This window comes from Carcharodon carcharias, chromosome 13 (genome assembly GCF_017639515.1).
Source record: "Carcharodon carcharias isolate sCarCar2 chromosome 13, sCarCar2.pri, whole genome shotgun sequence".
Classification (NCBI taxonomy): domain Eukaryota; kingdom Metazoa; phylum Chordata; class Chondrichthyes; order Lamniformes; family Lamnidae; genus Carcharodon; species Carcharodon carcharias.
The window spans coordinates 27,064,048-27,136,136 of record NC_054479.1 but is presented as its reverse complement, the minus strand read 5'-3'; positions in this window follow the sequence as shown (position 1 = coordinate 27,136,136).

Below are 72,089 nucleotides of genomic sequence, written 5' to 3'. Positions count from 1 at the left end.
ATAAAAACAAAGAGATAACTCTGTTTCTCTCTCCACAGATGCTGTCAGCCCTACTGAGTTTTTCCAGCATCTTCTGTGTGTATGTTATATAATAAAATACATATATACTGTCCATGACAGATTGGGTGCTGCAGTCCAGAATTAAATCCATTACAAATGATACAAATCTGACTTTAAAGGAATTGCAGTTAAAAAGGAAAAGTAACGTAAAGCCAAAATTGTTGAAACAAAATACAAGATACTACAACAGTAAGCTTTGCGAGTGCTAACAATAGAAAGTTAAATGGCTACTTTCGATGTGAAAGCATTTCTACAAGTGGAGGACTTAACTTGGAAAAACATGACATCCCTAATCATAGAACAGCTAAAAACCATAGCTAATCAGGTAGAAATTAATATACAAAACAAGGCCTGGAGACCTGAGGTAATAAAGATACTGGCTGAGCATTTTGGCCTCATTTCAGATTCAGAACAGGTAGAAGAACCTGAAATAGACCAGGTTATCCTAGCAAAAATTCATCTGAGAGATTGGAGGCTAGAGTTAGAGTTCCAGGCAAAAGAGAAAGAAAGGGAATTCCAAGAGGGAGAGGGAACTTTCCAGCTGCAGAAGCTGGGGATAGAATTAACAGCTCAGAAAGATTGGGAGCTGAGACAACTTGAGGCAGCTATGGAGAGCTTGACATTACCTAGTGGTAACTTAAATACCCTTAGCCATTTGACTTTACCTAAAGACTTTGCCCAAAGACAAATTCTGACTTCCAAAAGTATTCCCAATTTGCCTCCAAGCTTGAAGAAGAGGATGTGGAAACTTTCTTTACAGCCTTGGAAAAATTGGCAGTTGAATTGCAATGGCCAAAAGAGTTTTGGGCCCTCTGGAAATAAGGTCAGCTGGTTGGAAAAGTCAGTGTGGTTTATTCTATGCCGCCTGTCTAAATTTTTGCCAGTTATGATCAGACAAAGGCTGCAATTCTCAGTGCCTGTGAACTCATGCCAGAGGTATATACCACCAACAATTATAGAAATCCTGTAGAAAATCCACACAGATCTTCCTAGATTTCAAAAGAATTAAACAGTTACCTTTTGACTGTTGGCTGCAACCCCTTAGATCAACCACATTTACAAAGTGTTAAGAGAAATAGTGCTGCTGGAGGCATTTAAAAACTCTCACTCATATGGCCTCAAAGATCACAGAAGAAAAAAGGTTTTCAAGGTCAGAGATACAGCTATCATGGCTGATAGCTACAAATTAACCCATAAACCTCTCAATCAAAACAATTTTGGATCTAGTAACTCTTACCAGCAAGGGAGAGATAAAAAAAGGTAGAGGAACAAAAATAGATTCAGAGGAAAGATGAGTAGGGATGATAGGTCAGATCAATCCCCAACCTTTAAAAGAAAGAATCTGGAAAACCATCAGGACCATGCCCTGTTTCCTTTCAATGTACAAAGCCAGGCCACATAAAAGAGAACTGTTGGTTCACTAAGAAACCAACAGAGGGGGCCAGGGTTAGGACCATGTCCATAGCCTGGAAGGTACCTTGCCCAGACAAAAATGGGATGGAGGTAGGGCAAAATTCCTACCAAGGCTTTTTGCAAAAAGGAACAGTGACCCCTTTTACATCACAAGCTCCCAGAAAAGAAATAACAATTTTTCAAGATACAGGGCGTACAGGGCTCAGATCAAAATAATCCCACCAAGGACATTTTAGTGACACAGGATACTATTGATACAGATCTATAATGAATCTTAATAAGTTTGTACAGATTTTAAAAATTTTTTGTTGAGAACTAAAACAATGAACTCCTCTTATATCAAACTGAATTTTCTGAGCACATTTACAGAATTAAGCTGGTTTGGGCAAACAAATTGCATAAGACAAATCGGAACCACCAATAAAATAAACTGCACTGGAAGAAGATCAAAATAAAATGGGGTCAGTGTGGTGGAAATGCAAAGCACAGATGAGAAGGGATTATAAGATTAGCTGAAAGGTTAAAGCTGTTCTCATATTAATGTTCTGGTCAATAAGAGGTTCATTTACGATCAGGTTCGTAAGTGCATGGGCCAAGTGGAAGCATCTGCAGTTTGCAGTCAATTCCAATGTGGTCACCTGAAGCACTGACCTAGAAAATACAGAAGTGTAGAGAGATAAAATTGGATAACTGATGAAGAAATCAATAGAGAAATGTTTGGTGTAAGTGATAAGGGGATTATGAGAGGAAATGGCTGGGTTTTAAGCAGGGTTTTAAGAGTGTAATTTGGCACAGACTGGTAGAGTACTGGTTGAACTCTTTTTCACAATGTTGCAATTTGACATAGGGCAGAATATTGCCCTTGGCGTGCGGGCTGTCCGGGGGTGGGTGGGGGCAGTCAGGAAGCCTACAGCTGCCCGCAATCGGCAGCGCACTGCAATTTCACACTGGCGGGCCAAGTAACACCCGCCTAGCGTGAAAGGCAGCTGGGGAATCTGCGAGAAGGGGCGGGCAGGGCTGGGGACGCCGGAGCCATTGGCGACCCGGCAGCCAATTTCAAAACCAGCCCAGGAAGGCTGCCACCGGAGGATGCTGAAGTCTCCATGGATCCCGTCGCGTTTGGACACGGCAGGTCAGCGGGGCAGTCGGCCCCGCGTTTCTCGGGTGAGTGCCTCGCAGCCCTCCTGGAGGAGGTTCCAGCCAGGATGGAAACCCTTGTCCCCAGAGACGGGAGTAGGAAGCCCCCACACCTCACCAAAAAGGCCTGGGAGGAGGTGGCATCCAGGGTCAGCAGCCACGATGTGGTGAGATGCAAATGGGTGCAGTGCCAGAAGCATTTCAATGATCTGCTGCGATCGGGAAGGGTGAGTACCCTGTTGGCATGATACACTTTACAGGACAGTTAAGGACTGCCCATCACCCCCGCCGTGGACCTCAGAGTTGTTAGAGTGTGAGTAGCAAATTCAATGAGGCAGGAGCTGGCCAAGTGGGTGAGCCCTGGCTACTTGGACTGAGTGCCTTGCGGCTCCAGGGGCACGAATCAGCTGAGCCCTGCGAGGTGTTCCTCAGGTGGGATTGACCATGGTGCAATGGCGCTTCAGGTAGAGAGTGGACTAATCAATGCCCCTCTATCCTTTCAGGAGAAGACATCCCAATGCGACCTCACATTAGTGCACGAGCTGCCTCTGCGGTCTCCTCTCAGGGTACTCCGGATGATGGCAGCTGCTCCTTTGCCCCTCTGCCAGTGACTGTGGCATCTGATAAGGCTGCGGCAGCTGGGGAGATGCAGCTGTGGTACTGGCCGCTCCCTCCCAAGCGGGGCCTTCACAGGCTCCATGGGCCAGAGGGCGACCGCCAAGGTCATCAAGGCCAAAAAGAGAGCAGAGGCAGCAGGCTGTCTCCAATGCTGGTGCCGGCGGGGGTGGGTGGAGCACCAAGACGTAGCACCCACAAACATAGCCGTAAAGCACATTAAGCACAAGACGGCCTTATCATGGGTGATATTCTTTTCCCACATTTTGCTTTACATTTTTTCTAAGTGTGATTAAAATGTTTATTTCAGCTGTTTCACGTTCACAATTAAATGAGACGTTATTTTGTGCTATTGGCCTCTGTATGCTTCTTTTGTTCTGTAGGTACAGGGAAGGCCATGATGTAATGATGGACGTGTGTCTCCTGAAAATTTATTGCCCAGGCACAGAGTGTATGTTGCTGGCCAAGGAACTGGTCCTGTCAGGGATCGAGTATGGAGACTGCAGCTCTGGCATGTGGTGGTGTTTCTTATTTGGTAGGCTAGCTGAAGGAGTGTTAGATCAAAGTTTCCCGGGTGTCCCTGCCTCCCGGGAGGTTACCCACATCAGCGTCCATGCCCTCAGTGTTCTCTGACAATGCTCATCCTCAGACTCACTACTGGACTCATTGTCTGTTGCCTGTGTAGCTGTGTCAGGATCTTCTTCCTCCAGTGGGTTCCCCTCGCCAGTGCCAGGTTGTGCAGAGCGCAGCATGCAACCACTATCAGTGACACACACTCTGGGGGGTACTGGAGTGTGCCCCTTGAGCGGTCCAGGCACTGGAAGCGCATCTGAGAAGACCGATGGTTCTCTCTGCCACAGCCCTTGTGGAGGCGTGGCTCCTGTTGTGCCACGGTTCAGCTTCTATTCTTGGATGGCAGACAGGCAGCATGAGCAACATTTTGAGGGGATAGCCCTTGTCATCCAGCAGCCACCCATCCAGCCGGGCTGGAGAACTGAAGAGTCTCAGCACCTGGAACTGCCTCAGGATGTAGACGTCATGGGAGCTGCCTGGGTACCTTGCACAGACTTGTAGAATCAGCATCCTGTGATCACACACTATCTGCACGTTCATGGAGTGGAAGCCCTTCCTGTTGACGAAGGCACCGGGCTCACCTGCTGGCGCCTTGATGGCCACATGTGTACAGTCTATAGCACCCTGGACATGGGGGAAGCCAGCAATGGCGGCGAAGCCTCTGGCTTGCTGTGTCTGGCAGGCCTCATCTGTACAGTAATGAATGAAATTGATGCACGCCTGAACAAGAGCTTCTGTCACCAGCCTGACGCAAGATCCCCCACTGACTCCTGGAAAAGCCGGAGACATAGAAGTTAAGGGCGACTGTGACCTTCAGAGCCACTGGCATGGGGTGTCCACCCACACAGTCGGAGCTGATCTCAGACCCAATCCTCTGATAGATGGAGGTTACTGTCTCCCTTGAGAGATGGAGCCTCCTATGGAATTGCACCTTGGACATGTTGAGGTAGCTGCATCATCGCCTGTAAACCCTGGCAGCAGGTTAGTGATGTCTTCTGCGGCTCCTTCCGCCTTGCACTTCCTGTTGGCCTTGCTCCTCCCACAGGTCACTCCCCTGGAAGCTGCATTGAGACACCTGACTTCTTCTCCCTTCTGCCCCTCTCTTCCTCCTCAGAGGAGGTGCCTCCAACAAAGACCGCAATCCCCATTCCAGGGTAACGGAAGGCTGATACCTAGGAGGGCCCACGTGGTCCGAATCCTCCGGGGGCCTGGAAGACACCAATAAGTCCTGAAATGAAGCCTAGAAATGCTCAGAATGTAGCTCTGAAGCTGTCCAGTTCACAGAAGCAAGTTATATCCATAGGTGAGCTTTTGCTAATTGAGGCTTACCCGCCTGCCCATGCAATGGCGGCAAAATCACACGGACTATGTAAAGTCAGAGAGAATTAGTGTGTCAAGGGCCTTAACTGGCCTCTTAATTACTGGCGGGCGTGCCTCCATCTCCATCGCGTGCCTGCCTAGTGATATATCGCGAGAGTCAGCACGGCTGGCTGACGTCATTGCGCGTTATTTCATGCTTGAGTGGGTTGGGAGCGCGCCCGTCCGGCGAGCGAGAAACTCTGCCCATAGGATTTTCAGGGCCACGTGCATTGATTCCTTTCTGCTTCTACCACAGTTTTGGAGGGAAAGTTTTGGGGCATTTAGAATATGCCAGGTTCAGAAGGCTGTGGAATAGTCGTACTGTTGTGACAAATATAGCACAAAGAGCATTGTCGCTATTTTTGGAGATGATAATATGTTCATATTGATGTAAGGTGGAGATATCTAATTATGATGGACAAAACATGGTATGAGCGATCATTGAAGTATACGTTCCTGATTCTGTGTTTGAACGTGTTTGATTGCTTGGATAGGGTGCATTGCAGAAAACTGAGCAGGAAGGAGTACACCCAATTTTCTTATTCATTTAAATGAATGGACAAAAAATTGGATGTGCTATCTCACAAGCATCTGGTTCTTCAGCCTGCCTTTGCTCTGTGTTGTGCCTCAAAAATCTAATTCACGCAAGCACAATAGGGAAGTTAGCCTGCTTTCATTTTAATGATGGCCAGGATTCTACAGTGGTAATGGCAGCGAAAATGCCAGCGTTCACCATCATTACTCCATCGAAACCAACAGCAACCTCTGAAAGCTGCACAGGTACAGAATAACACGGAAATCCAAAAGTTGCTGTCACTAATTCTATGGCCGGAATTCTCCCATCCCGTCTGCAGCGGGTTTCGTGGCGGTTAGGAGCGGAGAATCCAGCAGCGGGCAAGAAGTCGCAAATCCACCATCGTAAAAGTGGGTTGCAATTCTCCTGGCGGTGTGCTCATGGTGGATCGGTTATCCCGCCGGCTAGTGGCGTGAATGCCATTCTCTTTCATTAGCATGTCATGAATGCTCATTAAAAGAGCTGCTCGCCAGAATCTTGTCAGGCTTTCCAATTTTGCGTCACGCCAGTGGGAATTTATGTCTGCCTCAAATCCATTTGAAGAGGGGGCGTGCACAAGTCAAATCTCAGTCCGTTGGTAACTTTGAGGTGAGTGGAACATACATAGCCTACCAGTCGGTCTTGTTGCGATGAACGGCGCTCTGCTGCGGCTGTAGGGTTGGTGTGCACCTGCTCTTTGCCTTTATTGTCCTGAGGAACATCACTGTGCTGTGGTACTTATGCGGGCCTCCACTTTCAGAAACTAGCATTTCAACCAGGGGTTGGGCTGTGAGGCATGGGTTGGATAGATGAACACAATGGGGGCAACGTGGAGGGAAGGCTGTGGAATGGCAGTGAGGAGGAAGGGCGAACACAAGGGGGGGCCTTTCTGGGGTTGCCCTCTAACCTCTTGTTGCCGCAGAAGTGAGCAGGAGTCTGCTTAAAAAGAAAGGAGGAAGACCTCCTTGCGATGAAAGCCACTGAAAGCCAATGGCTTCATTCGCACTGTTAAAGAGCTACTCAGAACTCAATGTCTTCACATTACAGTTACTATGAGTAACACGTAGGAATGTAGAATTTGGGAATGCAGGCAATAGTGAAGGGGGCACAGCTGTATCATATATTGCATTCCATCAATGAAGATTTGTCACATATTCATCAGTTGTGACACTCATAATCGGCCAAAGGGCATCCACTCATTGACCATGAGCAACTGATTGGTATGCCACATCAGAAATTGGAGCATAGAGCTAGGTTGGGTCACTCATCTCACTGAAACTCTAACTTCCCACGCAGGACTCAAGATGTTACATATCTGTGATACCATCTTGGTCACCTTGACGTGTGTGCCAATGTTTCAGGGACAAGGTGGCATCAGTGACCATGCAAGTAGGGCAGGAAAAATTATGGACCCTTACAGTCTCCAAACATGTCATCTGAGCTTCACTTTCTTGTCTCTTGAATCATTAATGTTTCCAATGTTTCCTTTCAGAGAGAAGACAAAAACACATATGGATCCAGGGCTCAATGCTGCTTTTGTCAGGGTCCTAATGCAATGGAGGAGGCAAAGGAGGGAGATGTGAATCTGCACACAGCTCCAGCAGGAGGGACATAGTCAAGTGGAGCAGAGCATGAACAGGAGGGTCAGGAGGAGAGACCCAGACCACCGGAGTGATTTGTCAAACCTAGTGTTTATCATAGAAGAGTCTCCTATTTAAAAATGAACGAGAGGCAATGCCGTGCATGTCTGCACTTGTCCCAAGCTCTGGGACATCACATATTTCACATTCCTCGAGAAGACCTGATGCCACTTGGAGTTGGAGGCTATCCCCTGCCAGTGGCTTTGAAGGTGACTGCAGCACTCAATCTCTTGGCCTCTGGTTCTTTCCAGGGATCAGCATGGGAGCTGTGCGGCATCTCTCAGTCAACAACACATCAATGCATAAAGGAGGTCACAGATGCCCTTTACAGGAAGGCCCATTATTATGTCAGGTTTTCTCTGGGTGAAGATAGCCAGGCTGCGAGATTCACTAGCTTTGCCGCCATCTCAGGCTTCAGGCTTCCCAAAAGTGCAGGGTGCAATAGACTGCACCCATGTGGCTATACGGGCTCCATGACAGCAGCCACTAATGTCTATAAACCGCAAGGGCTATCATTCCATCAATGTACAGCTGATATGTGACCACTGGAAGCACATACTGCATGTTTGTGCATAGTATCCTGGGAGCTTCCATGACTCCTGTATCTTGAGTCACTCCCAGATGCCTGAGATTTTCGAGAGCCCATTACATCTGCAGGGATGGCTGCTTGGGGATAAGGGGTACTCACTGAAACACTGGCTGATGACACCGGTGTGTCACCCTAAGAATCATTCCGAGGAGAGATGAAATGCTGCTCACAACTTCACAGGCTCCCTTATAGAGCAGGCCATAGGGTTTCTGAAGAAGCTTGTCAGATGCTTGCACCGCTCAGGTGGCTCACTCCAATATGCTCCCGACAGGGTTTCTCACATAATCGCAGTCAGTTACGCCCTTCACAATCTGGCAATGTAAAGAGGGGAGCTCGTGTGAAGATGAACTGGAGGAGGGTGATATCTCATCGGAAGATGAAGATCCAGAGGCCCAGGGACCTCACCAGGCTGCTGAAGGTCAGTATGAGCGCGATCACACCATGGAGGAAGAAAAACATGGGAGATGTGCCTGTGATACGTTAATCGTTGACAGGTTCCAGGAAGAGTGAAGTTAAGTGAGGGAATGTGGCCACATCTATCCTAGCCCTCAATGCCATTTTCTTTCAACTCAGGGGATGTCCACCCACTTGCAGCGAGAACAAGTCCCACATTCACACTTGCGTGTTCTAACCTCATGATTCTCCAGGCCATGATCTTTGCTTTGGTCCATGGGGCCTTGTGAGTGACCTCACTCTGGGAACTGAGAGTCCACTTCAGAACAAGATCGATTTGAGAGAAGACTTGAAGGCTTTGCTGCCATCTAATGATGCAAACACTGCTACGACTGAGATGTGGACACGCCTAGAGATCTCCTCCTCCCGGGCATGTCTTTTCTTCTGCAACTACCACTGAGGAGACACAAGTGCTGCTGGATTATCAATGTTAATGATCTGCCCCCACTGAATGGTGTTCTTTGAGGAAGAGGGGTGAGAAATGCTTACATCACACATTTCCAATAAAGATTTAAATACATCTTCCTGGCATCACACAAAGGTGCGGAGACTGGTTCAACTGAGGTTGAAATCACAGGAATGTGAATCTCACAGTGGGACACTGTCACTGAGTAGGAGTAAGGCTAAACCTCGAAATAAGAGGGTTCCAAAGTACAAAATCAGTCTGGGAGCTCACACTGCTGCTGGGGACCTCGATCAGCAGGTGCCTAGAAAATGGAAAAGAGAGTTTCAGTTAATGAGCATGAACTAGATATGACTGCACATGACTCACAGTGAATGTCAGGGTTTGAGAAGTGATGGGACTAGGTTGGTGGGAGAAGCTGATCTCCCCTTCCCCACAGGAACGATCCCTGTCCTCCCCAGCCAGCTCGGCTGCAACCTCCTCAAACTCAGTGAGGACAATGATGTCGGCCATCCCTCCTCTGGTCTGCGTTCTCTTGTGCTTGTTGTGCACCAGCTTGGCCCGTATGAAGAAGAAAGAAAGGCATTTGATGAGAAGGGACGGAGCAGAGGTTGGGTGAGTTACATGTTCCCTGTGTGTGTGGTGATCCCTCCCCAGAAGGGCCAGAGGATGGAGTGTGAGCAACATGATAGATGGGATGGTGGTGATGTGAAAGTCTCAGTGAGAGAATGAGTGTTGATATGTGTCCCCTGCTAATGGTTGCATGAAACCGCTCAAGAGAGTAGCCATTTGAGTGCATGATGCCTTGATGAGAGTTTGATATTGGAGAAAGTTGAAGGATGACTTACCCGGTGGAGCGGATGAGATCATTCATCCTCTTCCTGCAACAGGCTCAGTTGCCAGCCACACTGACCAGCTCTGCAATGGCCATCCTGGGATGGATCACGTGCCTTTGCTCCTGCACTCCCCTGATCAAGGCCTGGAGGGCCTGATGCGTGAAGCGGGTTGCTGCCTTCCTGCTCAGGCTCTCAGCCTTCCTCTTCTGGCTGCCAGACATCTCTGGTGGGATGGAGAGAGTGAGATTGTGTGTTGGACTCTCCTTTAAAAATGGCACCCGGACCAACGAACCCACCAGTTGACAGCAGGCAGATGAATCAGCTCCCAATCCGCCAGGTGATTTGGACCAATATGTGCCTTTGCATAATCAAAGAAGCTCCAAGTGCAGAATTGGGTGCGAGTTCCCACCATTCCGGAGAGAGGGGTGGGCGCTGCCGAAAGTGTCCGCCACCACACTTAGTCTCATTTATGGAGAATTCCTCCCTACGCTTCTTCAGAGGATGCACTGTTGAGGTCCCTCGAGAATGCAATCAGTGGAAAATTTATGAATTGATGAGAATGTCTGCTCTTAGCCTATTAGTCTCACTGTAAAAAACCCAAGAAAACATTACAGCTTGCTGAATAAAGTGTAGCTAGGTTTTTAATTACATATTAATTTCGTAATTATTGTTAACCACCCTCTCTGGTCCTGGAAAGCTAATTTTATATGTGATGACTATCAAATTTCTCCATTCAGATATAAAAAATATCTACATCTGGTAAACGTGTGTTTATCTTCCATTTTTCTTAATCTTAATCCAATCTTATTCATTTTCCAATCATATTCATTTATTTCACTATTTGAAAATTAAAAATTAAGGGTTTTAAGTTCCTTTAACTTCTTGGTTTGCCCTGTGTGAATGTTTCAATGTAATTGGTTGCTTACCTGTGGCTAACATCACTGTTGCTGCACAGCAAGCCAGCCCCTTGTCTTGGTGCTGGATTTAAACCACCAATGGGAAAGGGGAAAGCCACGTCACAGAGATCATAAGATCTTTGTAGCTGCTTTCTTCGAGGTCAGTAGCAAACTCCATTGCTCACTGCTGACCTCTAAATCCAGGCGAATATTTTTAAACACTCTCGTTCACACAATAAGCCATCCTTGACAATGATTCTTAACATTAAATTAGGATATTCAAATGCAGTACCTGTATTTGATATATGTTAAGAAACCAGAAACAGTTCATTTAATAGGAATTAAGATCTGTCCTTTGCATCTCTCTAGCTATAAAGTTGGACAACCTTCTTATTTATTTCCAACTGTGCAATTCTGCATTCATGTGTTAAGAATGAATGTTATCAGTATTTCTCTGCTACATAATGTATTTAATCCTTTCATTTCTGTAGAGCCATACTAAAACCAACAACTTAAGAAGCAGAGGTTGCCGTTGACATTCACAAGTTTTAAATTTTTACTTTCTGATTAAGGCAGCACTTGATTTTATATTAAACCCAAAAGAAAGAATGATGATAAATAAGAAAATAAATGTTTTTAAATTCTTTTCATACCTAATTTGCTTTAACTTGTTTGGCTTGCACTCTTGTCTCTATTTCTCTCTATCTGTATCTGCATTGAGAAAGACATTGAGACAGTCCATCACACTTCCGACTGTCAGTATAGCAAAAGAAAGGATGTGCAGCCATTTCGTGCTGTCTTTTTACTGGCTTAGGGTGGAAATTTACAAGCACTTTGCAATCTGAAAATTTCCCTTACCAAACAGAAATTAAAGGCTGGTTAACCTCAATGAATTACAACATTTAGACTTTGTGGTCATAAAGAGATAAATGATTTTAAACCGTCTAATTTAGCAGCATTATAATACATTTTATGCTGCATTGTATATTACATTAGAATGTTTCTGTCATTAAAAAGCAGCACAATGACAACAAAAGCAACTTATATTTATATAACACCTGTAAGATGAAAAAAACATCCCAAGGTACTTCACAGGACTGTAGCAACTGTCTTACTGCGAGCAGCACCACAGGAATCCCTCTGCATTTTCAGATCCTGATAGGGATCTTTAACATTTAGAGGAGAAATCTCAGTACTCAGCAATCAACTGACAGAGACATGCCACAAGATTTCACATTTTTAAACCAAAACAAATGTCATTGCATATCAACAAGAAATTAACCAAAGCAAGCACCACCAACTTAAAACTGTATCTTATTAAGATTTATGCTATAAATTCAGTTCTACTTTTTATTTCCCTCCCAAGTGTTCCCTCATCTTACAAATCTTGGAGGTTTATTCACTTTTCCTGGGAACAACGCAATGGTATGCCAGAGCCCTCCAGAATTCAATTTAATTCTCCTCAGTGTTCCAGCTATCCTCCAAGGTAAGATTCTATGGGGCCTTCCATTAGCTTTTTTGGCTGCACAACCCTCCACCTTTTCTTTACAGACCTCATGGCTGTGGATGCCTATTCCTTGTTCAGGTTTTGGACATTCATAGATTACTTTTTCCTAGTCTGCTGTCACAGCTTCTGTACAGCTCTTTCCAAGCTAACTATTCAAGCTGCCTGCTTTCTGTCACAAGGCTCTGTAAGGACTACTGTAGATTTCTTCCACTAGCTTCAAGCTACAGTAAATCTTCAGCTGCTTTTTCCTCATGAAACACAAACCGAGATTAATCCCTACCTGCATTCCATGCAGCGAATGATGAAGTTCGTACATTTTCTGCTTGAAATGCAGGCCTAACTGACTATCATCTCCTGTAGGCTCTCTCACAATCCAGTGAAATACAGGCTACACCAGCAAAGTGGCAACTGCCTCTGTCCATTTCCAAACTGAACTGTTTTCTTCTGTCAGCAAAAACACACTGATAAAATAAACAAAAAGACCTTCTAACCAAGGCTCCACCCTGAATTTAACAGCACTGTGGGTGTACCACATCAGCTGTAGAGGTTCAAGAATTTGGCTCACCACCACCTTCTGAAGGGCAATTGGACATGGGCAGTAAATGTTGGCTTAGCCAGTGATGCCCACATGACATGAACACATTTTTAAAAATATCATTTTCTCTTTGGTAACAAAGCATGTTTTGGGACGGTTCAAACAGAAATACAAACAATTATTTTACCTTCAACACAACTGTTTGATTCTGTAGCCCACATGAGTAGTTTCTGTCTCCAACTGAATTTTATGGCTCTCTTTCCTAGAGTTGATAGCCTTTCGCTTCTTATATGGAGATAATGATAGATAACCTGACTACACCTAAAGGTCCAGAAATCAGCCACCCATTGTTTAAGTTTTTTCCGCCATCAATTCTGACCTTGTAAGATAAACACAGGTTAATTAAACTTAAGCTTGTTTAATTGGCCTTTACATTGGGGCTGTTTAACAGTTTCTAAACCAACCTTTTTCCATTTATCTTTCATTCAACACTTTAATTTCCAAACTAAGAGTTATATTCCTGGGACTAAAAGCCATATTTTAGAACATATGAATTATGAAGTGGATTTTCAGAACAGTGTTCAGCACTGTTCAGATATATCTGTCCAGCATAGTCTCTCATTGGGAATATGATCGTTCCAGCTGATTCTTAATGTTTTTTCTCAGTTGCCTTATGTGAGTGCCATCTAGTTTCATTCCTAGTTTCTTTGAAAATGTTAGCACTATGTATCAGCTGGCTAAACTGTGCTTCTGAATATCTTGGTTTTATCTTTTCTGCCCATGTCCTTGCACTTCCATGCCCAGAGACTCAACTGCAGCTGAAAATGGGTACTTCGAGGGCAGGATGCACACTCTATCTACCTGTTCATGTGGGCACAGGGGCAGTGGCCAAATGAACTTGGTGCAGGTAGCTCATTATAGTGTGCCAACACTCCCTGCATTGCTTAAGTGGTTGTTTGGGAAGTGAGAAATTGGATGTCTCTGATGCCATGCAAAGACAGCCATCACCTTTTCAAGGGGGGTGCATGGTCACTGTAAACTGGAGGGAATGATTGTGAATAGAAAAATGGTCATAGGATCTGTCGGCTGAGCCACTATGGGGCACTGCTCCAAAAGCAGTGGTGAGGAGGATACAAAGGCTGGGTTTTCATCCTTGAGGCAGGTGATGGGAGTTGGGAAACTTCCAGGCTCTGACTATCTGCCTTGAGAGAAAGTGTCTGCAAGGATGGGCTTTTCATTTTGGTGGGGGGTGGGTGGGGGGTGGTGGATGTGGGCTGGAGTTGGGTCAGCTGGCCCAAGAAAAAGATTGGAGGCAGCCACAGGGGCTTCTGGGTGCTGAGGCAGGCTGTTTAAAAGGCCCACATCAGTGTTGTGGGTCTTCATCCCAGTTAAAATGAAAACAGGTCTTCCAGGTCTTACCCGTCACATGTCATCAGTCCCCCCACGCATACCCAATGACACATCCATATCATCTCATGCCCCAACCAACCCCATTGGCTCCTCATACCCCCTATGCCAAGCTATGCCCCTCCACCCACCCCCATGGCTGCTCTTTCCCCCATGCTAACTATAGCACTTCCATATCCTTTGACCCACTATACACAGTATGGAATCAATGTACCCAAAGTGACACCAGGATGTGTAAATAATGCTTTATAAAACACATTGATTCATTCATGGCTTTCCACTATGTTATAAAAACTCTTTTACTGCAGGGCAATAAAAGTGCCAATCACCCATACCCCTTAAAGTTTCAATAGCTGAAATTGTAAGCACTTGAGCCCTCAACCTTATGCAAATAAACATTGTGCAATTGACAGCAGAGATCAGAAAGCCTGAGCTGTCAATCAAACATTGTTTTCTCTGGGAGCTTGGGTGTTTCAACAGACTAATGGATTTCTGCGTTCTCAGTCAAACCTCATTGTGTATTCTTGGATGAGAGCCCAGACATCAATGAGACTACTAAAACACCTGAGTCCAGAGAAAACATTGATCCCCTCATGCAAACTACAGTTGAGGATACCTTTGAGATGCTGTGAACCACAACTCATTGAAAAACTGACTCGACTCCATGAACATTGAGAAGGATGAGGAAATGCCTATCCCATTAAGGGAGCGGGCCAGGTCAGGGGTGCTGGGTGTCTGTTTTTGACCCAAACCAGCCTGCACCCTTAAAAGGCACTCCCAAAAATCAGAAACCCCAGGAATGGAGTTCTGGAATCCTGGAATCGGGACCCATTTTAAAGAGCTCCCGAGTCATCCTAACCCAGTGAAAATTCAGCCCATACAGTGCATAAGTGAGTGGGCAAAATATTTGGTAGGTGGATTATAATGTGGGAAAATGTGAGGTTGTCTACTTTGGTGGGAGGGATAGAAAAGCAAAATATTATTTAAATGGAGAGAAAAGCAGAATGCTGCACTACAGAAGGATCTGGGTGTCCTCGTATATGAATCATAAAAAGTTTGTACGCAGGAACTGCAAATAGTTAGGAAGGCAAATAATTTGTTGGGCTTTATTGCAAGGGGGTGGACTATAAAAGTAAGGGAATCTTGTTACAACTGCACAGGGCATTGCTGAGCCTGTGCCTAGAGTTTTGCATACAGCTTTGGGGCTGGATTTTATGGTCGTAAATCAGGTGGGCAGCACCCCCCACCCTGCGTAAACGTGAAATGCAGCTTGATGACATTGGGCCAGCAATACAATGTCATCATGTGAGCCTCCAAAATTATGGAAGGCAAGTGGGCGCCAAAGTCAGAGGTCCATTCGCCATTTATAAATAACCAATTAAAAAGCTATTAAGCTAGTTAAAGTGCCAATTGTTTACAATTCTTATTGCCTGCTGTATTATTCCGGCATTGGATGGGAAAATGTTTAGGAATGTTTTACGGCAGTTATAACGAGTTAACACAAGGCAGAAGAAGGGAAGGTCAGCGACTGGTCACAAACTAACATTGAGATGATTTATTGAAAAAGTGGTGAAAATGGAACATCCTACATCATCTATTTGTGGATTTTAAGAACACCTTCCTATCACAGTCAAATGCTCAAACCTCTGAAGGCATGTGGGATTCCAGATGAAATCATCATAGTCACCTCACTGTTGTATAACAATACCGAAGCAGTAGTATGATCCCCCAAATGGTGATATAGAGTCTTGATAGTATAAAGCAGGAGTTCTTCAAGGGGATACACTGCCATCCTTTTTATATATCATCATTTTGGACTGTGTAATGAATGAGGCAAACAGCAGAAACCAAGGAAAGCAAGTATGGCTTTGCCATCCAGACAGAAGGAAGTTGCATAAATGTGGCAGAAAGACTATGGAGAATGTATTATTGTGCTGGTACATTTGTTGTTAGAAATAACAGCAATGCTAGTTTAAAATAAAGAAATGAATGTAAAATAGAGAATATGCCAAAGATAAATGATGTAGATTTTCAAATGAAATTGATTTACTGTATTAAAAATAAGGTGAGGTTGTTACTTGAAATGCTTTTATAAATTCTAAAGACTTATAAATAAAAGAAATGGGAGTTGATATGAAATATATTAAGATGCATTTATATGCTTAACGCATGTATAACATGTACATATAATTGAATTTGTGTAAATAGTTTTGTGATGGGTAAAAGCAATATAATTTCTGTGGAGTATTTTGTATTAAGTGTAACGATAAAATGAAGTATTTACAAAATGCTGTAGTTATATGAGTATCAGTTTCTGTGCAGAGAAAAAATTGTGTTAATGTTGGTGAGTGCCTCATGGTGGGTGTGTAATGAATCAGATACTGGGGAATTGGAGTAGGTTGATATAGCTTTGCGCTATGTGCAAATGCTAATCATAATATCAGACACAAGATCACTGTCTTCATTCATGACTCACCTGATTTACTGTTCATTATTTGCGAATCGCTTATACTAACCTTCATGCCTGATGTTTCTGTTAGTGCTGAGATTGCACAAGACTCAATGGTGAGAGTGCTATATTGGCCTGCATTTTCCATTGTAATGACAGTGAAACTGATCAGCATTTGTTAACATTGCAACAGTGAAACTGACAGCAACTTCTGGCACTGCACATGCACAATTACACTCAAAAAATCCAGAAGTTGCTGCCAGTGATTCTACTCCTCCACAGGGTATACTGTTGAAGTGTCCACACATAGCAATCTTTAGAAATCACTGAACTGATAAGAACTTCTCTGTAATGCCACTCTAAAAATACCCTGAAAAAGTTATGCCTTTTTAATGAGGCATAACTGGGTATTTCATGGCATACTAAATCATGACTACTGCAGAACAACCATTTTCTCCATAAAAGCTGTGGCTCACAGGATTTGGTAGTTCTGTTGCTCTCCTCAGGAGGAAGGTGACCATGTTTTCATTTCCGCGGCACATATTCTCGGTGCAAGGCACATTATAATTGGATGGCTACAGAAAAATTCTTTCAAAATGGCCTCACAGCTTCCCCACTGCAGCCAGGCCCCAAAGCGGTCTGAGCAAGTGCCTGAAAGCAAGGTGGTGGCAGCCATCGTGTTGTCACAAGTGCTTACAGCTACTTCAGGGATATCTGAACCTATGTGCCCAAATAAATCACAGTCACAATCTTCTCAGTCAGTTCACAGCTTTCTCTTCTTCTTGGCATCACAGCTCTTCATCCTATTTGGGGAACACACCTTAAAGTAAAGAAGCAGATGGTGCCACTTTACATTACCACCAGCAGCTAGCAGAAAATAGATCACTTCATGTGCATAGGCATGAAAATAAATTATGAAATGTTAGTTTTCTCCTATGGTTTGGATTAAAATACTTTTTGTGGGGGATAGCTACAAGTGTCAGAATTGGTAACCGCCTGCCAGGTCAGCATGACTATAGGGGATGTGCTACTGTGGAGTCCTCACTATATGACATATCATAGTCAGGAAAAATATGCTTGGTGGGAACACCATGATGTTTATCTCTCTTTCTGAGCACCAACAATGTTTCATTTCTGCTTCCTTCTCTTTATGTGGGTCTGCTGCCCCATTGACTTGCTGGCACTCAGGCTACAGGTTCATCTCTCTTTTGGAACTGCAAATCTATACAACACGCAGCAAACCATGAACCTTAGCTGTACTGTATAGCGGTACCATAACTGAATGGGTTAAGCAATGCAATCATTTCAGTGTTGTGTTGCACAGTGATGCAGGTGTAGCATGGGCCTTGTGGTATTCTGCTGCGTCGGTGGACCTAACTGAAGTGTGTTGGATTTGGGATTATGCCTCTGTTGATATGATTATATATTAAAAACACTACAAGTGAGCTAGTCTTAGCTGTTAAGGGATTAAATTTGCTGGACGAAACATTAGGAGCAGAATGTTAGGAAGCAGATTCAGGGGGACGGCTGTTTGATTGGGGAAGACAGTACAGGATAGGGACCCTGTTGCCCTTCTGCCACCCCCTGACGATGCTTAGGGTGGGAAGGGTGGAAGGTGACCTTCTTACCAGGAGACCATTGAGGCCCTTAAGTAGCCACTTAAGGGCTACTTAAGAGCCTGATCCCACCACCATTGGTAGGTGGGGGACTCTCCATGCAGGACAACTGCCCAGCAAACTCAAGTGGATTTGCCTGTGGCCTAGAAAGGGAATTGGGTCCCTCATCTTTAGGCACTCTGTGCCCGATTGAAGGAATGGGAATGTGAAGGCATTGGGGATGGGGTGTCCGTTGAAAGCCACCCCTCCTCACCCTCCGTCCTTGCTTTCAACCATCCCTCTCACCACTGACCCTTTCCTCACAACCTCCATTCCACCCACACCCACCTCTAGGAGGGGATCTAGCCGTGATCCTCAAGATAGGCCCGGGTGGAATACCACCAATGGCCACCATTCCCAGTGGTGTTCCTGGTACTGGATAGCGGCCAGCCTCTGATTGGCTGACAGATTTTGAGGGGTGGTTTTCCCTATTGGGGGCTTGATTGCATGGCAGGTGCAACGTTGTCCACAAGATTGCCTGGTAATTGCGTTGCGCCTCCCAGAGAGAAGCAGCTTAGGGCTCTCATCTGCTCTCCAGCTGATAGACAGGACCCCTATCACACACATTGGGCAGAACTTTATGCCTCGCAGGTGGTTGTGTGCCTGACCCAATCGGGCATAGAATAGCGCAAGAAGAGGTCGGGCAAGCGTCCTGACATCATCCTGCATGCTTCAGGTCAGCAGCACGCGCAGGTCTGTCAGAGCCGCACCCACCATCAATTAAGAGGCCACTTCAGGCCACTTAAAACCCAACTAAACCCAACTTTACATTGCCCGTGCGATTTCTCGCTTGTCACACAGTCAAAACGGGCAGGCAGGCAGCCCACAGTTTGCAAAACCTAATCCAAGGGCAGGGTAAAAAGGGTCAACAGCATTGCTAGTGTGAGTAATGAAGAGTTTAAGAGATAGTTTGCTGCTGGTTGCTTATTTGAATTTGACAGCTTCATCTCTGTTCTGAGATTCAGTCTTAGCATTTCTAGGCTTCATTTCAGGACTCATTGGTGTCCCCAAGGCCCCCTGCAGATTCAGACCATGTGGACCTTTCCAGGTTTCAGACAGCCTTCTGTAACCCTGCCAATGGGAATTGTGCTCTCTTCTGGAGGCACCTCCTCTGAGGAGGAAGAGAGGGGCAGAAGGGAAAGGAGGCCAGGTGTCCTAATGCCCAGGTGTCCCAGGGAGAGACCTGTGGGGGGAGAGGTACAGGTACAAGGGGCACAGGGCCAGCATGTAGTCCAAGGCAAAAGGGGCCACAGAAGATGTCACTATTCTGCTGCCAGGGTTTATAGGCATTGATGCAGCTACCTCAATATGTCCGAGACGCAATGCCAAATGAGGCACTACCTTTCCAGAGAGATTGTGACTCCTTTTGTCAGATGCTTGGGTCTGAGATCACCTCCGACTGTATGGGTGGACACCCCATGAAGGTGGCTGTAGAGTTCACAGTGGCCCTCAACATCTATGCCTCCAGCTCTTTCCAGGGGTCAGTGGGGGATCTTTGTGGAGTTCCCCAATCAGCTGTTCACAGTTGCATCAAGCTGGTGACTGATGCACTGTTCAGGTGGGTAATGACATTTATTCATTTCCATGCAGATTAGGCCAGCCAGACTGAGTGAGCCAGAGGATTTGCACCGATTACTGTGTTCCCCTGCATCCAGGTGCGATTGACTGCACACATGTGGCCATCAAAATGCCAGCAAGTCAGCCGGGTGCCTTCGTCAATAGGAAGGGATTCCATTCGATGAATGTCCAGATAGTGGGTGACCACAGGATGCAGATTCTGCAAGTCTGTGCAAGGTACCCTGGCAACTCCCATGATGCTGAGGCTCTTCAGTGCTCCAGCCCGTCTGAATGGATGGCTGCTGGGTGACAAGGGCTATCCATTGAAAATGTGGCTTATGACGCCTCTCTGCCACCCAAGAACAGAGGCAGAGCAGTGTGAAAATAAGAGTCATGCCTCCACTAGTGTGGTGATAGAGAGGGCCCCGGGTCTTTTGAAGATGAGCTTTTGATGCCTGGACAGTTCAGGGGGAGCACAACAATAACCCCCTCAAAGTGGGTGTCACTGATAGTGGTTACATGCTGCACTCTCCACAATCTGGCACTGGTAAAGGGGGACCCACTGGAGGAAGAGGATCTTAAGGCAGCTCCACAGGCCACAGATGATGAATCCAATAGTGAGTCAGAAAAGGAGCAGGATGAGGAAAACGCTAAGGGTGTGGAGGCAGATCTCTGGATCCATCAAGGAGGCCTTGATCCAACATTCCTTCAGCTAGGCTACCAAAGACCTGCTCCCACCTCGTGCCAGGGCTGCTGCCTCTATCCCAGATGTCTGAAATAACCTTTTCATTTGAACCCAAAGTCCACTCAGTGCCTGTGAAATAAAGTTTAGAGCCAGTCCCGTCCAGCATTACATACTGGTGTACCCTGCACTAAGAAAATAAAAAGGTGAAGCATCCTCAGGCCATTACAACAAAAACAAAATTTATCACATTTTGACAATCCAAACAAATTAACATAACTGCCCCTGGTCTTCATTCCCAGACCAGTAAACATAGTAACAAAACATTACAGATCAGAAGATCACCCGTGAACAGTCCCTCTTGTGCTCGTGGTGCCTTTAACTTATGTTTCCGAGTGCCACGCCTTGGTGCCCCCACCGCCTCGCTGGCAGCGGCAGTGGAGACAGCTGCTGACTCTGCTGTCCTGTTGGCCTTGATGACCTTGGCGGTCGTTCTTTGGCCCTTGGAGGCTGTGCTAGCCGTGCCTGGGATGGAGCGGCCAGTGGCATGGCTGGCATCTCCCCAGTCATCGCAGCCTCATCAGATGCGACGGTCACTGGCAGAGGGGCAGAGCGGCTGCTGCCATCATCCAGAGATCCCTGAGAGGAGCATGCGGAGAGGACAAGCAGCTCATGCGCCAACGTAAGGTCACTATAGACCTCCCTGCTTGCCATTGTTGGACGGGCACCTTGTTGGGATACTGGATGCCTCATTCATCTCCCACACTGGCACTGACAACCTGAGGTAATTGCCTGTGTGAGGGATTGCAGGTTCAAGTGCAACCCCAGGAACCCCTGATTCTGTCCCTGGAGCTGCCTTTCGATGAGAGTTGCCACTCACTCAATGGATGAGGCAGCATGCTCCACCATGAGGGTCAATGTAGTGATTATGCTCCATATGGACTCCTCCATGACAGAGACCATGGCACACACACCCTCATGGATCTCCGCCAGTCCTCCCTTACATCCCACTGGACATCCAGCATCTGCTGTCTAATGGATGACTCCAGAGGTTCATCATCTGCCTTCAATTCAGCATTATCATGGTCTCCAGCAGTCCTCCAACTGCCAACGGCCTGGGCACTTTCTGCTTCCATCTACTCCTCAAGCGAGTGTGAAGTGCCCTCACCGCTGGGCTCCGACATTCTAGCCGAAGATCTAATTCCCACCAATGTGCTGGTATCTGCGCTGGTGCCTAGCAACAGGGATGCAGAGAGACAGGTCTCTCCCACAGACACACACCGAAGAATTGAGAAACAGCAGTTTTTGAGTTCAGTTTTGAAGACAGCTGCCAGGCTGTCAGATAGCCAGTCCCAAGCTAAAATAGGTTGAAAGTAGCTGCTGGGGGAGACTGCAGCAAGGGGACAGATAGTCAGTTTCAAGCTAAAGAAGAAAGATTGGAAACCCTCGTGTGAAAGACAGAATTCAGTGAGACTGATTGGCTCATGGTATAACAAGCGTCTTGGGGGGTAGTTGAGGAGAGATCCATAGCATCTGCCTGGGGTGGCATCTGTCACTTGGTTTCAGAGTGTGGTGTGTCTGACAACAGGTCGCCTATTGGTTTACATGGACTGTGTGCTTACTGTGAACATTAGACTATAAGATAGCTTTTGTAACCGGTGTTATCCTTACAAATCTGTATATATCTGTCAAGGTATAGTTGTGGGCAAAAGAGTATTGTAATATAGCTCATATTTTCTTGATTAATACGTATTGTAATATAGTTAATCTTTTCTTGTTTAATAAGTGCTTTATGCTTTTGTTAAAAGTTTATTAGCTGACTCCGGTAACTCTGTTCGGTATCCCCTCTCCATGTAACTAAACAAACAAATAAAAGTTAGGATCTATCAAGCTGGGTTCAACCCTGGGATCAGGCTTGTATGGAGCTAACCTCAGCTGGGGGTCATAACAACCTGGAGCTCAGTTTCTGAGTAAGCACAAACACAAGCATCATCTGCATACTGGAGCTCTATGAGTGAAGTTGGAGTGATTATGGTTTTGGATTGAAGGTGATTTAGATTGAATTGGTTCCTGTCTATTCTTATCTCTACACATGTGGGTAATCTACTGGATGTGAGGTACAGTATTGCAGTGAGGGAGATGAAGAAGAGGGTTGGGTCAATGATGCAGTTTTGTTTGACCTCAGTCTTCAATGAAATAAGGTCTTGTGGTGGTCCTACTGATGAGGATCATGGCTTGCATGTCATTGTGTAGTTGGTGGAGGATGGTGACAAATTTCTGAGAGCAGCCAAATTTGAGGCAATAATCCATAAGCCTTCACAGTTGACAAAGGCAAAGGCTTTTGTGAAGCCAAATAAGACCATGTACCATGGTTGGTGCTGTTCCTTGCATTTTTCTTGGATTTATTGAGCAGTGAAGATCATGTCTGTGGTGCCTCCTGATGGGCAAAACCGGCACCATGACTCTGGAAGCAACTCTTCAGCCACTGGGAAGAGGCAATGAAGGAATGATTTTCCCTGTGGTAGACAGCAGGGTGACTCCTCAGTAACTACTGTAGTCAGAGTTGTTCCCTTCTTGAGTATAATCACAGCACCCCCAAGATCTCCACATATGTGTTCTTCTTCCCACATGAGGGATATGAGGTTGTGCAGCTATGCCAGGAGTGTACCTCAGCTATGTTTCAGAATTTCAGCAAGGATTCCAGAAGTTTTGTTGATTTTTCAGCTGTTGAAATGGCTTTCTCAACTTCACATTGGACCGAGGTGGTGCCGAGGATGAGCTGGATGGAATATTGAGGAATGGAGTTGAGGGCGTTCAAGTCTTGGTTGAGGGGATCAATTACCATAAAATTTGGTAATCTGTGAAAAATACACATTCAAAATCTATTGAAATCAGCAGCTGTGATATTTTTATAAATGTTAAAATTATCATATTTCTGTGGTGAAAGAGCGACATTTAGAATCTCAGATGCAATGAGATATTTACCTCAGTGTATCCATTACTGGATGCCTTGATTGATTTTGGCCTGTAGCAGGAAGGGGTTATCCTGAGGTAAATGTCTCCTGGTAGATGCTCCCTGTGACCCTTCCCACAGTCTGAACTCAGGATACAAAGGATACGCCTTCACCTTCATTTACATGCAAATCAATTCTAGCTCTATTCCCTTTGGACACTAAAAAAAATCAAATCAATATAACACGAGCTGAGCCTCAGGTAAGTTTTATGGTGTTCAGGTCTATCCAGAAGCCCACGCCTGCTTGGGGAGAAGCTGTATAGAATAGCTGATTTCAATTATCAACTCCTGCAGTAAAATTTCACTTCTGTATGCTGACACCAGCAATCCCTCAGGATGTAGTGTGCATGTGCCAGGCATGAAAATAAGAAATAAAAAATAAACACTTTTGATTCAAGCTCTTTGAGATGTCTCCTGCAATACACTTTAAAGTGTGTGGACTGTTGCAGATCATTATGAAACACCAGCAAAGCAGTAGACTGACAATACAGCAAAACTTTTGATGAGAACCACAAGCAGTAAGTTTAAAGTGAAGAAATCTTCAGCTTTGCTTTATTGCCTAAGCAAAACAGCAACAAAACAACCCTTTGTCAATTTGCCATGACAGTCTCCTGTTTGAATGCTTTACTGCACACAAACTGATTCATTCTTTCCCCAGTTTTCTTCCCCTCTCACCTTAGGGTGCCAGCTGGGAGGTATGCGTGCAGTGTGCAGGAATATTCATTCACTGTTGCTTCTCTGTGCCTCTATGGAGAGGGGTCTGCCCTCCATTTAACATCTTCCTATACGATGATTCTAGAGGAGTCAGTAGCACTTCAGATGCTTACCCAAATTGCCAGTCTTCATACATGAAGCCAGGTAATCTAAGTCAGCAAGATATTCTAGCTGAACTGCTGTTGCAGAGAGCTGGCATGGGCACAAAGGGCCAAATGGCTTCCTTCAGCACTGTAACGATTCTATTATTCATCACAGCTAACTAGATCCAGTCCTCACCACAAGCACACCTTTCCAACAGGAGCCATTGAATAGTGATCAAGAGCAGCCGCTTGATTTTTCCCCTCCCTGTGTCAGTCAGGCTAAAGTTGCTGTGTATAACTCCCTGAGCAATAGGCCTAGGCTTTCTGCGGTAGCAAATTTCTTTTGCATGAGTTTAGTTTCTCTAAATATACAGGTGCGACAGAAAGGGTATTCAACAAGCTCTAAAACAGGAAATTAATTTATGTACAAGTGTAACATCTAGCCTGAGCTCCAGTTTGTTTTGGATAGCCATTTGATATATAGGAATTGTGAACTCCAAATCTCACACAATGCCCACGCCACATCAAAAAATGTTTATATGTGGCAAAAAACTGCGGATGCTGGAAATCCAAAACAAAAACAAAAATACCTGGAAAAACTCAGCAGATCTGGCAGCATCTGCGGAGAGGAGCACAGCTAATGTTTCAAGTCCGAATGACCCTTCAACAAAAAATGTTTATATGTAGCCTACATTAGTTGAAGGGTATCAGATGAAGCCTCCAGCCCACTTTCAACTTATGGTTTTGTGAAAATATTCACTATTATCCTGTTCACAGCGGGATAATACAATATGTATCACAGAACAATACTGAATAAAGTGTGAGTCATACACAAAAATGAGGGCAAAAATGTGGAACAAGTAGCTATGATCTGGAGTACACTGTCTGAAAGGGACTAGAAGCAGATTTAATAGTAACTTGGAATTGAAAATTTTTTGAGAAGGAAAAATTTGCAGGGCTATGGGGAAAAAGCAGGAAAGTGGGACTAAATGGATAGCTCTTTCAAAGATCCAGCACAGGCAGAATGGACCAAATGGTGCTTTCTGTAATCTGACATTCTATGATTCTACTGATACTGCTTTGTTTGAATACATCAACAAAAATACAATTCATATCATCACAAGGTTCAGTATTAATGTTTATGGTAAAGGTGAACTAATGCTTGGTTTTATATGAGGTAGACATTGTTATATACTGCATACAACTTATGGATTGCAAATTAGGGTAGGGGTTCAATTTTGGGTGGTGACATCAGGCACCTGCTCCTCCCCAAGAAATGTGCCCGCTGCCCAATTAACAGCCTGCAACTCCCAAGTGCCTGAGGGACTTCCTTAAAACAGGTCCCTAATCCTCCTCGTAGCTCCATAAACCCTCCTTAGGCCCACTGCTAGGATACAATCAGTCCTCTTCCTGTTTTCCTTTCACAGCCAACTTGATGCCCACTACTAGCAAGTTAGGCAGTTCGCAGTTGGATACAGCAGTTGCACAGCCGATGCTGCAATAAGTGGCAGCTCATCCACATTAAGCACTGACACTTGAGGCCCAATTTGAGGTGAGTCTTGGGCCTCCCAGTTGGTTATGCAGCAAAAAATGGATTAGGGCCAATTTTTACTTGTAGAAGTATACTGGGATGATTAGTCACAAAAGTCAAAATCAGAAGTGCCCACACAAGCGCATCTAGTTTCCAGGAAGCTACTACACTAACGCGCAGGGTAGATAAGGGGAACTAGTGAATGCAGTACATTTGGATTTTCAGAAGGAATTCAATATGTTGTCATACAAGAGGTTGCTACATGAAGAAAAGCTGTTCTCATTAACTAATGGTACAAGGACTAGGGGACATGAATTTAAGGTTAAGGGCAGGAGATGCAGAGAAATCTGAGGGAGAACTTTTTTTATGCAGTGTGTAGCTGGTGTACAGGAATTGAACAGGAGGATGGGACAGACTGGATTGCTCTAGTGAGAACCAGCATGGACTTCATGGGCCAAATGCCCTCATTAAGTGCTATAATGACTCTATGACATCTACCATATATGTACGTTAAACTGCTTCATAGAAGCCTTGGTTTTGAATGAAATGGTTTAATTCATTGACCAGTTCTGAACATTTAAATGATCAGAACATTTGAAATAGGTCACCATCCAAGAGAAATGGCAATGATCTGTTTTATCCATATACGTCAAGGCCTCCAAAATAATGTATGTTCTCTGTTGTTTACATAAAATGTTAACAGTGACCAATTTTGATTTCATACTTGCTGTGGCCAGCAAGAATGAATCCAACAAATATTCCAGCATAGTCAAAGTTGTCAAATGCTAGGACAAAAATGTCTTTCAACTAAAAACTATTCTGCACTTGATAGAATAGTAATTACATTGCTGGCTTAGCAAGCCAGAGGCCTGGGTTAATAAATGAGAGATGTGAGTTCAAATCCCACCCAGGTGTTAGTATCTAATAGAATCTGTTTGATGCATGTTAAATATCCAGTAGTTTAAGGTTATAAGGTGAACAGGTGTTGGGCATTGGTTAGTTAATTATACTCAAATGTGTATATAAAGAAGAGTTAGCCAGTACTGGGTGTCTGTTGTTAGAGTTGAGAAGTAAGCTATGTGGTGAGAAATAAACCGTTTCTACCAAAGCATTCTAGTCTTAGTGCCTTCTTCACAACCCTAGGCTTTGGATATCCTTGACACAAAGAAACTTCAGGGATTTAAACTCAATTAAAAAATAAATATGAAATGAAAAGCTAGTCTCAGCTCTGATGATTATGAAAATACTGGATTGTTGTTCCCTCCATGACATTCTGGCCCACTCCTCCACCACCACCAACTCCTCATTCCTTTCCCATGGCATCTTCCCATGCAATCACAGAAGGTGCAACATCTGTTCCTTTACCTCCTTCAATTTGGTCTACTGTATTCGCTGTGCCCAATGTGGTCTCCACTACAATGGGGAGACTAAACACAGACTGGGTGACCACTTTGCGGAACACCTTCACTTAGTCTGCGAACATGGCCCAGACCTTCCTGTCACTTGCCATTTCAACACACCCACCCTGCTCTCATGCCCACATGTCCGACCTTGGCCTGCTGCATTTTTCCAGTGAAGCCCAACACAAGCTGGAGGAACTGCACCTCATCTTCTGATTAGGCACTTTACAGCCTTCCAGGCTTAACATTGAGGTCAACAACTTCAGACCATGAACTCTTTCCTCCATCTTTACCCCTTTTTTAATCCAATTATTTTATTTATTTATTTAGTTATCTATTCAATGTTTTAAAACCCTTTTTTCTCAATGCACCCCTCCCCTTGCCCCCTCTGCCATTACCCCCTCCCCTCCCCGCCAACAACTGTTTTTCGTTTTGCTTTCAAAGAGCGCTGACCCTTGTTCTGCCATTAGCACATTCTGTTATCCTACCTTTATGCCACTATCAGCACTTTTTTTAGTCTTTAACACTACCATTAACACTCCCTTTGCCCTGTGTCCATGACATCTTTGTCAAATTTCTCCTTAGCTCCTACCTATCCATGACCTTCTATTTTGCTCCATCCCCTCTTAAATGGTTAAAACCCATCATATTTCCACCTCTCTTTAGCTCTGAAGAAGAGTCATATGGACTCAAAATGTTGGCCGGGATTTTCCGTGCCTGCGCAACATCAGGCATGATTGGGGGTGTGAGCGGACAATATAGTGCAATTGGTTTCACAATGGCATGAAAGCAGTTTGCGATCATCTGCTCAGCCCGCCAGTAGTGGGCCACGTTCTCCACCATTGGATGTCGGGAACCTCATTGTAATACATCGGCATTATAAGACCAGCCCGCCAGACTCATCCACCCCGGCTGAATCGTCTACCCACGGTGGCGGGAAAACACACCAACGTGTTTCACAACAACACATAAGTGACGTGCACCAGGTGGGCTGCACTTCACCTGAGACTTAAAGGTTTGTGAGCCTACCTTGCTTCGGTCAGCATTCGCAGTCATCAGCGCCAGGCTTCACAGACAGCACTTTTAGAGGGGCTCATGGGTAGGTCTCTACACACTAGATCAGCCATATGTGGCTGGCTTTTCAATGGCTGCAGGGTAAGGCCTTGCTTGGGGAAGGGGGAGAAGTGGCCTTACGCAAGGGAAGGGACTGTAGGACGAGAGCTGTACTGGGGAAGGAAGGTATCCCAGGGTGTGTGTGAGGGCACATGTTGATCTGTGCAAGTTGCGTCAAGATGGTTAGGACTGAGGAAGCAGGCTCCCGAGGAGATGAGGCCAGGTGGACATGTGAGAATATGTGTGTGAGTGTGAGTGGTGATGCCCCGTGAGCTGGCAGTTAGTGAGATGCCAGTGAATGTGTGATGGGCTTTTGTGTGTGAGTTTAGAGTGATGAGGTGGTTGTCATACCCTGGCTGCAGAGATGAGACCATTCATCTTCTATCTGCATCAGATGGCAAACCTCTTCTGTGCGATATTGGCACTGACCACCACTGCCACCGCCTGCCATGCTGGTTTGGTGATGCTGCTGCCCATCCGGCGGCCAGAGTGGGGGTAGAGGACATCATGGTGGGCCTCCACAGTGTGCAAATGGCATTCCAGTGACGCGTCATTAAACCTGGGGGCTTCAGTCTTATTGCCTTGCGTGGACATCCTGCCTGAAGTAGTTGTGGGCTGGAAACACTGAGATGTGTGCCTGCGTCTGGACTTTAAATATGGCGCCCGGCTTGATGAAGTGGTGAGGAGGTGGCATGGTGGGCAAATGAGACCCTGCCTGCTGTGAAAACGATGTGTTACCCAGGAATGCATAAGTAATGTGGTGGGTTTGGGATGATACAGTGTGAAAACCTGCCAATGTATCCAGCGGGTAAAACATTGTTTAGTGCAAGTCTGGGATAATTCCGCCCATTAACTCTGTTTGTCTCTCCACAGATGCTGCCAGACCTGCTGAGTTTTGCCAGCATTTTCTGTTTGAATTCAAACAGACATCAAACAGCATTTGACTGAGGGTGACATGAAGGAATTCTGGTAAAATTGAAGTCAATATAAATTAGGGGGTAAGTTCTCCACTGACTGAAATCATAGCTAGCAGAAAGGAAGATCATTGTGGTTGTTGGAAGCTGATCATCTCAGCTTCATGACACCACTACAAGTATTCCTCTCCCCAGTGTCCCTCTTTAGTTGTTTCATTAAAGACCTTCCCTCCATCATAAGAACAGAAATAGGGACATTTGCTAATGATTGCACAGTGCTCTATTCACAACCCCTCAGATACTGAAGCAGTCCATGTCCATATGCAGCGAGACCTGGACAACATCAAAGCTTGGACCAATAAATGACAATTAATTTCCATGCCACATAAATGCATATTTCCAAGAAGAGAGAATCAAACCATCTCCCTTGGACATCCAATAGCATTACCAGCACCAAATACCCACCACCAATATCCTGGGAGTCACTGTGAACCAGAAACTTAATCGGATCAGCCACATAAGTGCAGGGCTATAAGACCAGGTCAGAAGCTGGGAATTCTGTGGCAGGTGACTCACCTCCTGACTCTCCAAAGCCTTTCCACCATTTACAAGGCACAAGTTATGGGTGTGATGGAATACTCCCTAATTGCCTGGATAAGTACTGTGCCAACAATACTCAAGAAGCTCAGCACCGTTCGGAAGAAAGTAGCTTGATTGATTGACACCCAACCACCACCTGAAACATTCACTCCTTCCACCATTGGCACTATGTAGCTACAGTGTGAACCATATCCAAAATGCATGGCAGAAAATTGCCAGGTCTTCTTCATCAGCAACTTCCAAATCTGCCACTCAAACTACTGAGAAAGACAAAGGCAGCAGGTGTATGGGTAAACCACCACCTGCAAGTTTCCCTTCAAGTCACACATTGTCCTAACTTGGAAATATATTGGCATTCTTTCATTGTTGTTGTGCCAAACTCCTCTACCTCCCTACCTAACAGCACTGTGGATGCACCTAATCGCACAAACTTCGGTGCTGCAAGAAGGCAGCTTATCCACCTTCTCAAGGGCAATTAAGAAAGGGCAATAGAGACAGAAGATGACCATTCAGCTAGACACATCTGTACTAACTCTCTGCAAAAAGAACTCAGCTAGTCCCAGTCCTCCACCCTTTCCCAGTCACCATACAATATTGTTCTTTTCAGAAAATTATCCAATTCCTTTTAGAATGTGACGATTGAATCTGCTTCCAGTACACTCTCAGGCAGTGCATTCCAGATCCTAACCACTTGCTGTGCAACATTTTTCCTTGTGTCACTTTTGGCTCTTTTGCCATTCACTTTAAATCAGCGTCCTCTGGTTCTCAACCCATCCACCAATGGGAATGGTTTATTTCTATCTACTCTGTCCAGACCCCTCGTGATTTTGAACACCTCTATCAAATCTCCTTTCAACCTTTTCTCTAAGGAGAACAACCCCAGCTTCTCCAATCTATTCACGTAACTGATGTCTCTCATCTTTGGTACCATTCTAGCCGATCTTCTCTATACCCTTACACCTTCATATCCTACTTAAACTGTGGTGCTCAGAATTAGACACAATTTCCAGTTGAGGGCAAAGGAAGGTTTACCAAAACTTTTTTGCTGTTGTATTCTATACCTTTATTTATAAAGCCCAGGATCCCTTCTGCCTTTTTAACCATTTTCTCAAACTGCCCTGCCATCTTCAGTGAGTTGTACACATATACCCCCAGGCTCTGTGCTCCTGCACCCCCTTTAGAATTATATCCTTTCTTTTATGTTGACACTCCTTGTTCTTCCTAGCAAAATATATCATAAGATCATAAGAAATATGAGCAGGAGTAGGCCATTTAGCCCATCGAGCCTGCCCTGCCATTTAGTAAGATTATGGCTGATCAGAGTGGGCCTTATCTATACTTTCCTGCCTGTCCTCCATACCCTTGACCCCCTTGTTGATCAAAAACCTGCCACCTCAGCCTTGAATATATTCAATGTCCCAGCCTCTACTGCTCTCCATGAAAGAGAATTCCAAAATTTAACAACACTCTGAGAAATGAAACAAAAACAGAAAATGCTGGAAAAACTCAGCAGGTCTGGCAGCATCTGTGGAGAGAGAAACAGAGTTAATGTTTCAAGTCCGTATGACCCTTCTTCAGAGAGTTTTTCCAGCATTTTCTGTTTTTGTTTCAGATTTCCAGCCACTGCAGTGTTTTGCTTTTATCTGAGAAATGAAATTCCTTTTCTCTGTCTTAAATGGGAAACCACATATTTTTAAACTGTAGCCCCTATTTCTAGATTCCTTCAGGAGGGGAAGCATCCTACCAGATTCTACCTTGTCAAGTTCCGTCAGAATCCTACATGTGTCAATAATATCACCCTCATTCTCTTAATCTGCAATGAATATAAGCCCAAGCTGCTCAACCTTTCCTCATAAGACAACCTCTTAGTCCGAGGAATCAGCCTAGTGAACCTTCTTTAAATTGTTTTCAATGCATGTATATCCCTCCTTAAGTAAGGAGACCAAAACAGTACACAGTACTCCAGGTGGGGTTACGCCAATGGCCTTGTACATCTGCAGCACTACTAGACTACTCTTATACTCCATTCCGTATGCAATAAAGGCCAACATTTAATTTGCCTTCCTCCCTACTAACTGTACCTGCATGCCTGTACAAGGACAGGCATCACACATCACGTCCCTCTGTATTGCATCATTCTATACTCTCTCTCCATTTAAATAATATTCTGCTATGATATTCTTCCTGCCGAAGTGGACAACCTCACATTTTCCCACATTATAGTCCATTTGCCAATTTTTTGCCCCTTTGCAGGTTCTTTGTATCCTGCACACAACTTGCTTTCCTACCTATCTTTGTACTATCAGCAAATTGGCTATAATACTATCTTCTACAGTATTGGATGCACTGTAAGCCAATGCTACAGGCTGTAGACCTTTCTTTTATTCTTCTTATTATTTAATTCATTTTTTTTATTCGCTTGTTACCTGGGCCCAATAAGTCAGCTTTTAGTCCCATTAGTTTTCTTCATGCTTTATCTCTAGTGATTGTAGTTGTTTTGAGCCCGTCCTTCTCTTTTGCGTTTTGATTTCCTACTATTCTTGGGATGCTTTCTGTGTCTTCTACAGTGAAGACAGATACAAAATGCTTGTTCAAACTCTCTGCTATTTGCATGTTCTCATTATTAGTTCCCCAGTCTCACTCTCTAAGGAATCAACGCTTACTTGAGTGACTCTCTTCCTTTTTATATGCTTGTAGAGACTTGTACTGCCTGAAGCTTTCATCACACATTTGCTTGAATTAAATTTCATCTGCCACATGTCTGCCCATTCCACCAGCCTGTCAATGTCCTCTTGAAGTCTATAACTATCCTTCTCACAGTTCACAAAACTTCCAAAATTTGTGTCATCTGCAACTTTGTGGCAAATGTTGACCTTAAGCCAGTGAACCTCATATCTCATGAATGAACAAATCAAGAAAAACACTTTAAATGTGCAAATTTGCTAACAACATGTGGTTAGAAATTGCAGCTGAAGTATTTTTAAAATAAAAAATCTTTCAGCACGTAGAACCTTTTGTGAGAGAGCATTGGCTGGAAGGTTTAATACACAATAACTTCAGTACATTAAAACTTTGGTTTCTTGTTCCTGTCCAAAACTCAAGGTTATTCAACACAAAGAAGAGAAGCTTCCTTGTGCTTGGCCAACACTACCTATTCCTCAGTGTGGCAAATGACCATATTGACTAAACATTGAAAGCTTAGAAAGTTGCACTGATTGTCTGAAAGCTGGGGTAAATGTAAGTCTTTGAAAAGCAGAAAGACAGTAAGGTTTGAGTGGAGTAGGGTATGATAGTCAAGGAAAAGCAGAGCAGAACCATATAAGAAGCTGGAGCAGGGGATTAGTGAATCAGGGAGGTGGGGTTAGGGGTGGGTGGGGGGGCGGTGGGAATGCCACTAAGAACCAGGAAATGGCCCAGCAGAGAACCGGAGAGGAACACCCCAACCTGTAGCTGCTATATGTTGCTTAAGCTTGCTTCACCTATATATCAATCCCCTTGTACTTCCAATATTCTGCATTAAGGTGTACATTGATTGGATTAATGGTGTGATGGACACTGAATCAACCTTTATTAACAAGTCATTGCAGATGGGAATTAAAGATTTAATCTATTTTCAATTAGTTGATATTAAAAAGTGAAGTACGCTTGCACATAATTAGCATCATTGATAAATACTTGTGCAGAGAGCTTCTCTGACCTGAATGTATGTACACAGTTATTTTATATATATCTATATCTCATTTAATATATATGTGAAATGGGGCAAAAAGGGGAGAATATAATCGAAGTTGGATTAAGGAAAAAAGCTATAACTTTAAACCTTGCTTAAAGGAAAATAAGAACAGAACATAAGAACATAAGAACTAGGAGCAGGAGTGGGCAATTCAGCCCCTCGAGCCTGCCCCGTCATTCAATACGATCACGGCTGATCTCATTTCGGCCTCAACTCCAATTTCCCGCCCTCTCCCCATAAACTTTCAATCTGTTACTAATTAAAAACTTGTCTATCTCCTCCTTAAATTTATTCAGCATTCCGGCAACCAATGCACTCTGAGGTGGTGAATTCCACAGATTCACGACCCTTTGAGAAAAGTAATTCCTCCTCATTTCTGATTTACATCTACTATCCCTTAGCCTAAAACTATGGCCTCTCCTTATAGAACGCCCCACAAAGGGAAACATCCGCTCCACGTCTACTTTGTCTATCCCCTTTAACAACTTATATACCTCAATTAGATCTCCTCTCACCCTTTTAAACTCTAGCGAGTATAGGCCTAAACTGCTCAATCTGTCCTCATAAGACAAGCCCCACATCTCTGGAATCAATCTAATGAATCTCCTCTGAAGTGCCTCCAATGCAACTACATCCTTCCTCAAGTAAGGGGACCAAAACTGTGCACAGTACTCCAGGTGCTGTCTCACTAATGCCTTGTACAATTGCAACAATACTTCCCAATTTTTATAGTCTATTCTTTAGCAATAAATGCCAAAATTCCATTTGCCTTCCTTGTTACCTGCTGTACCTGCATACTAGCTTTCAGTGATTCATGCACGAGGACACCCAGATCCCTCTGCACTGAAGCATTCTGAAGTTTCTCTCCATTTAAATAATAAGTCCCCTTTTTATTTTTCTGACCAAAATGGATAACCTCACATTTATCCACGTTAAACTCCATCTGCCAAATTTTGGCCCATTCACTTATCCTGTCCATATCCATTTGTAAATTTCTTATTTCTTCATTGCAACTTACTTTCCCATCTATTTTGGTGTCATCTGCAAATTTAGCTGTAGTACCTTCCATCCCTGAATCCAAGTCATTAATATAGATTGTAAATAGTTGGGGCCCAAGGACCAAACCTTTGGTACCCCACTATTTACAGCTTGCCATCCAGAAAAAGACCCATTTATCCCTACTCTCTGCTTTCTGTTGGTTAGCCAATCCTCCAACCAAGCTAATACATTACCTCTAACTCCATGTGATCTTATCTTGTGTATTAATCTTTTGTGCGGCACCTTATCAAACGCCTTCTAGAAGTCCAGATATACTACATCTACAGGATCCCCATTATCCACTTTGCTTGTGACATCTTCGAAGAACTCTAGCAAATCAGTCAAACATGATTTACTCTTCATAAAACCATACTGACTCTGATGGATTGCATTTTGACTTTCCAAATGCCCCATTACTACTTGCTTAATAATTGATTCCAATAATTTCCCAACGACAGACGTTAAACTAACTGGCCTATAGTTTCCTACTTTCTGCCTCTCTCCCTTTTTGAATAAGGGTGTTATGTTAGCATTTTTCCAATCCACTGGAACCTTTCCAGAATCCAGGGAATTTTGGAATATTATAGCCAATGCATCCACTATCCCGCTGCCGCTTCCTTTAAGACCCTGGGATGTAGGTCATCAGGTCCTGGGGACTTGTCACCCTTTAATCCCAATAGTTTGCTCAGCACTTTTTCTCTAATGATGATGATTGTTCTAAGTTCCTCCTCCTCTATACCCTCTGCACTACCTGTTACTATTGGGATGGTACTAGTGTCCTCCACTGTGAAAACTGAGGCAAAATGTTGATTAAGCATCTCTGCCATTTCTGTGTTCCCCACTATTAACTCCCCAGTCTCATCTTCCAAGGGACCAACATTCACTTTAGCTGCTCTCTTTCCTTTTATGTACTTGCAGAAGCTTTTGCTATCAGTTTTTACATTTTGCACTAGTTTTCTTTCATAATTTACCTTTGCTGTTTTTATTATTTTTTTAGTCACCTTTTGTTGATCTTTAAAAGTTTCCCAATCTTCCAGCCTGCCACTGACCTTTGCAACTTAGTATGCCTTAGTTTTTGCCTTTATGTTATCTTTAACTTATTTGCTTAGCCATGGATGCGTTTCCCCCCTCTTACCATCTTTCTTCCTCTTTTCAATATATTTTAACTTGGGGGGAATTGAATACCTCCTTAAATATCTGTTCATCAACTGTTCTATCTTGTAGCTTTCCTGCCCAGTCCACTAGGGCCAAATCTGCCCTCATGCCTATGTTTGTTTAACTCCAGAACACTAGTGTGGGATTCAATATACTGTCCTTTTCAACAGGGCAATCTTACAAAGATGAGCATGGGAACAAATTGTAGCCAGGATTAATGTCTTCAGTTCAGTGCTCATCCTTACTGAGCAAATGCTTAATTATCAGTGAATTGAGTATTTAATGCTTTTGCTCTTCCTCCCTTTCTGGTTCGTCTCACTTAAGGCTGAAAGCCACAGTTTCCTAGTGCCAATAATTTGAGAGCAATTTGTCTATTCCAGGGTCTGACTAACAATAAAGGCGGTGAACCCATAGCTCCAAATGCAACGAATTTAAGGTGCTGCTTTGTATTAATGACTGCACAAGCTCACTGTTTCCTGAGCAGCTTTAAAATCACACAGCACAGGCAGCAGGGTATCTCACTGGGAAAAGCCTTAAAAGCTAAAGCTTTATATCATATTCATCAATCTAACTGCCTCAGGCCTCCCTAAGATTAATGATAATCCTCACAGAACACAGCCATAGGGGATTTTATTTGTTTCTTTTTTTAAACTAGCTCAAAATAATGAAAATAAATTCATAAATGTAAGTAGGAGAGCTTACAGAGGATGGTCTGATATATCGATTGAGGAAAGACCTTAATCAATGCATTATATCAGCAGAAACATGCTACCACGTGATAGTTTAAACACTGGTACAAACAGTAGTCACAGGAAACAGCTTGGCCATTAACAGAGTTGTTACTGATTGAGTGAAGCTGTCATCTCAAAGACATACCATATAAAGGTATGGGTTCTGTAGTTAGAAGCTGGGTGGAAATAGAACTGGCTAAAAAATGTAATAATAACAAAAACTCATATAGTACCTTTAACTTGTAAAATGTCTCAAGAATTTCACAGGAGTGTAATCCGAGAGAAATTGACATCAAGCCAAAGAAGTTGACATCAGTCATCTTGGTTTAGGAGGTAGATTTTATGAGCTATCTTAAAGGGGGAAAATGAGTGGTGGAGAGGCTGAATGGTCTAGGAGGACATTCCAGAGTTTAAGCCCTAGAAGTCTAAAGGCAAGGCTTCCAATCGTGGGCCAAACGAAGAGGGAAATGCAGAAGAGACCAGGGTTGAAAGAATGTAGTTTCCAAAGGATTTGCAGGGTTGTAGTGGGATGGGGGGTGGTTGTTGGGGGTGGAGGTGGGGGTGGGGGGGTGGGGGGGGGAGCTGGAGGTAGTGGGGGGGAGGTGGTGGGGAGCGGGGGTGGTAGGTTTACAGAGATATGGCGAGGTAAATGAGAGAATTGAACACAGGATGAGAATATTACAACTGTAGAAATTTATGGAGGTGTGTGGAAGATGGAAGGGCAGCCAGGAGAGCATTGGAATAGTTAAAGCAACAAAGGGTTTCAGGAGCAAATGGGATGAGGCGGGGGTTAGGATGGACAATTTTATGGAGATGGTAGGCAGTTTTCGTAACAGAGAGGAAAAAGGGTTGGACATTCAGCTCAGAGTCAAAAGAACATTGAGGTTGCAAACAATCTCGTTCAGCCTGAGGCTTTAGCCAGAGAGGGCGAGTGGAATTGATGGTGAGGGAACAGACTTTGTGACAGGAGTCTGAGACAATGAACTTAGTCTTGTTTAAATGGAAGACATTTCAGCTTATTTCAGTTAAGCAGTCTGACAACACAAGGTGAGAGATCAACAGATGCACTGGTGATGTAGAGCTGGGTGTTATTGGTGTACATGCGGGAACTGATGTGTCTTCTGATGATGTTGCTAAAATGCAGCATGCAGTTGAGAAGGAAGGGGGGCCAAGATCAGGTAGGAACTCCAGAGGTGCAGAGGAACATAGGAAATAGGGGCAGGAGTAGACCTTTCGGCCTGTCAAGCCTGCTCTGTCATTCAAACAAATCATGGCTGGCCATCTACCTCTTATGCCACTTTCCCCACTATCCCCATATCCCTTGATGTCATTAGTATCCAGAAATCTATTGATTTCTGTCTTGAACATGCCCCATGTTTGAGCTTCCACAGCCCTCTGAGGTAAAGAATTCCAAAGATTCACCACCCTCTGAATGAAGAAATTCCTCCTCATCTCAGTCTTAAATGGCCTGTACCTTATGCTGAGACTGTGTACCCCCCCCACCGGTTCTTGGCTTCTCAGCCAGAGGAAACATCCTATCCACATCTACCCTGTCATGCCCTGTAGGAATTTTGTAAGTTTCAGTGAGATCGTCTCCCATTCTTTGAAACTCTAGAGAATACAGTCCCAGTTTCTTCAATCTCTCCCCATAAAACAATCCTGTCATCCCAGGGAATGAGAAAGTGGGAAGAGAAATCTTTGCTGGTGATTCTCTGGCTGTGACTGAAAAGTTAAGTCTGAAACTGGGCAAGGGCAGTGTCAACTAGACAGTGGAGGTGAGGCTTGGAGGAGGATGGTGTCATCAACTTTATCAAAGGCTGCAGAGAGGTCCAGACGTGTGAGGAATGGAAGTGCAGGCTGTGACAGTCACAGGAGATTAACTAATGACATTGATTGGGGGCGTTTCAATGAATTCAAAGGTTCTGATCCTGATTGGAAAGGTTCAAACATTAAGGGCGGAAGCATCCATGATTTGCACAAAGTATGGGAGCTGACGGGAAAAAAGTCGTTTTACCTGCCGGCCTCAATGGTGGGTTTTGGCGCCGTCTCATCCCATTCCCGCCTCATTAATTATGCAGCTACAGGAAATACACCGTCTCACTGGCGGGTGGCCTCTGATTGGCCCACTGCATTGTTACCTCACCGCTTCCTCATGCAGGGCACCATATTTAAACCGCAGCCGCGCACACACTCCTCAATACTTGCAGCCCAGGAGGGCACTGGTGAAGACATGGCCCCAGGAAGAGTGCAGCCCCCAAATCAGTAACACATCCCTGGGATGCCTTCTGGACACTGTGAAGGGCTACTGTGATGTTCTCTGGCCACAGGAGGGCTATCAGCCCCACAACCCTGGCTTGGGAGGTGGTGGCAGAGGTGGTCAGCGCCAGTGCTGCACACAAGAGGTCAGCCATCCAATGCAGAAAACAAATGAATGATCCCATCCTTGCTGCCAGGGTAAGGCAACCATCTCATCCCTCTAAGCTCACACACTCACAAGGCCATCACACATTCACTACCAGCTCAAGGACATCACCACTCACTCTTTCACACACATCCTTACATCTCCATCTGGCCTCATCTCCTCTGGAGACTGCCCCCTCAGCCTTCACCATCTTGAGGCCACTTGCACAGATCAACATGTGCCCCCACACATACCCTGGGATACCCCCACCCCCCCCTTGCCCAGTACAGCCCTCACCCTGCAGCCTCTTCCCTTGCTTTAGGCCTCTTCTCCCCCTTCCCCAAGCAAGACCTAGCCTTGCAGTCATTGAAAAGACAACCCCACCTTACGGCTGGTCTGGGAGGTAGAGGTCTGCCTGTGAACACCCCTTAAAGTGATGTGGTGCTGACTATGAAGCCTGGTGCTGATGACCGTGAGTGCTGCCTGAAGCAAGGGAGGCAAACAAACCTTGAAACCCCAAGTGAAGTGCAGCTCGCCAGGTGCATGTTGCTTATGTTCAGTTGTGAAACACGTTGGCGTGCAGTCAAGGATGATCCAGCGTTGGGGTGGGAGGGGGGAGATTTTGGTGAGCAGGGCTTATAATGAGATGTTAAAGTATTGAAATTAAGTTCCCAACGTGCGGCGGTGGGAAACGTGGCCCTGTCATTGACAGGTGAAGTGGACGATCACAAACTGGTTTCATGATGGCATGAAACCGAATTTTGGCCATATCGCCATATTGTCACCACGCCCCACCCGCTATGACACCCGACACCAACGGCACTGGAAAATTCCAGCCTAAGTTGCAGAGAAGGTTAGCATTAGAAGAGAACATGTTGAAGGAGTGGAAAATATATCACCGTTTCTTCACCGTTGCTGGGTTAAAATCCTGGAGCTCCCCTCCAAACAGCGCTGTGGGTGTACCTACATCGCATGGACTACAGTGGTTCAAGAAGGCAGTTCACCACCACCTTCTCAAGGGCAACTAGGGATGGGCAATAAATGCTGGCCCAGCCAGCAAAGCCCAGATCCCATGAATGAATAAAAAACAAGGGAGCTTGGAGATTGGTTGGAAGATTGCAAGGATAGAGGCATCAAAATTGAGTTTTTTTGAGGGGGTTGATGGTAATACCAGGTTTAAAATGGACTTGGACATTACATGAGGAGGGAGTATCAGCTAGCATGGGTCAAAGAAGGGAAGTTCGTTGCTCAGCAATGTAATGGGAACAGGGCCAAGTGAGCAGGAGGTGAATCTCATGCACGAAAGAGGGTTTGAGGGGAGATAGACAGGGACTAGATGAAGATACAATTTCAGAGCTAGGATGATGGATGAACCTTGGAGGAAACTTCACTTGGTGGGTAAGAGGAAGAGAGGTATATGACCGAGCCAGCTGAATGAATTGTCTTCATCATAGTGACAAAGTCCATGAGTTCCTGACACATGGTGCCATAACTTCCGTGGAATGGCAAATAAGGCTGGGTTGCCACTCTTCTTTTAGTTACCTTAAAATGCAGCTGCACTTTTCACTCCCGACCTTCTGACTCGGGCCGGGAGAGAAATGTGTGCAGCAAAGCGGCTTCCTGAGGCCTTGTGTTGAAGGCAGCTGAGTCAACGGTAAGGAAGACACACCCCCTTTTTTATGGCATTAGCTACCACAAAGCAGGTAGGTTTAAAGGTCTAGCCACTTTGAGAAGCCAGGGAGAAAGTAGGTTTAGAAGGTAAGTGAGTAGGATTTGGGGCGGGGTGGGGTAGGGTGGTCGGATGGTCAGGGGGTGGGCAGTGATCAGTGGGGAGTGGTCAGTGGGGGGGAGGTTGGGTGCTAAGTGGTGGGATGGTCAGCGGGGATGTGTGGGTGGTCAGTGGGGGGTAGTCAGTGGGAGCAGGGGGTTGGGTGGCCAGTTAGGGGTTAGTCAGTGATCTCGTGGGAGAGGGAGGAGTCCCATGCCTGGTTGCAGGGTAGGCAGGGGGTGATGGGGATGTAGTCATGTGGTCGGGGGCCAGTCAGGGCAAGTTGGAGGATTACCCTGGGGGGGTCATGGGGTGGCGTGGGGGGGGTAGTTGGGGAGGGGGCGTATCGAGGGGATGGGAGTGTCCCATGGGGGGTTGGGGTAGTGGGGGTCAGTACTATCATTACACAGGGGTTGGAAGTGGTTTTAATACTTATGACTTTTTCTGGGTAACTATTACTGTAAGACAATTGGAACCATCCAAAGTTTGCGATTTAAATCGGAGTTTCGAATGGGTCCCAATACAGGGCAATTGCTCAGCAGAAGTTTGAACTTCCAGGGCAATTGCTGTGCATTCTTAAGTAGGAAGTTCCAGCTTCCAGGTAGGGGCAAGGGGGTCCCCAGTGCATCTTTTGGATATGCCCCCCACCCCTGCCAGGTATGATGCCCTGGAGCTCAGAAGTTATGGGCCTTGTTGTTGGAGGTGAGGGTAGAGGGCACAGTGTAGGGGCTTAAGGAAATTGTTGGTAGAAAAAAAAACACATGTTTACATTGCACCTTTCGTGACATCAGTACATTCCAAAGTGCTTTACAGCCAATCAAGTACTTTAGAAATGTAACAATTATTTTGTTGTAGGTTGTTGTGGGACAAAGTATTAAGACAGTTTTCCTATTCATTCATTGAACTATCCCACAGCCCATGCCTTACAAGTGTAAAATCAACCTTATAACCTGCATTGTTCAATTATTAAATTATCTAGTCCCCACTATTCATCTACAAATTATAACTACCACTACACTTAGGCAAGCATTACAATCCACTGTATTATACAAGGTCTGCTATCTGCACTAATCAAATCATTTCTCAGCCTCTTTACTCTGCAACTAATCCAATCTGCAATGCACAACTAGAAAACCATTAGCTGCACTTCAACTATCAACCCACCTTTCTAACCTCCTTAATCAATTATTAAATCATTCTCACAACTTACAATATTTAACTCATAATCCAACCATAGAATCAACACAATTCAACTTTTGAAGTAATTTGCATTAGCGTATTCACCAATTAAACTAACTGCTGCATTAATCAGTCTTACAAATTGCACCACTCAACCATTAAATCAATCGTAAGCCTGCACTATTGAACTGTTAAACCAATCTTATGTACAGCATTACTGTTTCAGCTATACGATCTGCACTGCTCACACAAAAACAGAAAATGCTGGAAAAACTCAGCAGGTCTTGCAGCATCTGTGGAGAGAGAAACGGAGTTAATGTTTCCAGTCCATACGGGTCCAGCATTTTCTGTTTTTGTTTCAGATTTCCAGCATCTGCAGTATTTTACTTTTAATCTGCACTGCTCAACAGTTTAATTATGCAAATTTATTTTTGTAACATTCAATCATCTTTTTGCACTGATATTCATCTGAATCCTCTATAAAGATGTAGATCAATAAAGCACAAGTTGGTTTTGCTGGCAATCTACGATAACATATCCACAACTCTGTAGTAAAGGAAACTTACAGATTTTAATTTCCCCCTGTTGTATGGCCCAATGTGAAAGTATCCTGTGTCTTCATTCTTTTCCACCTTCTATGCATAGCCTTTTCATTCCTATTAGGAGATGGGCCAAGAGGGAATGACAATTTGGAATACTATCACCTGTGTGTTCAATCTCCTGTTCAAGTCTATGAACGTACATGTAGCAGAGCTTGTGTTCGCAGTGTGATCAGTGCCTCTAAAGTGCAAGGTTTATGTGCATTAGAAGCACATTTTTTGTAAGCAACAAAATGGATCCTTCAACATCGTGGGTATCTAAATACAAGTGTGAACTATCTGCAACATTGAGTGTTTTGCATGTTGCATTCAGTAAAGCAGTAGCAAGATGAGAATGAATTTTGATAGGCTTCCATCATGAGGACAAATTTGTGAAAATAGGAAAAGTGTGGGTATTCTTCTCTTGTCAGTTTAAGCAATCCAGAAATATCTACCTCATCTGATCCCAATATCCTGTAGGTGCGAAAACCATGTGACTGACTCGGCCACATCCATCCAGCAATTCATTTTGGCCTCCTCCTGAGGTATCCAGCATCACAGATGCCAGTCTTCAGCCAATTCAATTTACTCCATGTGATATCAAGAAATGGCTGAAGGTACTGGGTACAGCAAAAGCTATGGGGCCTGACAATATTCTGGCAATAGTACTTGTGTTACAGAACCAGCTGTTCTAGCACTAGCCAAGCTGTTCCAGTACAGCCACAACACTGGCATCTACCCGGCCATGTGGAAAATTTCCCAGGTATGACCTGTCTGCAAAAAGCAGGACAAATTCAACCTGGCCAATTACCAATCCATCAGTCTACTCTTGATTAATAAGTGATGGAAGATGTCTTCAACAGTGCTATCAAACAGCACTTACACAGCAAATAACCTGCTCACTGACGCTCAGTTTGGGTTCCGCCAGGGCCACTCAGCTCCTGACCTCATTACAGCCTTGATTCAAACATGGATAAAAGAGGTGAGGTGAGAGTGACTGCCCTTGACATCAAGGCTGCATTTGACTGAGTGTGGCATCAAGGAGCCCGAGGAAAACGAGTCACTGGGAATCAGAGGGAAACTTCTCCACTGGTTTGAGTCATGCCTAGCACACAGGAAGACGGCTGTGGGTGTTGTAGGCCAATCATTTTAGTCACAGGATATCTCTGCAGCAGTTCCCCAGGACAGTTTCATAGGCCAAATCATCTTCAGCTGCTTAATCAATGATCTTTCCTCCATCATATGGTCAGAAGCGGAGGTGTTGCTAATGATTGCACCATATTCACTATTCATGACTCCTTAGATACTGAAATAGCCCATGTCCAAATGCAGCAAGACCTGGACGACATTCAGGCTTGGGTAGACAAACAGCAAGCAACATTCACATCACACAAGTACCAGGCAGTGACCACCTCCAACAAGAGAGAATCTAGCCGTCTCCTCTTGATATTCAATGGCATTACCATCACTGAATACCCCACTATTAACATCCTGGGGGTTACCATTGACCAGAAACTGAACTGGACTAGCCATATAAATACTGTGACTACAAGAGCAGTCAGAGGCTGGGAATTCTGCAGCGAGTAAGTCACCTCCTGACTCCCCAAAGCCTGTCCACCATCTACAAGGCACAAGTCAGGAGTGTGATGCATAATTCTTCACTTGCCTGGGTGAGTGCAGCGCCAACAACACTCTAGAATCCCAAAACCCTTCAGGCAAGGCAGCCAGTTTGATTGGCACCCCAATTTAAACATTCATTTCCTCCACCACCAATGCACAGTAGCAGCAGTGTGCACCACCTACAAGATGCATTGCAGCAACTTAGCGAACCTCCTTTAGCAGCACCTTCCAAACTCTACCACCAAGAAAGACAAGGACAGCACTTGCATGGGAACACCACCAGCTGCAAATTCCCCTTCAAGACACACACTATCCTGACTTGGAACTATATCACTGTTCTTTCATTGTCCCTGGCTCAAAATCCAGGAACCCCTTTCCTAACAGCACTGTGGGTGTACCTACATTTCTTGTACAGCAGCAGTGCAAAAAGGCAGCTCACCAGCACCTTTTTAAAAGCAATTATGGGTGTGCAACAAATGCTAGTCTAGATGGCTTATCCCATGAAAGAATAATTTAAAAATAGAATATTGCTGCTGAGTTAACCAGGGCTAAAATGCCCTCTTCTGATTCATCATCAAATGACTGAGATTTATCCCAGTGCATTATTAGCTTTGTTGATAACAGCTCTACACTGGTTCAGTACTTTCAGTGAATGATCAATAATCTAAATGAGATCTTATCCTTTTCCACCTTTGCTAATGAGCGCACATTAATTTAATATATACTTTCCATTCCCTATTCCACTGATTCTATCCGCACAGTTATCTACATTGAAAAGATTCAAAAACCTCTACTCCACTGCTACTTGAACCGAATGACCAGCTGAAACAACGGGCTGTCTCAGGGATTGAAGAATTTTAAACCATGAAAGCAAGATTCGGAAACGCAGGAATAAATGTCCACATATCAGGCTCCCTCAGATGAACCTATAGATTATAAAAGTTCTGTCAAAACATTTTTTAAAAAAAATTATTGTTGGAAACCTCATCCCGCCCTTGGACGAGATTTCCTCAAAAATCCAAAGGTCGCCTGGTCGATTTGCCTGCCTGCCAACTGTAACGTTGGACGAGCAACGAAAAATCACATTTAATTAACATATTAATGGCCTTAATAGGCCTCTTAATTGTCAGCGGGCATGCTGCTAACTCATGCATGCGCCCACCAACGGGAATATTGCGCAAGTGCACGATGATGTCGGGATACTCGCCCAACGTTATTGCGCATTATGTTACGGCCGATCAAGTCCTGCGCATGGGAAATAAAATTCTGCTCATAAATACATAGAGTAAAAATTATTTTTTCTCCATGATCCCTCTATGTTAGAGGTGGATTGTTCCAAACATGCTGAAAGTTTTGTCTTTGACCTCTGACACTGTAAAGAAGCCCAGCGGGAGCTGTGCTCTGTTATAAAATAATAATAACATCTGTGTAGCATTTGTAAGTATTGTCTAACAAGTCTCTTTATAGTCCCATTGCTTAACTCTTTGTGTGATGTTGTAGAGTAGCTCACACTACATAACATTTAAAAATCTGCTGTGTTTCACAGAGACAAATAGCAGCAAAAGGTAGATACTGCTATTTAAGAGGACACAATGGACTATTTATATAAAACAAGAAATGCAAACAACTACCCTTTTATCTTGTTTGTCGTATGTAATGTAGGACCACTGCCTCCATTCTGCTTACACAGGAGTATCCATGCCCGCAAGTCCTGGAAGAGTGCCCCTTTCTCTGAGCTAACGTTGCCCTCCTCCAGCTCACCAATGTCTATAGAACTGAACAAAGAAATATATGTACAGGTATATATGCACCATATACACATATTATATGTGGCTACATATGTATATATTATAAATATATGCATAGTCATAAATTTCAGACAATTTTTAAAAATTCATTCACTGGATGTGGGTATCACTGGCTAGGCCAACATTTATTGCATCCCTAATTGCCCTTAAAGTTAGCAGTGGGTCACTTTTTTGAAACACTGCAGCTCAGCATAGTAATTTTTGATACAACTAAGTGGCTCATTTCAGAGGGTGCTTAAGAGACAACCACATTGCTGTGGGTCTGGAGTCACGTATAGGCTAGAATGGATAAGGACAACAGATTTCCTCCCCTGAAGGCCGTTAGTGAACCAGATGCGTTTTTACAACAAATCAGTTATTTTGTGGTGACCATAACTGAAACTAACTTTTCATTCCAGATTTATTTAATTAACTGAACTTAAATTCCCCATCTGCCATGGTGGGATTTGAACTCACATCTACTGGGTTACAAGTCCAAGCATTTGGAGTACTAATCCAGTAACATAACTATTACATTACTTTACCTGCAAATGCTTACACCAAGCTTATATATTACTAAAAATGGCAAATGCAGATTAAAAAGAAGATACTTGTCAATTATTCACTCAGCAGTTTCTTTCTCATTTGAATTGTCAAATAACTCAGGACAAAATCTTCCAGTCCCCCTAGCAGCAGAAAAAGTGGTGGGCAGGACAACTTAATTTAGCGTGAGGCCAAAAATCAGTTTTCCAACGTCAGGATGAACTGTCAGAATTCTGTCCTTGAGGCTATGAAGGCGGATGTAGGGCGAACAATGTTGGGAAGCCCTTTTGTTTGCATTAGCATTTCATGCATGTTCATTAAATGACCACCCCACCAGAATTAAGATCGCCCGCCAGCAGGAAATTAGAACGTTCAGTTTGACGACTGTACGTAAGTGGCGTGCACCCGGTGAGCTTCACTTCTTCCACGAGTTTGAGGGCAGTAGATGTGGTTTTTGCCTTCTTGGGGACCGCTCATAAATTCATTCATATTAGGTGCCAGTAGGAAAAGCTGGAAGAGGAGGCAGGGTGGAAGGGTGGAGCGGAGGCTGGACCCAGGAGGCAGGTTAAGGTGGGAAGGGAGGGAGGCTGTCCAGGTGCCCTTTAAATATGGTGCCCTAACATTCGAGCCCATGAGGTAATGACGGGGTGAGTGACTTCCTCTGCACCCTTGCCACAAGATTTACCATGCTCCACATGGATGCACAAGTAATGAGCAGAACAGCACAAGATCACACGCGTTAGCCGCCCTGCACCCTCCTAAGTGGGAATCACTTGCACTTCTGCACCCTCAACCGAACCTAGACACCAGAATGGAAAATTCCACACTCAACATAATCTTAAAGTTTGTGATTCTAAAATATCACTTTTACCAAACAGAAGCAAAAGGTTTAATAGATATGCAACAGACATGAGCAAGCTTAGCTTGTTCTTCTGAATAATGACACAGCTGGTACAACTCCTGCAACAACAATTGATATTGCAATCAAACAAAAACTGAAATATAGAGTTAATAAGTTTTGAAACCCTCAGAGTTGACTGACCATCCTAAGGGACTTTAGAAACCCATAATCAATCCACCTTGACAATGAAATATCAATTTCTGTATTAATTTCATGCTCACAGTCCAGTTTCAATGCTTTGATGGTAAAATTGTCGACATATGCTTTTGTGAACTGAAGCTTACAATTCTTTGAACGTGGATAGCTCCTGAGCAACTGAAGAAAGATTAATGTTGCAATAGTCATGCAGTCTGGGTACACCACTCTTCATTTCATAACAGGTAGTTTGAGGTGAAGAAATGGTGTCTGTTGCTATCGATAAAGAAAATCACAGCTATCAGAATACGAAAGAGGGCAACCAGAGATGGAGGAGATGGAGGAATTGGATTAGGGGGAACAATTACACAGTTTGGACATGTTCTCATTAGTCGAGACAATTGAGAGGTGATGCTTTAGAATCCTAAAAGGACTAGTGAATATAGTCCAGAATAGTAAAATCAGAGAGCAGAGCCTGCACTTAAAAAGAGGTCAAATCAAAATGAATCTGCTGGTAAATGTAGGGAGATGGTGAAATCAGAGAGTGATGATTCATTCAAATGCACATTAGATTGATTGATTTCATAAAATAATATTTTGGAATACAGCATATTCAGACATGACCTAGGATAAATGTAGCATGCTTGGGAGGAGCAGGTTACTTAGGACCTATGGCTCCCAAAGTTTTCCAACACTGGAGTTTTCCATACCTTATGTCTGAGTATGTTATAGATTAATTAATAGGGATTGATTGCTTGGATTAGTCAACAACTTCATTATTGTTATATCATGCAGACATCAGGATGTTACAAAAAAAACTAGGTTGACCTTTATATTTTGTCCTCTGGCAATTCCTACCTTCTTATTTCCTGGAAGGTAGATAATGAACAATAAGATAAACAACCATAACATTGTATAGCAAGCAGGGCACCTGATCTAAAACATACTTCAATTCAATTGAAAATCTCACATTCAGTGATGCTTACTAAAGATTGGCCACATGTTGATATTCAGTCCTGATCTCTTAAACAACGACTGGAGACTCAAAGAAAGAAGCCCTTCAGAAAGTCGTCCAGATTTTACAGAGACAGAGGTAGCAAATGCAAGATTCAGCAGCTCCTAAACTTTCCAAACACTCCTTGATGAGATTTAATTACCTCACATTAATGACTAGTAGCACATCTGAGCCTGAGTACAGCATCACTGGGCAGCAAAGTATGGTCATGTTCGATGGATAGCAACTATACATTTATTTCTACTGCTACAAATAGGAGGTTTATAAGATTGTTATGTTTTGGGACTGTTCTTTAATTTAAAATAAAATGAAGGCAGTCATGTGATCTGTTCTGAAGTTTGCTTGGCAACTGGCCTGGGTAAGATGGCTGTTAAAAAGTAAAGGGAAAGTATGGATTGTTTTGCTGAGAAGAGTTGTAAGGTATTCACACAATGGCTGCAGCATCTCTGTTTACAATGGTTAGACTCCTGTCTCCAGAGTCCCATGATGGTGTTGAAAATGTCGAGTTGTAAACGGTTATACTTTAAACTATTTACTTCCAAGATAAAATAGTATTAAGAATAGCCAACCAACATTTCTACTTAGATACAAGGCCCATATGATTCATGTTGCCAGGGAGATTGGCTTTGAGAGGGGAAGAGTCCTTAGGAAAATGTTGCGAGATCGGGTTACAGACTTTCCTAAAGATATTTTTGAAGCTCAGAAAAGTTAGTCTGTCAGGATCTTAGAGAGAGGGAGCAGCTAGAAGCCAAAAGTCTCTATCTTTCACCTCAGAGGAATGCAGGTGGGAGATTGAAAAGACCAAATTCATAAGGGTTTGGAATAAGTCTGGAAAATTTGCTTAGCTTACGCTAGAGAGAGAATCTCACCATGAAAGACAGTTCTGAGGTTAAAAATGATTAGACTGGGAAAGGAAAGGAACAGAAGTAAACCCTGGGGTGTCCAGGAAAATTGAATGATTAACTAAGGGACATGGTAAAGTATACCTGTGAAGTGTTTTTTTTTTTGGTTGTGTTAAAAGTAAAAGGGAATAATTCTGTTCTGTTGTTTAAAGTATAAGTAGTCCACTAAAAGTGTTTAGTCAACAGTGCTTTTAGTCTGTTACAGTAAAATATAAAATATATATAAATATATGCAGTAAAGTATAAGTAGCCTACAAAAATAGTGTTTAGTCAACAGTGCTTTTAGTCCGTTACAGTAAAATCTTAAAGCATGAAATCTTGTCATGTCATCCTTTCAGCTGTCAACTGCAAGATTGAATTCCTTTTTTTGAAGTCATCAATCTCTACAGGGGTCATAACACTGCTCCTGTAGTGCCAACATCTGTGAGATTTTCAGACCTGGGTCTCTTGACAATGTAAGGAAATTATAATTGGAAGCAGGTCATACATAGGTAGTAGCTTCACAGGTACAAGAGTCTCCTCAGTCTGCAAAGCCTCCAGTCAAATCTTCTCAGCCATCTACCTATAAACCCTATGTTTCTCAGGAAGCATCTCTTGGAAGTTTAATAAATAAGATAAATGGTACAAAAGATAGACACGGTGGTAAAAAATAGGTAGAATGCAGGTAAATTATTGAAACATTTTGTTGTGGCAAGTAAAAATTGTTTCGCTACACAGATTTCAAAATTAATTTCCATGGATACTTGCAACAGGGGAGGTGGTGGCATAGTGGCATTGTCACTGGGCTAGTAATCCAGAGTCCCAGGATAATGCTTTGGGGGCCCAGATGGTGAAATTTGAATTCAATAAATACCTGCCTAATGATGACCATGAAACATTGCCTATTGTTGTAAAAACCCATCTGGTTCACTAATGCCCTTTAGGGAAGGAAATCCTGCTGTCCTCACCTGGTCTGTGACTCCAGATTTGAAGTCAAGTGGTCAACTCTCAAATGCCCCTCAGAAATGGCTGAGTAAGCCACTTAGTTGTATTAAACCGCTGAAAAATCAATAGGAAGGAATGATCCTGACTAGCATCTGGTTTGTACCAAAATTGGGAGAGCTGTCTCACAGACTAATCAAACATCTATCTGACAGAGTCATACTCACAGAACTATATCTTACAGATAATGTCCTAGACACCACCATCACCATCCCTGGGTATGTCCTGTCCCACCGGCAGAACAGACCCAGCAGAGGTGGTGGCACAGTGGTGTACAGTCAGGAGGAAGTTCCCTCGGGAGTCCTCAGCATCAACTCCAGACCTCATGAACTCTCATGGCATCAGGTCAAACATGGGCAAGGAACCTCCTGCTGATTATCAAGTACTGATCCCCACCCGCACCCGCCCCCCCCAACCACCGCCCCCCCCATCACCCCCCACCCCACTCCACTCAGCTGATAATTCAGTGCTCCTCCATGTTGAACAGCACTGAGCGTGGCAAGGGCACAGAATGTACTTTGGGTGGGGGACTTCAGTGTCCACCATCAAGAGTGGCTCAGTAGCACCACCACAGACCGAGCTGGCCGAGTCCTAACTGACATAGCTGCTAAACTGGGTCTGTGGCAGGCAGTGAGGGAACCAACAAGAGGGAAAAACATACTTGACCTCATCCTCACCAACCTGCCTGTCTCTGATGCACCTGTCCATGATTGTGTCGGTAGGCGTGACCAACGTACCGTCTTTGTGGAGACTAAGTCCTGTCTTCACATTGAGGATCCCTCTAATGTGCTGTGTAGCACAACCCCCGTGTTAAATGGGGTAGATTTTGAACAGATCTAGCAACTCAAGGCTGGGCATCCATGAGGTGCTGTGGGCCATCAGCAGCAGCAGAATTGTACTCACCCACAATCTGTAACCTCATGACCCAGCATATCCCCCACTCTACCATTACCACCAAGTCAGGGGATCAACCCTGGTTCAATGAAGAGTGCAGGAGGGCATGGCAGGAGCAGCACCAGGCACACCTAAAAATGAGGTGTCAACCTGGTGAAGCTACAACACAGGACTATTTATATGCCAAACAGCATAAGCAACAAGTAACAGACAGAGCTAAGTGATTCTAAGAGCTTAGATCTGATCCATTGGATCGGATCTAAGCTCTGCAGTCCTGCCACTTCCAGTCGTGAATGGTAGTAGACTTCAACGGAAAGAACTCACTGGAGGAGGAGGCTCTACAAATAACCCCATCTTCAATGATGGGGGAGCCCAAACCATCAGTGCAAAAGATAAGGCTGAAGCATTCACAACAATCTTCAGCCAGAAGAGTCAAGTGGATGATCCATCTTGGCCTCCTCCAGGGGTCCCCAGCATTACAGATACAAGTCTTCAGCCAATCCAATTCACTCCACTTGACATCAAGAAATAGCTGAAGACACTGGATACTGCAAAGGCCATGGCAATATTCCGGCAATAGTACGAAAGACTCGTGTTCCAGAACTTGCCACACCCCTAGTCAAGCTGTTCCAGTATAACCATTGGCACCAACCTGGCAATGTGGGAAATTGCCCGGGTATATCCTGTACATAAAAAGCAGGACAAATCCAACCAAGTCAATTACCGCCCCATCGGTCTACTCTCCATCATCAGTAAAGTGATGGAACAGGTCATCAACAGTGTTATCAAGTGGCACTTGCTTAGCAATAACATGCTCACTGACATTCAATTTGGCTGCTGCCAGTGTCATTCAGCTCCTTACCTCATTATAGCCTTGGTTCAAAGATGGACAAAAGAGCTGAACTCCGGTGGTGAGGTGAGAGTGGCTGCCCTTGAAATCAAGGCAGCATTTCACAGAGTGTGGTATCAAGGAGCCCTAGCAAAACTGGAGTCACTGGGAATCAGGGGGGAAATTCTCTACTGGTTGGAGTCATACCTGGCACAAAGAAAAATGGCTGTTGTTGGTTGGAGGTCAATCATCATCCTGCAGGATATCACTGCAAGAGTTCCTCAGGGTAGGCCCAACCATCTTCAATCTGCTTCATCAATGATCTTCATTCCGTCATAAGGTCAGAAATGGAGTGTTCGCTGATAATTGCACACTGTTCAGCACCATTTGCAACTCCTCAGATACTGAAGCAATCCATGTCCAAATGCAACAAGATCTGGACAATATCCAGGCTTGGGCTGACAAGTGGCAAGTAACATTCCTGCCACACAAGTAACAGACAATAACCATCTTCAACAAGAAAGAACCTGACCTTGACATTCCTAACCTTGACATTACCATCGCTCAATCCCACACTATCAATATCCTGAGGGTTACCATTGTCCAGAAACTGAACTGGACTAGCCTTATAAATACTATGGCTACAAGAGCAGATCAGAGGCTAGGAACCGTGAGACGAGTAACGCCTGTCCACCATCTACAAGGCACAAGTCAATAGTGTGATGGAATATTCCCTACTTGCACAGTGTCAGCAGTGTGTACTACTACAGGACGCGCTGCAAAACTTATCAAGGCTCCTTAGGTAGCACCTTCCAAACCCACAACCACTACCATCTAGAAGGACAAGTGCAGCAGGAACATGGGAACACCGCCACCTGCAAGTTCCCCTTCAAACTATTCACCACATCGACTTGGAAATGTATCACCATTCCTTCACTGTCACTGTGTCAAAATCCTGAAACTCCCTTCTGAACAGCATTGTGGGTGTACCTACACCATGTGGACTGCAGCAGTTCAAGAAGGCAGCTCACCACCATCTTCTCAAGGGCAATTAAGGATGGGCAACAAATGCTGGTCTTGCCAGTGATGCCCACATCTTGTAATGAATTTAAAAAAACTTAGTGTACTTGAATAATGCCGTGGGAGAGCGTGACTTCTATATTATGGAGGTAAGGTACAGAATCCTTTGAAAAAGCTCGTCTTTGAGAGGCAGTTGTGGATGCAGGGGAGGTAGATAAGACAGGCATTTTACATAATTTCTCAACTTTTACTAAGTTATACGCTGCTGCTTTTTTTCTCTGATGCTGGCTAAAGGCTCTTTTGTCCACCTCTTCTTCTGCACCCTTATACTGATGTGAGGACTCAGGACCTCTTCCTTTCCTTCTTATTCACCAGTAGCACCAACTTTCCCTTTGGCTTCAGGGATTATTATTCCATCTGCATGGTGATTTTCTGCAGCGTCAAATAAATCTGGAGTGTCTTGTAAGTCTGTTGAAGAGGACACCACCAGATTTTTCCAGGCATGTTAAATTAGACTTCAACATGTCTGTTCTATTAAAAATGTTGCACTGTCATGGACCTCATCATTAGTGTCTCTGTCCCCTCCCACCAAGTACTGGAGTTATAAGCCTGGGCTGCAGGGATAGTCATAATCACCAATGACCCACACTGGTTGATGGCTGGCATGGTGCATTTCAGAAAATAGATAAGGGGAGAAAGGGAGAACAAAATGACAGAACTTACCCCCTTTTTTGTGAAATAACCCTTCCTTAACCTGATGTGAAGAATAATTTACTGGGATTAACCATTTCAAATCATGAAATGAAGCTATTAATAGTGACAAAATGAGGGCAAGGAAGCTTTGTGTAATATGTATTTTATTTTTATCATAGCTGCACCGTGTTTTGAAGGTCCAAAAAAAATTAGTGAAGCATTTTAAAATCTGCAATGTCTTAACCCATTCGGGTAATTAATCCTTTGAGTGCATCCATCTCCCCATGCCACTCAGTCTCAGAATATGATTGTCAGCTGTCATGGCACAGCAGTTGGTAAAGGCTGTTATTTAAAATCCCAGAAGGAAACCTTAAACAACTGTCATAACCTATATTTTTAAGTGGTATGTTTTGAGTTGCAGTTCACGAATCAGACCATCAGTTCTCGAGAGGATTTTATATCAAACTATATGAGACATTTATTAATTTACACAAGTTAAACATATTCACATGGCTACAAATTACCACTATCATAACTTCTAACAAATTCCCAAACTAATCTCCATTAAGGCAACAACAACCTACAGGCCCAAATCTTCTGGTCGGCATGCGGAGATGCACCCCACTTGCCGACGCATAAAATGACACGCTGTGACATCGGGCATGTGTCCCGACATCACCGCATGTCATTCCGATCATCAGTTTGGCGGGCGTGCAACAAAGTCAGCTGCACGCCCACTGAACTGTCAAATGCCTGTTAAGGCCATTTAAAAAGTAATTGAAACAATTAACAGGGCTGCCTATCCAACCTTAAGCTTGGCGGGCAGGCAAAGAGCCCAGGCGGCCTTCACATTTATAATGAAACCCCATCCACAGGCAGGATAAGATTTCACGAAGGCTTGATAAATCAAAATACATTTTTTAATCAAAATTTATTGACATGTCCCAGCTCATGTGACACAGTCACATGAGGTGACATGTCTGAATAGCTTCATCTATTTTTTTTTGTTGAAGTTTTGATAAAGAAAATAGTCTCCCTGAGGCAGCTCCATGCCTCAGGGAGATTTCTGTGCTCTTTCGTGCACGCCCGCCCATGTAAAATGGTGGCGCGCAGCCAAGGAGAAAATTCTCCCCAAAGGTTTTAAGCAGATACCAGGCAAAGCATTTTCACCTTACAAATTCAAAATGAAGTTCCTTTCATTTTGGTTCCTTTGCAGGCACAGTGGTAGGCTTACAGGCTATGATTGTTACATACCTCTGCACTGCACACACAAAACTGTTGTCTGTTATACCCAGCACATCTCTTTGAATGTAAATTCTCATTGCATCACCAGCCCCTTTGAACTCCCTCTCTTCTATCAACAAAACCCTGTTCATAGTACCAATTCTTTTAGTAATATAATCATCGCCTGGTCTCTGATAGCTAGGTGCCAGATTTCATTCCTCTTCTTGAATGCTCTATTCAACAAAATGCAAATGTATAAAAACAAAAAAACTGCGGATGCTGGAAATCCAAAACAAAAACAGAATTACCTGGAAAAACTCAGCAGGTCTGGCAGCATCGGCGGAGAAGAAAAGAGTTGACGTTTCGAGTCCTCATGACCCTTCGACAGAACCCAGTTCTGTCGAAGGGTCATGAGGACTCGAAATGTCAACTCTTTTTTTCTCCGCCGATGCTGCCAGACCTGCTGAGTTTTTCCAGGTAATTCTGTTTTTGTTTTAAAATGCAAATGTACTCTACCTTACTGTTCACATCTCAAAACTATTATACATCAAAACACCCAGACTAGCTTGCTTTAATCCAATTAAGATATACACAGGCACACCCACAGACTAAACCTCTATTTAAAAAAAAATAACTTCCAGTAACACTGTATACATTAATAGCTTCATGTCATCAGCATATTTTACAATATTAATGCTGGCAGGTTATTGTTCTATCATTGTGTTTCTCAATAATGATGAAGAGAAAAAGACCCATTTCAGATACCTGTAGGATGTACACTAGTCAATACACCCAAGCAGAATCTTACACATTTATGGGTTTGATGCACTGGATTGAATACTACCTGTTTAGAGAATACAGCAATGATCATCACAACATGGCACCACAATACGAACATGCACATATATTCACTATGCCAAATAAATCTGGATAATTTGTCATGGTTCACTAGTTTCCCATTATTTTTCACTCCAATCAAACTGTGCTGATTTGCTGAAATGGATATCTCGCCAGAGATGATTGAATAATATAACTGTTTAATTCAGAGCATACCTAGAATTGCAAGGCTCTGATCTTCTTTATACTACAATTATTTAGTTGAATCCGACATTTACATTTATAAATTGTCCTCTAAGCTGTTAAGACAATAGATGGAAATGCAAATAATTGACTAAATCAATTTCAAATCTTATCCCTGTTCTCTTGCAAACACAATATTCTGAGAAAAAAATTACTGATGTTATTTACAAAGAGAAACAGTGTAAACAGACACCCCCAGAGAATAGTAGAGATGCTGCAAGGAGAGACCCAAAGAGTAACAAGAAAGACAATGAAAGGAGACACTACAAAGAATAATAGTAACACTGAGAGGAGAGATTGCATAGAATGGCAGAGGGGCCATGCTACATAGATTCACACTTTTCTCTGATCCAAAGACCATTAACAACAAGATTAATGGACCAGGACACATGGGCCTGAATTTTCAGCTCGGTGGGCGGGCACGATCGGCTGAGCTGAAAATTCAGGACTATGAAGCAAATTGCAGAAATCCCTTAAGTCACTGAGTGCGCTGATCTCCAGAATATTCTTCCTTTCATTGTGGTCTCTTAAAACAACTTGTTATATTTAAATGTTAATTTTATTTCAGTCCCCGAGTCCTCTGAGGATTAAAGTGCTCTATGATTATATCTTCATCTTTACCAAACAAATCCAATTTCTTCATCTGCAATTTCATTTCTGTGTTTGTTTTGTGAGCTGTGTTTGTATGGGTCAGGGGTTATTGTTCCAATAATGAAATATTCCTGATGCTCCTGAAGGTGGAATTGTTGCTTGGAAACTCTAGGACTCTTCTGACATGAGCCAAGTGTCAGGACCTGGATATCTTGGGACTGAACACAACTATTTTTCAGGCAGTGGGGGGAGGAAGCATGGGGGACATTTTAATCAGTTTGCCTGTTTGATTTTAATCTATGGCAAGTCTTGCAAGGTCTGCCACATAAACATGATTCGATGCAACACAGACCTGTTATTCGAGGGAAAAGCACCGCACAGCAGTTTGGGTGATGGAGCTGAGGCTGGGGCCATGGATCACAATAAAATGTTCAAAAGGATTGAGTTCACAGATGAATTTTCACCAATTTTCCAGAAGTTATAAAGGAAGATAATTGTATATTTTTTAAGCACTCTCAACTGCCCCACCCCCACTGCTGTATCCCCGTCACTTGATGAGTATTAAACTTTAACACAGCTTCTAAGAGACTAAAGCAACTATTTTATGTATCATTTCCCTTCATGGAGCAATTCATTTTGCAACATGGGTGTGAGGCATACTATCCACTGCCCCACTATATTCATCATAGCTGGTAATGAGTTTGCTACAGTGGAAAATGTAATGGTTTGGGAAGCCATAAGAATTGGAACATAGCAATCTACAGGATCAGGAAAAGGATCAATATGCAGACAATTATTAGCTTTGACCTTGTGTTTTAGATGGAACAGGGGGTAAATTAAGTTAATTAAGGAGAACAGTTTTAAAAATGGTCAGGATAGAACTGGCGAAGGTTCATTGGAAAATCAAAATGGGAACTCTGCAGTATGGCTCATTTGTCATGATATACCAGAGGGGAGCACACTCAAGGAGTGCAAATAAAACAAACAAACAACAAGAGGAAAAGGATAATACAAGAATCAAGGCCACAGATGTTAGAGTCAGACACAGATAAAATGAAATATTTGGATTGATCTAAGGAAATGAGGGGATGAGGAAAATTGAAAATAAGGAGTGAGAGAAATCAAAATTGTAGTCAGGGAGACAAAGGAAAAACTAAAAAAGGAAATGACATTGATCATGCTGGGCGCTGAGGAGATTGATTGCGTGTGTTCACAGTGAGTGACAGTGAACAAGTAAATCCCTGAGGAATGAAAGGGTGAAATGAGGAGCCTGTGGGAGGCTATGCATTTTAAATTATTGTGTGCAACATCCTTCATGGTATTCGAAGTCAGGGATTTCCTGAGCAGGGAAACTGATAGAAGTTGTAACTTACTACTAGGTTGAGACTGCCTAGATTAATTTCACAATAAGACCATTACAGCCAGCAGAAAAAACAAACATATCCCATCTCCGAGGGTGGATTTTAACCCAGCGCAACTTCAGCATCTCCATTCCAATTCACACACACTTATCTGGCCTTCTCAATCTTCACTAGCACACTCTACTCCCATACATTGATCTCAAAGCTCAGATCATTGGTTAAGAACTCGCCATGACCAGCTTGATCATCTTACTTTTACAATCTCCTCCAATTCAGTTTCGAAGAAGTATCTGCACCTAAGCATTAACTCGTCATTTTACTCCACAGATGATGACTGACCTGCTGTCTGTTTATTGCTGTTCTATTGTTGTTTCTAATTTCTAGAATCTACAATATTTTTACTTTTCTTCAGTTCTGTACCCTGCTTACACTCTCTATTTTACAATCGAGGGCAATGCCTTCAATGGAACACTCTAATTAAATCCTTTCAATTTATTATATCACTCTCCACCTTCATGTTCATTTCTTCAGCTACCCCTTTCATCATACATTCTTCAACTCTTCCCTTTCCTCCACTCCTGATCAATGTTTCTGGAACAAAGAACTTAGAGATTTATTTATACATTACATCTCATTGCATCCTCACATATGCAACGATTGAAGTTAATTCACTAGCATTACAAAGGTTTATCACCATCTCTGCATTCGTCCTGAATGACTAATATTGAAGGCAGAGATTGTTGGAACGTTTGAGTAGGCAAGCTCTCATCATCTCACCACTCTGATTGGGATGTTGCTTCTCCTGCCACATGAGGTCACATCATCTATTCACCAACATTATTCTGTTTCTGTGGCTGATGAAATGGAACCGTTTCATATTCATACATATTATGGTTTGTTGCTAGAGACTTTGGTGCACAGGCATGTACAATCAATCAATCAGGCCTTATGGCTTTAAGAAGCTAGCCAATTGTTCCCAGCTCATACTGTTGCTTTCTTTCCAATGGTGAAGTGGAAAAAGTGTGGCCGCTGGCAGACGGTTCCTGTAGCCTGCTTGTCGTGCCAGTGAATGGAAACCTGACTAATGCAGCAAATGTCATTGGCAATGGCTCAAAAAGAACGAGTACACATATAAGTTCAATAGTGCGGTGACTTTTACAGCGACTGTACCTGTGCTGGACCTTTCAGTAGAAAGCATGTCACAGGCTGTCATGAAGCAGAAATGAGGGCTCCCTAGGCAATGGCAAGTTGGTCTGAATGTGGTGCCGGACATTCAATATGCAACAACACCATCCTTTCTTTCTCTTGTTTGAGATTGGAAGGAGTTGGCAGTAACAATGTTGTGGCTAGACATCTATGCAAAGCGAGGCCCGTACTACAAAAAAGTCAGAAACAAACAGCAGAGGAAACAACTGCAAAAGCAATAATGTGGAAGAGCAGTGCTTCAAGTCAAAAATAGCAGCAAAAGCCATCCAGTTCCTACTTTGATGACAAATACTGTCTGGCACTGGTATGTCACTGCCAATGGTAAATGCTGAGTTGTTCAAATCCCAAAGGGAAACTTAAAACAATGGCCACAACTTGTTTTGCATTTTATATAAATTTCAAGATGCGTGCTTAGAATTCAATAGTAATAAGACCACCAAGTCTTATAGGTTTTCCAAAACTAGATTAAACATTAATTAATAAGAGAAATGATTTTTAAATAAATACATAGATCTACAAATTACTACTATGATAACTTCTAACTCCACTAATCATTCTAACTCCCAGTTATGCTTTTGTTAAGGCAACAGTAAGACGCATAGATTTTAAAGGACCCAAGCAAAGTAATATGATACCTTGAACAAGTCAAATTCAAAGTGAGTTTTCTTAATTTTATTTCTTTGAAGACAGCAGCTTGTGGCATAGATGTTGAAGGCTTTTCACACTTGTAAGGTCTTCGAATGCCTACCCTTACACACAGTCTTCGCTCCTTTGTACATATATTCCCCTTTGAATGCAAATTCCCATTGTTTCACTATGTCTTTGAACTTTATCTTCCTGATAATAAAAGCTTCTCATTGCACTAAGTTTTACCAGTAATCTTTGGGCAAAATAAACACACTGTTTCTAAACTTCACCTGGCTAGGTGACACACTTCACCACCACACCCCACCCCTGAAAACAAATTGGTCTGGTTTATTTAAAAATTCAAATATCCTTTTACATTACTTTCTAAACTGCCCCCATGTTTATCATGTTTACACCAAAACACACACACACAACACACTTTACTATTACTCTATTTTAAATTACATCCCATTAACATCATGGGAAAAATTTTCTCCCCGTTGGGGAGGTTGGGCACAGGCGGGCAGGGGTGGGTGCAAACCCAATCGGGGCCGCACTGCCATTATATGTGGACAGGCCAATTAAGGCCCGCCCAGCGTGACGCTCACCCAGAAGCGCTGAGCATTCCCTGTGCGGGTGGGGGGGGGTGGGTGTGGATTTCCTGAGATAGGGCTTGTGTGAAAGAGCATAGAAATCTCCCTGAGGCACAGAGCTGCCTCAGGGAGATCAGTTTGATATTTAAAAACTGAAATAAAGTATTTCAAAACATTTAAAACATGTCACCTTATGTGACACTTTGCATAAATGCAAAGGCCGCATGGCTTATTCACCCACCCGCCAACCTTAAGGTTGGACAGGCAGCTCATCTAATTGCTTAAATTAGTTTTTAACAGGCCTTAATAGGCCTTTGACAGTTCAGCGGGCACGCAGCCAACTCGGCTGAGCGCCTGCTGAACTGGAAATCTAAATGACACGTGGTGACTTTGGGAGGCTTGCCCGATGTCACCGCGGTCACCGCGTATCATTTTACGCGTTAGTGAGCAAGCCATGCTCTCCGCCACCCCCCCCCCCCCCTCCCCACTCGCTGTCTGGAGAATTCAGCCCAATGATAATTATCATATCTTCCTGACATTGTCCCCTCCTTACTAAAAAATGAAATGTCAGAATTTTAAAAGACTGCTTCATTTTTATTAACCTACCTTATACTATCTCCTATACTTGCCTATATGCTTACACTATTACATAACCAGATGTATGATCTAATATAATTATATATATACAAATCCTTCACATCAACAGAAATAATTCCAGTTCAGAGTCCAATTTTTTAAATGTCCAATTTTCCCTTTAAGCTTCAAACTCTTGATAAAGCAACTGCGGCCAGGTTTTCTCATCCAGCGACATGGATAATCTGTAGACTAAATAGTTGCAGTAATAAACTCCATCTGAACAGCTTTGCGCTTCTATCTCGTAATTTGTCCAGAAACTTTAAAGGATTGTGATCTCTATAAACAATTGTTTCTGACGAATTGTTAGCCACATAAATTTCAAAATGCTGCAATGTTAACATCAAACCCAAAATTTCCTTTTCGATCATTGAATATCTTCTCTGTTGTACATTTGACTTCCGTGAAAAATACACTATCGGGTTTTTCAATTTCATATTCACCTTCTTGTAACAGTACGGCACCAATGCCTATATCACTTGCGTCAATGGCCAACTTAAATTGCTTGGCATAATTGGGCACTGCTAAAACTGGTGTCATAGTTAATACAGTTCTTAAACTGTCAAATGCCTTCTGACATTCCTGTGTCCATTCAAACTTCTTGTCCTTTTTTAATAGTTCGGTCAGTGGAGCAATCACACTGCTAAAATTTGGTACAAATTTCCGATAAAGCCCACTCAAGCCAAGAAATCTGAAAGCTTCTCATTTTGTTGTAGGCACGGCGAAATCCACAATAGACTTGACTTTCACATCTCTCAGAGTCACCATGTCCAATGGTATGGCTTAGATATGTCACTTGCGCTTTGCAAAATCACTTTTAGCTTCTTGTAATGGAGTAAATAATTCTTCTAGGTGTTGTAAATACTCCTCCCACATCTGACTGAGAACTATTAAGTCATCAATATAAACAGCACAATTGCTCAGACTTGCAATTACTTTGTTTGTCAGTCTTTGGAATGTCGCAGGTTCATTCTTCATAGCAAGTGGCATGACTTTAAACTGATATAGTCCATTTGGCATCATGAAAGCCGATATCTCCTTTGTTCTCTCCAATAACAGTGCTTGCCAATATCCATTTCCCAAGTCAATCTTTGTGATAAATTTTGATTGTCCCACTTTCTGAGTGCAATCTTCCAACTGTGGTATAGGATATGAATCTGCTTTTGTCACAGAATTCACCTTTCAATAATCCACACACAGGCTTTGTGTTCTATCTGGTTCCTGTACCAGTACAATAGGCAAACTCCAGTTAACTAAACTCAATGATATCATTTTGAAGCATGAAGTCAATTTCTTTCTGTACTTGTGATAACTTTGCCAGATTTAACCTACAAAGATGTTACCTTAGCGAAGATGAAACTTCTACAGATACATAACGTATAGCTAAATTTGTTCTTCCCAGTTTCTTTCCACAAATAAATTTGTGTGATTGAAACAGCTTTTCCAATCACTTTGGCACTTGTCTGGAAGTTACTTCAATATTATATTTAAATTTGGAAGTACCCCCTCATTATCCAATTTGATTAGAGGAAAATCAATTTCAGAATGCTGCATTTCTACTTCTTTCCCATTATCTACTAACACTAACAGATCCTTTTGGTCCTCTTCCCTGTCAAAATACTTTTAAAGCATATTTACATGACACATCCTCTGCTTCTTTCTTGCCCTATCTGGGGCATTTATTAAATAATTTACTTTATTCAATATCTTTTCAATTCTGTAAGGCCCACCAAACCTTGCCTTTAATGAGTCACCCAGTACTGGTAACAGAGCTAGCACTTTCTCTTTAACAACAAAATTCCGAGCTGTAGCTTTCCTGTCTGCTTTCACTTTCATCACTTGATGTGATATCTTTAAATGTTCTCTAGCCAACTCACATGCTGCAAACAATCTCGCTCTGAAGTTTGCTACATAATTCAGGAGAGTAGTTTCTGAATATTGACCCACCAATTTCTCATAAATCAATTTCTGTGGTCCCTTACCTCATGGCCATAGACTAGTTTGAAAAGACTAAGACCAGTCAATGCATTAGGAGCATCCTTAATAGCAAATAACAAGAATGGAATTCCTCTACCCTAATCCTGTGGATAATCCTGACTGTATGCTGTCATCATAATTTTTAAAGTTTGTGTCATCTTTCCAAAGCCCCATGTGACTCAAAATGATAAGCTGTTGGCTTAAATCATTTTATTCCCAAACCACTCATTACTTCCTTAAACAGCTGTGACATAAAATTTGAACCCTGACCTGATTGCATTTCCTTAGGTAAACGATATCTTGTAAAAAATTTAGTTAATTCTTCCACAATCTTTCTTGTTGTAATGTTTCTCAAAAGTATTGCTTCAGGTAATCTGGTAGGCACATCCATTATTGTCAGTAAGTACTGACTTCCACTTTTAGTCTTAGAGAGGGGTCATACACAATCAATCATGACCCTAGTTAAAGGTTTTTCAAATGCTGGCATTGGAATTAAAGGTGCTAGCTTAATCACTGCTTGTGGCTTCCCTATCACCTGACATGTGTGACATGTTCTACAGAATTTGACTACATTCCTATGCAATCCAGGCCAATTATAATGTTTTTGTATCCTTGCTTGTGTTTTTCTAACTCCTTCCTAGTTCCTCCGCAACCCCCCCCCCCACCCCATTGGAATTTCATGAGCTTTCCTCAGAATCCCATTTCTATATCCAAATGATATTACAATCTGATGTACCTCCCTCCAGCTTTAATTTGCTGAAGCATGATAAGGCCTCCATTTTCTCATTAAAACATTATCCTTAAGGTAATATCATGGAATACATTTTGCCTCTGTTTCTGAGTAAGCTGTTTAACATAAATGTTGTATTTGCAAATCCTTTTTCTGTAACTCCACCAACTGCCATGAGTTAAATGCTTCAGCAGAATTGTTTTCCAGTCTTTCTTCCTGAACAATGTTATCCAACCCAGTGTCAGTTAATTGGATTTCCACACCTTCTCTCTGCCTTTGAACTTCCTGTTCTTCTTATTTCAACCTGTGTGTCTGTGATCTTGTTATCACACAATCTGGAAAAACTCTAGGATGCTCTCTCTGTAACACTTGTGATGAAAACACCTCTACAGGCTGCTCAAATACCAGAGGAATCACCCACATTTGTGATCCAACTGTATCATTACCAAAGGTAAATTTAACCCCACTTATTATTTATTACTTGTTCCTGCAATACTCCCTCTGAACAACAAATATCACTATCCCACAAGATTAGGAATTGACTAGCCCCTGTGTCTCTTAAAGCTTTAACATCTTTACCTACTCCACCCTGTACATGTGGGGCAGAATTTTTTTCTTGATGTGCAGGGGGCGGGCCCTGCACGTCCGGGTGTAAAATGATGAGCGGTGTCGTCAGGCAAGTATCCCGATGTCACTGCGCACCATCGCGGTAGTTTGCTGGGCGGGTGTGCAATGAAGACCAATTTTTTGGCGCCCACACAATATCTGGGTCAGTGCATGGGCTCAATGGGCTGGCAAGTAGGAGACATTTCTATTAACCTCATCCACGGGTGGGATAAGAGGGCTCAGCAGGGTTCTGAATCTGCTCTGTGAAGTATTTATTGGAGAAAATGTGATCTGCAGTACTTCAGAATACATCCCAACAGATATTTCTGGACTCTTAACCTTCAGGAAAGCACTCTGCAGTGAGGAGTCTTTTCTGGGCCTGTAGCTTCCAGAAAGCCTTCCCTTAGCCTGGGATTGGGATCTGATCTGTCCACTGGAGGCAGCTCCTCTGAGGAGGAAGGGAGGGCTAGGAGGGGGACGAGGCCAGGAGTGCACATTCAGCCTTTAGGGAAGCCACCTTTGGGAGTGTAGGCACAGGCACAAGGGGTGTAGGGCCAAGAGGTAGTCCAAGTTGGAAGGGGCCATGGAAAATGTCACTATCCTGCTGCCAGGATTTACAGGCGGCGAAGCAGCTACCTCAATATGTCTGAGGTGCAGTGCCGAAGGAGGCTCCGGCTGTCAAGGGAGACAGTTAACTATATCTGTCAGATGATTAGCCTGAGATCTCCCCTAACTGTGTGGGCAGACACCCCATGCCAGTGGCTCTGAAGGTCACAGCTGCCCTCAACTTCTATGCCTCTGGCTCCTTCCAGGGCTCAGTGGGTGATCTTTGCGGTGTCCCCCAATCAGCTGTCTACACTTGTGTCAAGCAGGTTACAGACACTCTGTTCAGGCATACATTCACATTCATCCACTTCCACTGTGATCAGGCAAGTCAGCCACAGCGAGCCAGAGACTTTGCGGCCATTGCTGGATTCCCCCTGTGTCCAGGGTGCAATAGACTGTACACATGTGGCCATCAAGGCGCCAGCAGGGGAGCCCGATGCCTTCGCCAACAGGAAGGGCTTCCCCTCCATGAACGTGCAGATAGTGTGTGATCACAGGATGCAGATTCTATAAGTCTGTGCAAGGTACCCAGGCAGCTCCCATGACGTCTACATCCTCTGACACTCCCAGGTGCCGGGTCTCTTCAGTGCTCCAGCCCGACTGGATGGATGGCTGCTGGGTGACAAGGAAGGTGGCTTATGACACCTCTCAGCCATCCAATATCAGAAGCTGAGCAACGGTACAATAGAAGCCATGGCACCACAAGGGCCGTGGTGGGGAGAACCATAGGTCTGCTCAAGATGCGCTTCCGATGCCTGGACCGCTCAGGGGGCGCACTCCAGTAACCCCCAGATCGTGTGTCGCTGATAATGGTAGGATGCTGCGCTCTCCACAATCTTGTGCTGGAAAGTGGGGGGGACGCAGTGGGCGATGAAGATGTAGACGCAGTGTCTGCAGCTGCACACAATGAATCCAGCAGTGATTCTGAGGACGAGCAGGCACAGGGAAATGCTGAGGGGGTAGATGCTGATGCGGGACTACTCCAAGGGGGCAGGGACACCTGGGAGGCTTTAATCCAACAAACCTTCAGCTAGCACAACACAGATGGATCACCAGGACAAGCCTGGGCTGCCACCTTGATATTCGACACCTAAGTGCAAAATCCAGCAGGTCATCAGCAGAAACTAAGAGCTTTGTACATGAAGACGAATGTCCGAAGAAACACTCATGACACTTTTCTTAAACATACACATGCAGAAGAAACGAGGCACCCTCAGCCATGGTCACACATCTGGCATTTAATGAGCAAATCAGAGTGGGACATGTCAGGCCTCCAGTGCCTCCTCTCCCCGCTACTGCTGATCACTCAGACAAAGATGCTTGGCCTGCTCCCCATTCCCCCACCACCCCCTTGTAGACATGCTGCCTACATCACATTAGGAATCACACAGTACTTCCATAGAAAGGAGGCACAACCATGTGCAGCATAGAGGGCATCAGATGGCTCTTTGCCACAACACCTTGAGGCTCCCCTTCCACCATTTCATCACCCTGAATAGGACATATGGTGGAGCTCTGAGTATGCTCCTAGCTGCAGCTCCTCCAGGTTGCTCCCAGACTAGTCACATCGACTAAGAACAACACATGGTGCAGGGGAGAACTCATCTCCTCATGACCCACTCAGGCTGACATCAGCATGGGCACTATCTGCTGGCCCAGCCAGCAAAGGAAAAATGCCCTAAATGATTCAATGCAGTCACGACAGTAAGACTTGGGGTGGGGGGGCGGGGAGGGGGGCCTTAGAGGATAAGGCTACCTGTTGGGTTAAATGCCCCATGCCAACATGGTGCTCACCCTGCCAGAGTGCAACAAATCATTGAGGAGGGCAGCAAGGCATTCATCAGAAAAACGAGGGGCGCATTGGACTCCCACTGGCCTACCTTCCGGCCTGGCCTGCTCACCTGAACCCCTCTGCTGCAGCCTGGAACCGGCCATTGTGAGCAGCCTACAGGAGGCTACCAGGCCTTCTTTCAAACAGATTGTCGGGTCGGCATTGGACCCGGCGGCATGAGCACGCCCACTGCAGCCTGCACACTCCCGCTATTGGTAAATATACTGGGTGGGCCTTAATTGGCTCAGCCGCGTAAAATGGCGGCGCAGACCTGATCACGGGCCAGCCATCGAGTCCGCGCCCGCCAGCGCCCATTCCTGCTCCACCCCCATCCAAACGGAAAATCCTGGCCACGAAAAGACTTTCCCTTCACGTACAAAATCTTTAAACATCCCTGCAACCTGCTACTTAGAACCCTCCTGGGTAAATTGCGAACACATTCCCACTTCTTTCCTATCGCTGATTCTTCCTGTTTTCCCTGTACACAAATCACTGGGTTTTCCTGTGCCTGATCCTCAGAACCCACAGCACTTTTACTTCCAGAACTTTTCTGTGCTCCTATAATTCCAAGAGGTTTTCCCTGCAGTTTTCCAGCGCACTGACTTCGTGTGTCCAACAGTGAAAACACCTCAATTTTCAAACGTCACTTTCACCCTCAGCACCTTCCTTTTTATTCTGAGAAAAAACTTCCTTCAAATTTCAACCCATTCCTTCTCTTCCCTGACAACCCACCTTCCTTTCACCTTCCCACTTTCTGTCCTTTATCAATTTGAAAGGGTGACAATAAACAAAATTCTTCCAAAGGAATAACCTCTCTAATAGCTGCATGTGTCAGCCCTATCTTTAATACCCTTGTCCACTGATCAAAATTACTTTGTTTTACTCTTTCAAACTCAACTTAAGTATGCCCAGGCTGTTTTCTCATATGCCTAAATTTCTGCCTGTATGCCTGAGGAACCAACTCATATGCACTCAAAATAGTCTTTTTTACCACATCATAGTTCACCGATACCTCTTCTGAGAGTGAAACATAACCTCATGTGCTCTACCCATCAACCTGGATTATAACAACAATGTCCAGTTTTCCTGTGGCCATTTCATCTGTTTAGCTATCTTCTCAAATGAAATGAAGAATGCATCCACATCTCTTTTCTCAAACTTTGGAAGAGCTTGTCCAAATTTAAACATCTTCCCACCAGGTTTTAAGTTAAAGATTTTTTCCATCATCAGAATTTTCCTCAGAATCTGAGGTCTTTTTTAAAAAAAATCTAGCTTTATACAGCGATATTCTCTGCCTCTTTCCTTAATTTTCTCTTCCATTGCTTAACTTTCCCTCTGGAGATCAAGTTTTCGCATTTCCATTTCTTTTTGAAATAATCTCTCTTTTTCCCTTTCTTCTTCTGCTGCCTCTAGTTCCAGTTTCTTCATTTCCATTCTTTTTCCTTTTAATTTGCTTCCAATTCAAGTTTTCTCAGTTCCTTTGCTTGTTCAAATTTAAACAGCTTCATTTCTAACTGAAGTCTCACTACGTCCAGCTGTGACTCACTAGTGCAAGGTATCACTTCCAAATTTAAATGCTGTGCTATACCTTCAATTATATCTGCTTTCTTTGCCCCTGCAGGTAACCCCAGTTGTAATTTATCCACCAATTCCAGTAATTTAACTTCAGTTATCTTTTGTAAACCAGTCAAAGTTATAACTTCAACTCCCAGACAATTCTAAGCAACTGCCAAAATCATATCGCAGTCTCACCACTTAAAAAAAAACACCTCACACCAACTCCTGAATTCAAAGTGCTTCTTATACACATAACCTTAAGATTCACCAACTCCAAACCAATCAAGGAATTTCAAATGTCCCGCAAAGAGCCCCCAACTATGTTATGGCACAGCTGATGGTAAATGCTGAGTTGTTCAAATCCCAAAGGGTAACTTGAAACAACTGCCACAACTTGTTTTGCAATTTGTATAAATTTCGAGATGTGTGCCTAGAATTCAATAATAATAAGACCACCAAGTCTTATAGGTTTTCCTATAAGATTAAACATTTATTAACAAGAGAAACAATTTTTAAATACACACATAGATCTGCAAATTACTACCATGATAACTTCTAACTCCCCTAATCAATCTAATTCCCAGTTACACTTTCATTAAGGCAACAGTAAGATACATAGATTTTAAAAGACACAAGCAAAGTAATGTGATACCCTGAACAAGTCGAATTCAAAGTGAGTTTTCTTAACCTCTGTCCTTTGAAATCAGCAGCTTTAGGCATAGATGTTGAAGGATTTTCACACTTGTAAGGTCTTGGAATGCTTACCCTTACATGCAGTCTTCGCTCCTTTATACATATTTTCCCCATTGAATGCAAATTCCCATTGTTTCACTATGTCCTTGGACTTTATCTTCCTGATGATAAAAACCTCTCATTGCACCAAGTTTTACCAGTAATCTTTGGGAAAAATACAGTTTCTAAACTTCACCTGGCTAGGTGACACATTTCACCCCTCCTTTGAAAACAATCAAGCCTGGTTTATTTCAAAATGCAAATGTTCTTTTACCTTACATTCTAAACTTCCCCCATGTTTACCATGTTTAGTCAAAGCCTTCAAACCAGCTGCCTCTGATTCAATTAAGTCTCACACACACACACGCACACACACACATACACATGCATGCGTGCACACACACGTGTATAGACACATCCCACTATTACTATATTTTACAATAAATTCCAATATATTTGCAAGAATTATTACATCTTCCTGACAGGCACCCACTTTGGACACAAGAATTCAGAAACCAAAAAAAGATGGACTCTTGGGACAATTCAAATAAATTTCAGAGTTATAATAGGTTGGCATATCTTATTGCACAGCCATAAAAGAAACTAAAGACTTCTTGTGCCACACAGTCAGAGGTACACTACTACCAGCACTCGAACTTGCCTACTTGATTCCATGCTGTGTACATACTGCCTGCAACGGACTGCTTCTGTCAGCTACCTTAGGAACCAGTCCTATTATCTCAACACTGTGGTGTGTTTTCTAAGAGGATTTTTAAAAATCAATGATTAAAGTAAATAAATGATGTTTGTAAGAAACCAGGCTGTTCCCAATTGAGTGTACATGATTTTACAATATCTGGTACAGAACACACAAAATGGTTTCAAAGTCCACTGAGTCCCAGAGCTGCAGGCACTGTTAATATAAGTGGGACAAAGATGCAAGAGTTACCAGAGGCAATTGTGTTGTCTTTAATGCCTATATAATTGTTTTCTTTCACTACCTGACTTGATCTTATACTTAAAATGTATTATTACACCTTGGAGAGAAGGGGGGAACATAATCACCTCTATTTGTGTAAAAACATTTATCAAATTTATTATTAAGTTTGTCAAAATAGTTTGTAGATCTTTTTCATAGATGTTTCTGACAGGATTGAAGTCCATTCAAGACTTTTTGAGCTGGTGGCCAGATTGTCTGAGTGTTTGCTTAAACAAGTTTATTCATCTGACCGCTGGGTATAAGACATGAATTACAAATCAAATTATCATCTCACTTCCGTTCTGCTAAACTGAGCAGCATTTTGCAGCTGCATTGAAAAATATCTCTAACTTTGTCTATATAATTAGAGGCTACTTGCTGCTTCTAGCATATTGACAAATTTCCACCTTCTTCAAATAAACTTTGTCAAATATTTAAGTGTGATATGACAGTCTCAGCCAAATACTTATTTTTTTTTAATTTTACTGATGCTAAGGCTTATTTGTTTAGCTGTAGATCACTGTTTGAGTTATAATGCTTGGACAAGGTGCAGATGGTTACTTTCCTTGGTGCTATAATTCTGACACTGGTTGCCCGTACTGTCATGAACCAGGTCACAGCTTGTCCCCTGCCTTACTGCACAACACTCATTGTACAAACAGAGACATTTGAAAGGCAGATTCAATTTTATTCCATTCTCAAAATGTAGATTTTACTTTTCCAATCAAAGCACAAATACTACACTGTTGAACTTCAGACATCAGGAATACTTTGCTCTAAGATCCAGGAGTGATGAACACCCAACTTCAGGACTGCAAGGTTCTGAGATCCAGAATGTTGGAATCTCCTCTTTTTGTAGGCACTTTGCTTTCACCAGGCCTCTAATGATCAGAACCCATCTACTGCCTCCATTGATTCCTACTGACCAATCTCTCAATCAACATAATAAAAAAAGATTCTCTAGTTATTATCACATTGCTGTTTGTGGGAACATGCTGGGTACAAATTGCCTGCTACATTTCCTATATTACAAATATTTGGACTTTCAAAGTACTCCATTGGCTGTAAAGAGCTTAGAGATGTTTGGTGGTCATGAAAGATGCTATATAATGCCAGTTTTTCTATCTTTTTATCTACAAGCTCCAAGGCCTTCTTGGTCCCCCACCCCCACCACCAAACAACCTCCACACCCCCCTCCCCCCACCCCGCCAAAACCTGCTAGTGTAAAACACTAGTGGTTTGTTGGTGTTCGGTTCATTCACCTTGTTAGATATGTTTTTGTTCTTTTATCTGCTCCACCAACTCTGATCTTTTATCCTGTTTTTCTTTCCTTTTTTTATTTATTGATCATTTAATGTTTCTTTTCTCCTCGTCTTGATTGACACGTTTTCCCAATTGAAGCCAATGGGTTTGTGATCCAGTTTGCTCACCCTTTCCCATTCAGGGGGTTTCCAAAACTTATAGGCATTTAACAATGACTCAAAAGCCTTTCTCCAAGAACTACCCTAATCCTACCTCCTACAAACATATCCACACACACAATCACAAGAATACCCAATGCCCAAGCTGCAAACCCATTCTTGAATCATAGGTTTTCATAATGGGTTACACAACCTGCAAGAAAAGGTCAGGGAATCCCTGAGGTCACCATTTTCCTGAATTTCCCTTCAAAAATAAATTACCATATTGCCTCCACTTGTAAAAGAATATTTTCTACAATGATAGAACTATCACAAAATACAGTAACTTAATGAAAAGAGCAGCCACTGAACTGGAGATGGGGAACAATTGTGGCATTGCCCAATCCAGAGAACAAATAAGAAAAAAACTGACACCATTTTTTAGAGATTGAGACATGCGGCCACATTTTGGCTACTAGGTAGATTGAGTCGGGAAGCTTCCCAATTCAGTGGAGCCGCCTCAGTTAAAAGTTCCTGGATGCACACAATCTTTGCCCTGGGGGCATGGATGCAGGATTGAGTTGGGCCCAGCAATCCTGGAAGCAGAACATCAGTGGCCACTGGGGCAGGCGAGTGTAATACAACCAGAATGGGAGGAGTGCGCTGTTTGTCTGGTTCTATTGCTCCACAGGTCATACCACCAGCGTAAATGTTTAATTCACTTGCCAAAATGGCCAATTATTTACCTTCATTACTGTTAGACCTA